At 38.7% G+C, this 60,948-nt stretch overlaps 1 protein-coding gene across 3 annotated transcripts; it reads right to left on the bottom strand.

Moving 5' to 3' along the window:
• Window positions 1–381: 381 nt before the first annotated feature.
• LOC104351288 (cadherin-6) lies at window positions 382–47,735 on the bottom strand. 3 transcript variants are annotated; one of them, XM_009957352.2, is made up of 11 exons: window positions 47,508–47,735; window positions 23,084–23,378; window positions 21,475–21,594; window positions 19,303–19,470; window positions 17,602–17,789; window positions 15,905–16,158; window positions 9,968–10,104; window positions 5,247–5,368; window positions 4,314–4,431; window positions 3,975–4,226; window positions 382–872 (listed from the first exon to the last, which is right to left on the bottom strand). In XM_009957352.2, the coding sequence occupies exons 1-11, from the start codon at window positions 47,733–47,735 to the stop codon at window positions 382–384; spliced, it is 2,373 nt and encodes a 790-aa protein (XP_009955654.2). The 3 variants fall into 3 exon arrangements, with proteins under 3 accessions (XP_009955654.2, XP_086325219.1, XP_086325220.1); XM_086469093.1 differs by having other exon boundaries at window positions 382–866; XM_086469094.1 differs by lacking the exon at window positions 21,475–21,594.
• Window positions 47,736–60,948: the final 13,213 nt, after the last annotated feature.

Genomic DNA, 60,948 nt, shown 5'->3' with positions numbered 1-60,948 from the left:
AATAGTCTGAATACAAGTAAAAAGAGCAAGTGAGCTTAAATAGTAATATACTCCAATTTACAATATAAGCAGAACAAGTAAAAATATTGCTCCCCATTCGATTCTTTTTTTCCCCTCCACTACTGCTGTGCCTATAAGATTGGCTTGGTAAACTGGATGCACTAAAAAATAAGAACTTTGCCTCTTGGAAGCTCATAAAATGAGAAAAAGTTTTCTGACAGTTGATCCACTAGACTGCAGTCATTAGACAATTCAAATGGGCAAAACAGAGAACCCTTTCACACAGCTGCAGAGAAATAGAAAGAAATAGCTGCTTCACATATCTCAATGCTGTTTCTGAAAATGAGGAAGGGAAAAAAAAAAAAAGAAAAAGGCAATGTATTAAGAGTCTTTGTCACTGTCCATTGCGCCATACATATCTGCCAGCTTTTTAAACCGAGGCCCCCAGTCACTGAGGTAATCATAGTCCTGATCTCCATCCGTAGTCACTGACTCCAAGGAGCTGAGGGACTCGGCCACAGAACCGTTACCTTCATACGCATAGGTTGCTAACGAGTCATAGGGGGGTGCCGTTGGATCTGTATCATTTTCCTTTAACCTTTGGTTAATGAAATCTCTGACATCCGTGTTATCTCGTGCTGTTGCAGTCCGCCGTGGCATAAAAAGTGTTTCCGGCACAATGTCTCTGCGTAATTTATTATCGTCTATGGCTTCGGGATTCCTCAGTGTGCCGATATCAAACGCCTGGGTGTCTTCCTCTCCACCACCTTCATCATTATAACTGACAATGTTGTCTCTGATGTCTTCTTTGGAAATAATCAAAGGCTCTTTTTTCCGCTGCCGTCTCAGTGCTGCGAACAGCACCACTGTAACTGGAAACAAAAATAACAGAAGAGAAAGGGGAAGGTTAATTCATAGCTCCATTAAAACCCAGAAGAAATGCTGCGCCTCTGCTCAAATTCAAATTTTTAAAAGAAGTTTTGAAAAACTGCAAACGCACACGTCAGGTTTTCAGACTGTACTTGCTCTGCCTATGAATACCTTGGGAGATGAAATGGCATGGATATGCACTAGAAGAAAGGAGCCGTCAAGCTTGTAAGAAGCCAAGTGAAGTGGTTTTTTGTCAGTAGGTATGTTTTCACCCAGAGTCATATAGCAATTTTGTTGCCCTGAGAACAGAACTAGTTTCATGAGAGATGAGAAGGAAGAAACACTTTCTCCAAAATAAGTAACATCAGATGTTATTTACCTTGAACCCCTGGGATGAGATGCAACTTGTGCTATGGACAAGGCTAGTATCTACTGGGCTATGATAAAAGGTTAGCAAAGCTGCTTTTCGAGATCACTAAATCTATCCTCCTCTGGAAAGAAGCTTGGAATATGGAGTTGTTTTTCAGCCAGCACAAAGTCCCAGTTTTATGAGCTTCCCTGGCATGATTTTACAATGCACGTTACCTTAAAAAGTCCATGGCTGAAATCAGAAAATGCCTAAACTCATTGATATAAGATGATAAGGGGGATCAAAATTATCTTTCATGTCAGCTGTGTTTCTAAAATGGTGTCCCTCCCTCATTTGTAACCACCTTAAGGGCAATGCCAAGGACTAAGGACATCCCCAAATCAAAATTTTAGCCCATTGAAACTTGTCTGTCTTAGCTTCCCTCAACAGAGAAAAAGCTGATTTTTATTTTTTTTTTTTTTTAAATGATGGTCTTCTCTGCAGGATTGCTTAGAGTAAGATGCTATCTGTAGGTGTGCTCAAGCATGTTGTGGAACAGTCTCATACTCTTTCTCTCCATTGAGTATAGAGGGATCCCAAGAAGACAGGATACAGTAGGAAAATGCTCTAATTCCTGCTGTGACTTTACCATAAGGATATATATAAGAATAGTGTGTATAAGGGAGAACATCTATTAATGTGAGTTGAAAGGAAATAAATGAGGTGGAACTAGGAAGGCTGGTTCAGATGGTGAAAGCTTCAGGCTCTCACTCTAACAATGGGGATTTACTTATGGTGTCACGTAAGGGTCCAAATCTGAGTGCTGCTGTGCAAAAATGCAGTATGAGAGAATTCTCTTCTTTAAGAACATAAAGCTGTGTCACTATGTGGGAGGATCGGGGAAAGGACTATGTGATACCGCAGAGATAACTGAGGAGAACTTTGGAGAACTTGAAAAACACAGCTTCAATTTTGAATGGGCTTCCAGAATAGCGAATGGTAGAATGATCTGAGAAAGCATAGGACTCATAGTTTATACATCGAAGTGTTGCTGAAGTATCTCATTAACAAAAAAGGTGTAACACAGACTATGCAAGGATGAGACTTTGATAATTATGCCACATCTCTGATACATGGATTTTCTTATTTTGTGCTGAACTTGCAGGCAAAAGAGCCCATTAGAAGTTATATGTTAAAGTACATCGCCTTTATTTGCATGTCAGTGTTTGGCAGTGTCTGAGGCCTCCTGATAAGCTGTTAAACTTACTCAAACTGCAAATAAACCTAGTAATTCACAGCCCTTTTTGTTGCTGCTAAACTTTAGACTGTGGTTTGGGTCTGCCCAGAGTATTGTTTTTCACTCAGTAATGGTTGCACATGCAAACCCTGAAACCAGCCTGAAAATAGAAAATTATATAGCCGAGTTAACTGAAAATCTGCTTATGGTGCATGGTGGCGTGAGCAGTAATTGACATAAAGTGCTGCTTAGCACACAGAATCAATTATTTTCGATTGACATAAAACAGGAAATCATTTAATGTCAGATTGATATTAATGAGCACAGTTGTACTAAGAAGTGCAAGACTATTGGCAACGTTAGATTTCTTTTTCTGGTAAGGAACTTGATACAACTTGAGCTCAGCCCTTAGAGGTTATGATACCATGTTTTGAAAAATGAATTTAATGGCAAATTAAGGTTAAGGCTGTTATTGTGGGTATCTTCTGAAAATGGGATAGTGCTTATTTGGGCAAGCCGTGACTATACTGGTAAAGTCTGAGAATCACAACAAGGTCTTTCACTCATCACTGGAGAGGGAAATTTTGTTAATAGTAAAGATCAGGATGGTTCTGCAGTGGTGATGAGTGTGTCCAAGGAAGAAATGGGTATGGTAGAAAGAAGTGGAAGCTCTGAGGAAACATTTTCTCCCCTGCTTGACCCTACTGCTATAAAATTGGTCTGACTCCCTTCTTTCCTGACTAGATACTAAAGGTAACTAATGACGTCTCCCTGAGAACTGCCTGTGTTGTATTGTACAGTTCTCCCCAGATGAATAGACTATGGCTAATGGCTGAGGGTCCAATCATCTCTGTTTGCTGTACCAGAGGGGTGGAACCTGAGTGAGAGGAATGTGCGAGATGTTGCAAACTGTCCTTATTTCTATAAAAAAATAAATGTTGCCCCCTTGTAAGTGCTGTAGCCGGATATCTGTACACCCTCCACACTCAGGATCCAACCTCTTAATATTCACAGGTTCCTAAAAGGGAGGATCCTGCATCTTTTGAAAGAGTGCTTTAGCAGCCATCCTGGTTCAGCACCCTTTTCCAGCAGAACAGAAGCACTAAGACTTGTTTCTCCTCAGTTTAGACACAGATAGTTAATTATTTAAAACTAAGTTACCTGGCCTCCTTCTATGGTCAACAGAAGGAGATGGACACCTGCAGAAGGTAATTAATCTGGTCCACCTCAGATACCAATAAGGAGATGGGATGAATCTCTCTCTACAGGTGCCTGTCTCTTTCCATTGACCAGAGGGTAGAGTCCAGCTGCCTCCTCTTGTTTGGACATCGCTAACGTTTAGATAACTAAGATTAGATAGGATGTATTCTATACACCATATCTGTAGAGGCCCTCAGAAGGATAAGGCAAGGATAAGGCAAGGATGTCTTTGCTTTGTTCTTGTCCCAGCCTTGGTGTAATCACTTGTAGCAATGCAAAATAACCATGAAACGAACAAAATGCCTCTAAGCTACTTACCAAGTAATATAATGATACAGAGAAGAATGGCAATAAGAGCCCCAGTGCTAAGACCAGTAGGATGAATCAAGGCTTCTGCATTACAGGACAGCATCTTTCCTCGATGGTCACAAGCACATACTCGAATAGTCACTGTTTCAGTGCTGCTCTGGATAGGGTAGTCATTGTCTGATATTACTACTGGCAAAAAGTAGGTACTCATTTCATGACGGTTATATCTGGCTTTTCGGGTGAAAATCCCTGCTGTGTTATCTGGAAACACAAAGCACACATTAAATCTTGATCTGAAGACTGAAAGCAAGGATGAGATAATAAAGAAAAGTCTTCCTAGAAATTCACCTCTGTTGTCCTGCAGTGTGAAGTTTGAGCTGCTGGCTGCCTCGGGAGCTAGGGAGAATGAAAACTGATGTCCACTGTAAGAGTTGTCTTTATCAACAGCACTTAATGTTTGTATCAGCTGAAACAATAAGAAAAAAATTATCTTCAAAGTCAGTAGACCTTGCGCTTATTTATGTACTCTAGGATTGTAAAGCAATCTTATTGTATTCATTTTTTTTCTTCTGCTTTAAGGCAGATGAATGTAGCAACCGTGCTGCTATGGCAAGCATAAGAAAAGAAATCCATGTGCTGCAGATGCTCTTTAGGATCACCATGCATTGTATCCCATACCATTAGCCAGTTACACAATGCAATTGAAAGTTGGCAGGAAAATCACGTTGAATTCAAGAGCAGGCTTGAGTTGATGCTGCTCCAGACAGCCAGGAAAACTGCCTGCAACAAGCAATAGAGATGAAGGGTGAGACAGTCCAAGCTGACTGTATATTTATCTACCCAAATCTCATGTCGCAGGAATCATTTGGCTGAATCTTCCAAATTATCTGCTATTTTGAACCATTTAGTAATAGGACTGGTAAAGTGGGAGTTATCTGGCCAGAAATTGTTATATCACAGACAGGACCTGTAACAGTTACTGACCTGAAACTGATTTTGAAGGAGACAATGGAGGTGCCTAAATAATGCAGAGAATCGCAGAATGAAAATGAATCAGGGATAACAAGGTGCAGTACAGAAAACAATAGTCTAAAACATACTGTCACATTAGCTCCAAGAATACTAACTGTAATCAGATAGTGTTCAGGCACTGTTTAGTTTAATTTTGCAAAACTGACAGTTTGCTGCAATGCAAAGTATATCTTTTGATGAGCTGATGTCAGGGTAGTAGCAAAACTCAATTAATTTGGAATATTTTCTTAGCACAAGCAGGCAACACACCTGTTCTGCCTTTGCATTTTCACAGACGAAGGTCTCGTAAAACATTACAAACTCTGGAGCATTGTCATTTACATCCAAAACCTTAATGAACACTGGGACACGGCTGCTTTGTTTTGGGTTGTCTGAAATGATAAAACCAGAAAGAAAGAGATTTTATTTAGCTCAGATACTGACTTAGTGCAGGAGACGAAAAGGACAGTCTCAGGGTTTCGTTGTCTTAATTCTTCTCACTCACAACACTCCACTTATGTTCTGTCGATTTCTAGGGAATGTGTTATGGCATGAATTCCACAAAATCATGCTGTGTTATCATTACTCTGATTCTGTAAGCTACACAGTTAAGATTGGGTAGGAGTCCAGGATTTACAAATTCCTTTGAATACTCCAAGTATGATTATGAATGCATGTGTGAGATAGATAGATAGATAGATAGATAGATAGATAGATAGATAGATAAAAGATTAATACTGGAATTAAATTACATCTATTTATTAGCCTAACTGATACAGTTTGGTGGCAACAAAGTGCCTAGAACATATTTCCTTCCTTAACTCTGAAACAGGAAGACGGAATAGTCATGAAGATGGGATTGAGTGTTTTTTTTGCTCTCCACCTGTTATATATAACATTCTGTCTCCTACAAATCTCATTACACAGTTCCTTAAGCTACCATGATTACCATTATATTATATAAATAGTAACTGTGGCTGTGATCACAGATATTTCCTAAGCTGTTGGGAATTGATTTGGCTTATATTCTATATTGGCTAAAATTGGCTAAAATGTTTCAGCTGAAGAACACAAGGACTGTATAGAATCTGCAGATCCTAATACGGACACATGTTTTTTTCCCTATAAGGACTGTATAGTTCCAAGAGATGGAATTTGACAAGGATATTCCTGAGCATAAGATACTGACAAAAATATTGCCATCTTTCCAGATAAAAATGAAAACATTTGGAAAGGCACCACATTGTATAGACCATTCCTTTTCCTGTTGGACCATTCCTTTTCCTGTTGGGGGTAGACAGGCTTTAGTCATGAAGATACCCAAAATAAGAAAGAAAGGCAACAGGCAGAAACCTTGCCTAGGAGCCACGAATGGTGAAATAGGCAAGATTCTGTGGCAAAAAGTCACATCATAACAACCAGTGACTCCTAAAAGGTACAAATCTGCCCTCAAGCCAATTCATCACAACCAATTGAAAGGAAACCAAGAGACATTGCCAGGACTTGATCTGTGTGCTCCATATCACACAAAAAATGACCTAGGCCAGGTCTCCCAGATATCCCCACCTCAGTGCCTGGATGTATGTGGGTATGGGAATGATAGAGAGTGAAATCTATGAGGGAATGAGTGTGATGATTGAAACTAGTTTCATTTAAAATAAATGCCTTCCTCCTTCCTTTCATGAGGGCTCACACTGGGTTTTGCTATGTTAATTTTCTATCCATGTTAATACAGTTTATTAATGCATTTTAACCTATGACTCAAGTGAAAAAAAACAGTGCAATAAAATATAGCGGATCTAAGACTCTGTGCTTCTACAAGCATTCATTGTAGCATGTTGAGTTAGGCTTTAATAAAACTCCTATTACTGTGTTTATCATACTTTTATAAATTTGAAAATGCCTTCTCCAAAATTGGCACTGCATATTCAGTTCAGTCATTAGGACAAGATATTAAGCTTTAAAGCTCCACAGTCCCATTGAAGTTAAAATGATTCCGTTAGACATAAATAATTTTGTAATATGAACCATTGGGCTAAATTAATTCAATGTATAAAATAACAGTTTATGTATAATATAGACTAGGCTGAATTCTATGCTAAAATACATCAATACAAATGTTGAATTTTTATAATAGGCAGAAATCAAAGGTACTTATTTGAAGTCGCAGGACTACTAGCAAGACTATTTTATAAGGGCATATCTTTCTAACAAACACATTCAAATATATTGGCAAATGTGTTCTCCTCTCAAGAATTACAATTGGTTTTTTCGTGCTTTTGGAACCATGAACTACATGTTTTCATTTTAATTCTAGGTGCTTAAGATTCTCACAATTTAAAATGATAATGCAATAAATAGAAACTTCATGAAAGCTCTATGCTCTACAGACGCGGGCCTTTTTTCTGATTTAATGGAAATGTAAGTTGAAATACATGTATACGTCTTTAAGTCTTTTTTTTGTCATCTTTCAAATTATCTTTGCAAATTAATTGCTGTAGGTTAATTTGTTTGCATTATCCTTTAATTACTGCTGGTCTCCATCTCCAAAAAAAGCTCCACAGACTCAACAAACTGTTTAAATCTGTTCATCTCTATAGTGGCATGATTTCTGTTGAGCCAGCAACCAAACGGCTCAAGTTTTGTTTTTTTTTCTGAATACAGCCTCAAAGTCCTGCCAATGTTTGATTTACTCTTAAGTGTTAAGTAAAGAATATTTAAAAACACTCTGGGAATTCTCTCTGGTAAACCAGCTGTGATTCTGCAGCTGTGAATAAGTAGCCCTGTGTTCTGAGTTCTATCGCCAGTTTGCCTTCTGACTATGGCAGATGTACTGACCCAGTATTTGTTTGCAACATTCACAGCATGATTCTCTGGGCTGCTGAGCAACTGCAGCTCATCCTGGTGAAAAAGAAGAACACTAAAAAATTGGGCTATCTACACTTGCTGAGAATTCTAGACAATTAAAGGCAAAATAACTTCCGTGTTTTCATTTTTTTTTTCTACTGTAAAATGAAATCAAGAACAGTTATTGCTGAAAGATGTTTCTTTATATGACTTAGCATTTTTTTAAAACTTTTTTTACATCAAAGTGAGCACTCATCCATCTGAATGCACATCCCACCTGTAACTTGGCTGGATATTTCTTTTTGATTACTTCCATGAATATCCCTGGAGTTTGATGTGATGGTATGTCACTGAGAGCAATCAGTGATGAGATGGAATTTTGCAGAATGAGACTTTAGCTAGCCTTGCTAGAAATGACTGGCTTTAGCTAGGAACATTAAGCAGTGGTGCTTTCCAGTCCAGTCTCTTGAGACTAAAATCAGTGAGATAGCCTGGATCAGACCAAGGCTTGTTTGAACAGTAGCTGTATTTCAACCAAGAAAATTGCCTTTGAAAGGCATCTACCCCAGTAATGCCAAATTTGGTCTAGGCTCAGTGAAGCACTGTCTGGGAAGTAACTTGTTGCAGCCTGAAAGGATTCAGACTAAAGATGAATGGTACTTAAGACAGAAGCCTGTGTCAGACACAAAAGGTTTAGTTGAGAGGGTTTGGCCCAGTAGAAAGTTTATCCTTAGAGGAGGAGGCAAGGAACTAAATGAGTATTTCATATAGATGTTAAGTTGGTTTTCAGACAGTATACAATTTTCTATACTATATATTATTTCAGCTCGCCTGGGATCAATGCAAGTGTGCTTCCTAAATGTTCTTGCTATTGTTTCCTTTTTAGGTGTTCATTTTTCCCTTTCTCCTCTACCCAGGAGCTCAGTCTGTAATATACAACTCTTGACCTTAGATCACTCCTTCAAAGACTTAATAGAAAGACAAACACCTGACTAACAGTCAGCCATAAGTCCATGTTTGGTATGCTGAAACCACATACCTAACATTAAAAGGTGCAAACTGTCAGGGAGAAAACTACTACGAATCATCATTCCTGTAGGCTCTAGCCCATTACTCTTTTACATAACCCCCATCTGCTTGCCTCAATAGCATTCACATCAGTTTTCAGTTTTAAAAAGACCTACAGAATGAAGAAAGCTTGAGTCAAGTACTCCTTAGTTACACTCTTCTCACTACTCAGCAGCTGATTGAGTCATATACACGTAGACACAATATAAGGAAGTAGAGGTTATACTGTCTCAGAAAATATTAAAAAAAAAATAGCCATTTAACCTCTGAGTTGCATAAAGACTTTCTGACAGTCATAGAACTGATGTTTATATTAAATCTCTCTATCATTCCACCATGGTTCACAATCATAGGCACTGTGACTCTTCAAAACCAAGTAGAATTGCATTCCCTACCATTTGAGCATGTCACATGCTTATAGTTAAGGTATTAAAATAGAGGATTGTTTATTAAAGCCACTTAGCATACACGTCCTTATCTAGATCCCTGGCATTTCAGCTCCTAAAACCAACAAACCAACATGACTAGTATTATCGCAAGATTACTTCTTCTGAGCAATCCCAAACTAAGTGACAGCCTGATTCGTAACTACAGCTCATAATTTCAAAGGACACAAAAGAAGTTAAAAATGGAAATCCTTAAAACTGATTAAGATCTGGGCACCTAGCTCAGCCCAGACACCTCAGTCTTGCTTGAAAACATTTAGCCTGCACCATATTCAGTCTGATCAGACTGAATTCAGCCATGGAATGCAGACTGGCTTTAAAGCATCTCGCTTGCTACATGCCAATTTCAGAATTCAACAGTTATGTTCAAAATTAAAAATGGGTATTACTGGTTAGAAAACACAAATTTGTTACCTTTCCTCCCTGCTCAGCTAAGGTACCTCTTCATTAACTCTGTCCCTAGTAAACACAAAACTGCAGACCACCTCTTGCAGAGTTTCCGCTTCTTCATTAGTATTGAGTTGACTATCCATATACCCTGACATCTACCCAGCAGTGCTTTCCACATGCTCAGCTAGAAGGCTAAATTCATTACATTGGGGACAGCAGTGGTATTTAGGTTTGACTTACTGATCTCTGCTGCTATTACTGTAATGTTGTGCCATAGCAGTGTTTCCCGGTCAAGGGGTTTTGAAGAAAATATCGAACCATTTCCTGAATTGATGTTGAATACTCTGTCCATATCTGTGTGTCGATCTACAGAGTACCTGCAAATGCAAAGACAGGGGTTAGGAGAAAGTTTTCCTTTTAATTTTCTGTGTTCTTAAACCATTTTCTAAGACTAGACATCAAACAGCTAGTAAATGGGGTTGCCTTTTGTTTTCAGCACAGGCTTCAGAGTCTTTATATAATCACACAAAGAACTAGTTCTGAGCTACCAGATAATGACACACTGGAGGTTTGATTTAGAAGGTGGAGCACTGTAACTGAATAAATGAATTACTGCAGAGTTTACATACCTCTGAGAATCATCAAAGCTTTGTTTTTAGTGAGAAATGTGAAGTCTGTGTCCTGAAAGATATGAAGTTTATTTTAAGGCTGAGTTGGCTTTCCCATTATAAAACTCTCTTTTTATGGTTTGATATCTCAACTGTTCCAAATCATTTCTGGTATAAAATTTGACAGCTAGGGTGCATTTCTGTCTTTCACTTTCCAATGTTTAAAAAGACTGCTCCCCCCCCAACAAGTTAGCACAGAACAGAGATTCATTATTCCACGGTACATATCACATAGAAGTTTGCTGTAATTCATTAAAACTAGCATGCTTGGCCCTGCTTGATGGTATCTAGATGTGAAAATCAGTGCTAACAAGCTCTGGAGGAGTTCGGAGTCTAAATACAGATTCAAATTTTCAATCTGATCTTTTGCTTTTTCTGCTGAACTGACCCCAACTTTAAAAGTAGAACTCTCCAGTTCACAGGAGAGGGTGCTACTACCCGGATCCAAATGCTGTGACTTGGTTTCATCTCTCATGAATAGAAAATTCTTGCATAAGTTACGGAGGTTTTGAAGGAAATATATCTGTGGTGTTGCTAAAGCAAGAATGCAATTGCATTATTCTGCTTCTGTTTGAAGCACAAACGTGTGCTGAGGTACAATCCAGGATAGAGCCTTAGGAAGTCCAGTGTGCTCCCTTGGTCTCCTTGCAGGCCGTGTTGATGGAGACAAGGCAGCTACTGCTGTCCTTTGTGTCCAGACAAGGGCAAAGATACGGCTGAGCTGGTAAGCAGTCAGATGAAAACTGGGCCAGGAGAATGACTGGCAGAGTTTACTGCCACTACAGAATTGAGGGGAATGCAGAGGCTGAAGAAAAATTTCTGTTCCTCGCTCTGCCCTAGGAGCAGCTGTGTGACATGTCCCTTATTCTGCATGGATTTCCCAGTGCCTGCGTAGTGTCTCATAACTTCTGAGAAAGATCTTGCATGGAAGAAGGAGGGAATAGAACAGTCCAGTTGAAACATACGATTCTGACAAAGGTTTAAAACAAACTAACTTGCTAATTATCTTTTAGCTGCAATTTTTTTTCTTCTTTACAAGTGAAAAAAATGAGATACAGTATCCACAGCAAATTAGACTGGTCTTATTCTAAAATAAGAATTTTCGTGTAGCCTACCTTCCTAAACAAAACTATAGCAGTTTGCACTAAACTGCTTTTCTCCTTCCACATCAAATTCCTATGGAAACAAGCAAATGAGATTCAGAGGCACTCACACACAAGCTAACGTTTTTTGCGATAGGACTTGTATAGGCACACCTTGCTAGTTTTTCAGAAGTTGATTTAATTTTTATTTGTTGCTGTCACTTGACTAACAGTACTGCAAAAGTCAGCTGTGGTGTCGCTAACCTAGTTCCTTTATGTGGCGTTGTAACGTTACCATCAGCTTGAAAAGAGTATGTGAGATGGTATGTAATAGGCAGCGCTGACTGATGGGACAGCTCCGGCAAGCTGTATTGTTCTGTCCAAATCTAAATAGCACATGTGAATTTGATGACTTAGCTGAAATGCTTGATAGAAACAAGTTTATACAAACTGGTCTGACTCATATTTTGACAAAGTAAGTATTTGATATGGTAAACATTTTCACTTTCATTCATTCAGGGTTTTATATGATATTATGTTGGTATTTTGTGAATTCAATTATTTTTCAGATATTCTGTAACTCATTTCCATATCTTTCAGCTGAAATACTTTGGTATTTTGATTTTGCAGTAAATCTAGACTTTGCATTCCTATTTGAAATGAAATATCAAGATTTTCCATAGATTAGCTGTTCCAGCCAACTGTAACAGTATGTTTCCGGCTCTCATTCAGCAAGATATTTAAGTAAGCAACTAGCTTTAGGCAGGAGTTGTCTGATCGCTGCTTTTTTTTTCTTCAATTATGCTTTCAGTCATGTTTTTTCATCTCATGAATGGACTTAAAATATCCTACTGCCTTAGCACATTTTAATGCCTTGGCATATTTTAATCAATATCTTTATAAGATTTCCCAAATTCATTGTGTGGTCCAGTATATGGAAGAAATGAAAAAAAAAAATGTTCTTGACTTTTTCTAATGTTACCAGAACTGTAACATTGAGGACTTCTTCAAGGTATTAAGAATCTTAAAATAGAAGTCCTTGCAAAACCGTATGTATATTCAGTCATTGGCACAGTGGAAAGTTAAACTCACAAAAACCCACAAACCAACCAGAGAACAGCTTCTTAATAAAATGTTAATTTTATTTCTTCATATCCGAAAGAAAATACATACAAGGTCAATGCAGTTAAAATATATTCTAATTGTACCATTAACTCTGGTCTAGAAGGATGATTTTAATAAGCTAGACTGTCACTTCTATTTCTCAGTTTGTTTAATCCCATCTCTTTTGATCAAAGACTGTTAATTATGTTGAATTGGTGGTGATTCTGACTTATGGATCATAACCTAGTAAGAATTAAGCAGACAATATCAAACTCATTTTTACATTTATTTAATGAAATTACTGGTGTGTATTTGTCAGATTTCAGGACTTCAGCCCTTTCAAACCTTGAGGAATTGACAAGCTAGGAAGTTAAAAGGTATCTATGTAGATTCCAGTCTCTCCTTGTACATAACAGGAAGAAGAGGAGGGTGAAAGAGAGAATTGAACACATGCAAATATGTTGTCAGTAAAATACACAAACAAAATTAAGCCTTACATTTGTTTGCAGACAATTTTCATCTGGGATACTTTAGTAAATCAAATCACAGCAGGGAGACAGTTCCAGTGACTGATGAACTTCATTATGCCTCTGAGGAGTTACTATAGCAAAAAAACTCAACTAGCAATTTAAAAAGATCTGATGTACAATTCAGCAGTGCCAGTTGCAGCATTATTTTTTTTTCAGCATTTCATAATGTTTCTGTTTAGATCAAACACAAGCAGAATGCAAAACTTTTTTTTGTAACACAGCTGGACAGTGGAGTGTTACTCAGGAGTGTATTAATGTCGCTACACATGGATGCATATTCAAACATAGCCAAATATCTATTGGTGTATTTTTGTATTCTCTTAATGTCATGTCAGATCAAAGCTTATTTATAAGGGCTGGTCTGATGAAATGTAGCTCTACCAATACAGAGGTCATGAGCGATTATGCTGTCTTACAACCAGGGCAGATATCTGCTTTGTATTTTGCTATTGCTTCATTGTCTTCTGATGTTCAGCAGCTTGCTGTCTAACGTAACCACAAGTCAGGAAGATTTGTGGGTCAGGAAGGGATGTGTGTGTGAATTTTTCATAACACATTTTCATAATGATATTGTGAAGGTTTCCTTTAATGGAAGATCAAAGAGGCTTTCATCTAACAGAGTTAGGGTTCAGTTTGTCTAAAAAGAGAAATCTTCACTCGAGTAGAGGAGAAAATGGAAGGTTTTCATTGTAATATCAAGCGTCTAAAGATTTTAGTTTTAATCATCAAGAACAATTGACAAGCAAGTGACAAGTCATATCTATACAGCCTAATTGCGCCTTCCCTGAAGCTCAGAGTGAAAATTGGATTTAGCATCTCTATTGCATGATGGAAAAAAAAAAAATCACTCTCAAAAAGATGCAGGATGCAGACTCAACCCATGCCCCTACATTCTAGTAGATAGCCAAGATACTAGCACCATAAAATTACATTTATTGCAAGCTAGCTTCTCTCAGGCTACTGCTCTCTGTTGTTTTCCTTGCCCTTTTACTGATTTTCATGTTTCTTCTTGCTGTGTTTATTTCTGTTACTCTAACCTCTTCCTCATTTTTCTCTTTCTTCTCCTTTCACTTTGATTGTCGCATGCTATTAGACTATAAGGGAGACAAGTTTTCTGCTGCACTGCATTAGTTTTGTCACCTCCGCTAAATTTTGCTCAATAATTATCTGATAATTTAATATGCAAAGTACCTATGCTGTATTAAAGAACTGCCCTTTGAAGGACAGGTAAGTTCTAGCACACACATTCAATTAATAGAAAAGAGCCAGTAGGCAGTACTCAACAGTGAACAGCATAACCCCTATCCACTGTAAATCACTTATAATTAGGAGCCAGTGCTGGTGTGAAATGCAAATGGTTGTAGTTATCACCACAGGGAAGCAGACAAAAGCAAGGAAGCGCTACCCTCATGCTCCAGTGCCATTAGATATAAAAATGCAAGTTCAGATCAAGACTGCAAGAGGCCTGGGTGTGACCGCAACCAATTTTTCATCTTCATGCTAGCATGCCCATGAAGACATATTATAGAAGGTGTTCATTCTGTCCCTGGGCCTCATCAAAGTCAACAAAACATTATGTTGCTCTTCAAGTTACTATGCTCTGCTCCAGAACTCCATATAATTGTTGTATGTCGTGATATAAATGAAAGCAAACCTTAATTAAAATTAGAAGACTTAGTCTTGAACAAGAATTCATATGCAAGGCCTTGCATGCAAACTGAAGACAGGGAGGGTTTCTGCCAGAAACATTTTAGATTTAGTTTCTTCATCTAGGAAATTAAGATGATAATATTCACCCCTCTCACAAGATGAGCTAAAAGCTTAAAACTGACTGATGCCTCATGAACATTGTAAGATATCTTGATGAAAGACAGTTGTTTAGAGAAGAGCAAAGTATTGATGGATTGTTTTTTATTAAACCTGCATTGTTCTATTTTGATCTTAAGACTACTATTGCATTTCCAAGGTGCCCAACCCAGAGACATGCTGAAAATTTACCTGGATTTAATATTGCTGTATTTTTAATTTCCTCTTCTTACAGCCTTGTCAGTACAATGAACTTTAATTAAAGCACACAACTATTTAAAAGTTCCTTTATACTCTATCCACTATGACTTAAGTACTCCAGTATGTTTTCAAATGTACTGAAACAATATACCTGTTAATTTACAAAAATATGAAGGCTTAGGATTAGCTACTCCAACCTTAACATTTCCTCCACTTCCTCCAAGACCAGTTTATTGATTCATGGCAAATGTAATTTATGAAGTCCATGAGACTGATTCTTATCTTACTAACCTTACACTGATACAAGTGAGATCAGAGTCTGCATGTGCACATGGGCTGCTTTTAAGGCATTTCTACTTGCAGTTTAGAGAAGGTAAATGTGACATCTGTTAAGCAAGTCTGGACAGATGGGAGAAGAAAGGGCTGCTGAATCACCCCCCCTGTCATATAGCTGAGAGGATGCACTGCACTGGAAAATGTTAAAGGTGGAAGGAGAACGCTAACATCTTCTTAGTGCTCTTTTTGCAGTAAATTCTTCCATTGTAGAAATAAGCTAGTTACTGAAGAGGATAGGATGTAATTCAAGATGCAAGGGCCATGCAAACACAGTCACACATACCTAGATATGCTCAAGTGTGGGAGATCATTAACCATCTACAGTATTCCATATTTAAGCATACCTGAACAATTTCACTGTTACAAATGATTTTTTTGTGTGCTGACATGAAAAAAGCAAAATTAAAGCTGTAAAAAATTTATGCGCAAGCTGAAATAGTCTATGCTTACTTGACAGGGTTCTTGGCAGCATCTGGATCCTGAGCAGTTACTGTTCCTATTACACTGTTTATTGGAACATCTTCTTTCACTTCCATTATGTACGCTGGTCTGCTGAACACCGGGGGTTCATCTACATCCTCCACCTGAATTCTGACTGTAGCTGAGTCCTTGAATGGCCCCAGGTAGAGGAATCGAGGGTCCACGTGAGTATTGGTAGCTTCCACTTTCAGAATATACAGGTTTTTATTTTCAAAATCCAATGCCTGGGAAGAGAAAAAAAACCAACCCAACAATTTGAGCGGTCTGTGCAGATTGCCATGGCTTGCAGCCAGATGAGCCAAATGAATGGATGGATGTCATGGAGAGACCTGTGCTAGATAACAGGAGCCTGAACTGGAATTAAAATGCCAGCAGAAAGTAGAAAGACAGGGATCTATGCCATTGATGTTACGTATATAGAAAAAAACCCACTTTTTTCAGGGAATTCTGTGCCTGAACTCCTAAACTCTGATTAATCTTTCCTTCTCAAATAGCCTTAACTCTTGGTGCCTTTTAGTCTTTGGCATTTTAATGTTTTCTCGTCTATTCCTTGCCCCTAAGCACCTCACACAAAAGGGGGGAAGATTTTCTAGGAGCTTCTTGTTTAAATATTGGCATTCCATCACTGAAATTAAACACTGTGGCATCTAGTGTCTGGATGTTCAGGACCACCCATCAAAGAAAACATGATTTTATGACAGGCTATGACTATATCACACTCTGTTAAAGAAACGTATGAAGCAGCAACATTTAGCAACTCTCTGTTACAGTACTTAGAGAAATGTGGGGACAGAGTAGTCACCCCATTTTTCCATTATGTTATAGAAGATTCACAGCTTCTGTCAGCAACAGACAGAAATGCAAACAGAGTTAGACTGATATCATAATCAGCCCCTGGAAGGCATCCCTTAAAAAACAAGTAATGACAGGTGTTGTACTAATATCAACAAGCAAGTGCACGTTCAGAAAATCTACACAATGTCTATCTAGTGATGACTGAACTTGAACTGATGGAGGATGATATCTCCAACCTTATCAAGCTTGCCTGATAACCAACTGTAAACAATATTTCTCAAACCTTTTCTGACAGCCAATGTGCAACCTAATAGATGATGACCACTGTGATCCAGCAAGGCACGATGATTTTTTTTCTAAAGCAAAAGCATGCAGATGGATTTATTAATGACATTTTTACAAAATTTGAGTAGAAACAAACTTGTCTATGTACTATAATACATTATAGCTATTCAAAACCTTCTGATATGGCAAAGTAGGCAATGTGATACTGATAATTTCTGTGGTCTTAAGACATTCTAATAAGTGAGCAAATCCTGTAAACAACATTGGGAGAAAATGACCGTTGGATGGTGGTGCCTCCTTGAGTTATTCTGTAAACACGTTCAGACTGTAGAATTTTTTCTCAGTCCTGTCCCACTCCCTAGGTTATTTACTCTCTCTGGTCCTTCAAAGTATGTGCATTTGTTTGGTAAAGGTGGGTATAAGAGAAAGGACCCCAGTTGCCTGTATAAAAGAAACTTTACATAGATAATATAGAGATTCCTAATAGATAGCATTCACATTAAGAAACAACACATGTTGCACTAAAAATAAAACAAATATGTGCCAGATAAAGTTTTGACTGGTATTTCAGAGGCTGGGATAAGTACCTTTTTGACAGTTATAATTCCTTCTTGTGTGTCCTTGTCTGTGGTAATTCCAAACATGTCATATCCATCCCCCTCAGTGATGCTGTATTCAATCTCTGCATTTTCATCCACATCAGCATCATTAGCTTTTATCCTGCCAACTGGTGAGTTAGGTGCCATAGACTCAGGAGCTCTGAATTGGTACGTGCCTACAGCAGAGAAGGAAATTTTGTCAGTCAATCTCATGGTACTTTGGACACCATGTCTTAGCCCACTGCCCATGCTTGGCATGCACAGACGAGTTAGTGAGTGAGCCCCCTCCTGGGGCAACAGCCTTCAGCTTCTGCCTTACTTTCATGTGGATAATGGTAACTTATTATTCTATCTATTTTCTAGTGTGAAGGATAGGCTTTTTGTTTTCCTACAAACATGTTATCTTTAGCAACATATGTCCCTTTCTAGACATTATCAGGGTCTCTGCTGCCCACATCAAAATTGTATATGAAAAATGTCTTGAGGTCAAAAGACAAATATTAAGAACTGCCAGAGGCCAATGCAGCTTAGTAACACTAAAACACATCCAGCCCAAATGCCTATTAATAATGTGCTACATTGAATTCTCCTTTGAAAAAAAATCTACTTGGGGAATGTGGGCATTATGAAACTGTATCTTTGGCTTTTATATTGAAGACACTTATGTCCAGAGATGTATAATTAACTCATTGGAGGAAGAGCGCTATATTTTCTCTTAAGTTGCTCTAATTTAAATGGAAACGCTTTGCCCATAGCTAAGAACAGACTTTGAACTTAAATGACGAGTTGCTTCCAATAACTTTCCCAGTGAGTTAACCACTAAAGCTTGCTGATTTGTCTGATAGTATCTGCAATTATTTTCTCTAACAGCTGCTCTTGACTTTGACACACACTGACACTGTGATACACACACATCACACACAAAGCAATGGTTAGACAAAGCAAAAAGGTAGAAAAAGAGAGAGAGGAAGGAAAGAGAGAAGGAAGGAAAGAGAGGGAAAGAGAAGTGGATGAAAGCTGAATCACTTTGAATCACTTATGGCCATGAATGCTCAAATTTCTGTTACTTTCCAAAAGATCTTGCTCAACTGATTCCCTTAAATATCACACAGATATCTACCAAATGATCTGAGAGAATGGAAGGAAAACAGGCAGAAACATCTGGTATATTTATGTATGTGCCTTTGTTTCTGTATGCAAAGTGTATAGGAAAATCCATTGAGGCAAATGATTCCTGGATGTAAATACTCATTTTGATAGAATTGCTCTTGGGATCATTTTACATACTTAAATAAATACATCTCAGAACTTAAATATGTTAGATTAGAACAGATATCTTAAAACCACAAGGTCTAGTAGAAATAATATTGAACAAGAAATATAGATTATATTGGTCAAAGCTATTTAACAGATAGGGAAAATAGATGTTGTTTCTGTACATTAATTCACCTCTCAGACTGTCTACTGCAACTGGAGTAAAAATATTAAAGATTTGTTTTCCCAGTTATTGTAATTAACCTTAGCATGATGCTATTGCTTGCTTATATGTTCTCTTTTTGTTTCTTAAAGGAAGTTTGATACTCAGTAAGTTCACAATAGCAGAAATAATACCTGAGGTGAAAAAAAAAAAAAAAACAACCAATTTTTGTCCATTTTAATGTAAAGACATAGAATGTAAATGTTCCGTACTCTGGGGGAAGCGAGGTGGATTGTCGTTTACGTCAGTCAGTGTGATGTTCACGGTGGTGGTTCCTGATAATCCGCCCATCTGGCCTCCCATGTCCTTAGCCTGGATGACCACTTGGTATTGCTCCCTGTTTTCACGGTCCATGTTTAGCAAAGCAGTTTTAATAATGCCTGAAAACATGAAAAAAGGAGGAGCACAAGTAAGGTACTGACTTTGGTGGAAATTCTTATTAAAAAAAAACCCCACAGCCTAAAGAACAAACCACTCTCTGTGTAATAAGTAAACTTTGCCCAGTACAAATATTTACTGTTATGAGATGGCTCATTAAATTACAGACTTCTCATATCATATCTCAGGCTGCTGCCTATGTGACAGACACAATATTAGTGGCATCCCCAGAAAGATGTTCTACTTATCCGTGAGCAGTGTTATTTTACATAACTATTTACCCTCTTTCAGTTCCATACTAAAGTCTCTCACTGAACTGGAAAAAGGCTCTTTGTTCGTTATAATGTGCTCCATCTTTTCTCTCTTATTCTGTCAATATTTTATTTTGATAGACATGGCAAAAAAACCCACCAAACACCTAACCAGCAAGCCATCATTAAAGAGGCAGCAACATTACATTTAACAACATTAAATGGCAGAAAAGAAATTAAGAAAATTATGAGCATCCAAGCATGCCCAAGTATATATATTACTATTTATACATTGATTGAAATGATTTTGCCAGTCACTTCCTTCTTCAAAGGCACAAATACCAGGCCAAGTCCTAGCGAAATTCAATCATTCAGATTTACCATGAAGTAAAACGTTTGCAATTTCACTGGGTCTCTTAAGGCTAAGAGCTGACTCCTTTGTAGGCAAAAGGGGTGAAATTCAAGTACTGAAATCCATGGCAAAATTCACAGCAGCTTTGACAGAGACTTATTTCACTCCAGGAGATTTGCAATTGATTTCCATGGCAGGAAGATCAAGCCTGTGGTTTACCTTGCTTCCCCTCTGTGCCCATACAACCATCTCGCTAAAAGATTATTACTGGTGAACTCCCAGCTACATTATCCTTATTATAACTCTAGATAGAAGAGCACATAGTGTACTGTCCAAGCCAGAATGAGTGCATCAGTGCAAAAATCCTTGCTTGTATTATCTAATACCTTATGCTTGAAGGGAAGCTCTCTTTGATCTTGGCTCTCCCTCTTTCCAGAATTATGTACATTTTTTGACCTCAGGTTTTTCTTTGAGACATCTAATCTCTCTCTCCTTTTCCCTACCTGAGTGTCTAAGATTTATTTAAGAAAGAATGATTAATTGTCTGGAATAATCCATTCTGTTCCTGTAAGGATGCTGAGAAGAACCAATTTCTCTAGCTTCCAGCAACCTATCACAGTGGATGTTCCCACTTAAGGTGTTTCTTGAGATCCTTTGTTTCTTGTTGGAGAATTTTGTTATAAATCTTGGGAAGAGACTATCTGTGTAGTCAGTCAATGGTACAGCAGATTCAGTCAGACAGAATTCTGTGTTTTACATGCACAGGTTCCAAAGCTGTCAGCTATTCAGACCATAAAAAATTCCAGTCACTGTGTATAATTTAAACATCTTCCAAAACCAGAACTCCAACGTTTGGGATTCTATTTGTGATCTTCTAGCATACCTCTTCTATCATTATTCTTAATTAAGGTTTCTTTCATAAAATTAGCATTAAAGTGATATGTTGCAGATGTACAGAAATGATAATTACTTTAAACAAGTTTTGAAGAAGCAGAAGAAAAAAACCCACCTGAACAAACCCTCAGTCTTAATTTAGCCATTATGAAGACCTACGAGGATTAAGCACTTTTTTCCACACCCACCTGTTTCTCATTTTCATCTGAAAGCCAACCTATTTGGTTTAATTTAAGCATCCACAGCAGTCTCTGTACCCACTGCTTGTTAAAAATGATTGAAAACTTGTTCACATCCAGTACTAATTGTATTTATTAGACTTTGCTGGTAAGATTAAAATAATGTAGGTGTCATGTTTACAGATGTATTAGTCTATTAAGTTTGTCAGATTTTGCACTGAGTAAGATGTAATCTCTTCAAAGTTTTTGGTCTAATATGTCCTAGCTTGGCTTAGCATGTCATTTTGAATTACAGACATTGTCACAGAATGACAGATAAGGTCCCCTGACCTGTCTCAGATTCGACAGAGAAATATGGTTGTCCCTGGAGAATGCTGTAGACGACTTTAGCACTGTTCCCATATGTAGGATCATCGGCATCAGTTGCAGTGACTTGCACAACAAAGGTACCTGCAATAATAAATTAAAGAAAATAAAAATACACAGGTTTTTTCATGGCCAAGACAGTTTATGATGTAGAAAAGGCATAGTTAATGTTTAGGTCAAACTTGTGGCAAAAAAAAAGTTAGAGATATCCTTGTTTTGTAGAAGTTTTTTTTTTTTTTGTAGAAGAACATAGATACAAAACCGAAATGATAGTTGGCTTATTCTCAGTTTATTAATATACATGATTATTGGTCGGATATGTAGATCATTATATTTCTTATGAAGAAACAAGAAACACACCTTTCCCCAGATATTGAAGGCATTCAGAATTTGAATCTACATCAAGAATATACTTTTGCACATTTACTCATGTTTGTAAGGTGTTTGACATAGGACTGTAAATCTGGTTTTTCATGTGTCCTCTGGAGAAAGAAATGGTGTTGAATCCTACGCAAAGTGCTAACAAACATAAAAAATGAGCTTAGGTTTTGGCATTTAAAACAGATTTGTGAATAAAGTATTCACTTCACATATTAAAATGTGAATATTACGTTCTCTCTTCACCAGATGAGGTCTCATCCATGTGACAAGTCCCATGAATGAGAGGAGAGAGTATGCCCCAAAGTCTTTATTTCATATTACTTGAGCTTTATTTTAATCTCATTCTTGATTATGATTAATTAATGCTTCTCTCCCTGGATACTGTTTCAGATTAGAAATGTGCTTCTTGCAGTCCAACCATCCATCGCTCTCTGACAAAGAAATCAAAATGACCTCCCTAAGAATCAGAGACAAAGAATCAAAACCTGTCAACTTCTTTGGAAAAGACCCAATCTTAAAATAATTTTTCAAGTAAGTTCTTTTCTTTTCTTTTCTTGATTGATTCTTACAGCTTGATACAATAGAAAGATTTCAGTGGACTTCAATGGACTTTGGAGCTCTTTTTTTTTTTTGCATGAAAAGAGCAGCAAAGGTCATAGGAAGTCAATGGCATATCTCAGAATCAAGGATTCATTGACTCAGGTGACAGTTTTTGCTCCTGAAGTATGTACAACCATCTCTGTACCTGCCCTTTTCCTTTTTCTTTTTTTAACCTTCCTGAACTAAAGAAGGGTTGCTGAACAGATCTACCGGTGGTATGGACACGCTTAAGTGACTATGGATTACCATATTATTACATTGCTATTACGCCATGATAACGAATCATATTAAACTCCTCACAGGTGTTGTGTAACACAGCTTAGCTCAGCTCACTTTCACTGTGAGCTAAACTAGATTGTATTAATTCATGGTTTTTTTCATACAACAGAGGCAGCCGGTTTCACTCAGCTGACACCTCTGATTCCAGTGAACCGTTGTCACCGTTTTCCTGGAGTTAGGTTATTTTTTTTTTAAATGGCTGAAGTGCTTTTACTCCAAACTCAAACAGTGGATGTCTGTATTCAGTGCCTGTAAACTTCACCTTTCATTAACTCCACAGAAAGAACCCAGAATAGACACTGGTAGCACCTACCAACATCTGACATTTCAGGAATGCTGGCATTGTAAACGTCTTTTGTAAACATTGGCTCATTGTCATTGATATCATGGATCTTAATGATGAACTCAGATTCTGGTTCCACTGGTCTTCCAGTCCTTCTGTTTATAGCCTGGGCACGGAGTATGTATACGGGCTTTTCTTCTCTGTCTAGCCTCTTTGTGGCCTGGATGTCACCAGTGTTTTCATTGATAATGAAGAGGTCTCCTGCTCCATCTCCAGAAAGGATGTACTTAAGTGATCCATCTCCTTTATCCTGGTCTGAATGCAGCTGGTGGTGAAATGGGAATAAAAAAACAGAAGGGAAAATAAATAATTGGAACACAATTCATGATACATGCTTTGCTACTATTAATACTCAGCCAAAAGGCTGTACACTGCTTTTGGGAAATGAGCTGACGCCACAGTAGAAGCAGGGAAATGATAGAGTTGTGTCTTGATGTCAGAATTGAAATGGTCTGCAATATTATAAGAAATTGCCTGAGGAAACCCATGAACTGAAGTTGCAGATCACTTTCCCAAGCTAAATACACATCAATCAGATCTAAATGCTAGTGGCTTAGGCAGAATCGTAGGAATATGTAGGACAGTGAGATCTTACAGTGGAAAAACATTGGGTTCAGGAATTGCAGTGAGCAAAGACTTAAAAAGTGGCCAGGCCAACCACTTCTTGAGTTTAAAATCCATGTGCTCTGCTCTTACACCTGTGGACATTATGTAATGTATCGCACAGTGCACAATATAGTAACATACTAAATACATACATAAATAGCAGGTAAATACATGCATTCACAGACGTGGCAAACTAAGAGCAGAGGAAGGCAGGCATACTAGACCATTACAGCACTGACAATGAAGAGATCAGTTGCCTTATCCAAAGGGACATGGACCAACTTGAAACTTGGTGGGGGCATGGGAAATAAGAGAATGATGGTAATTAGCATACAAAGCATGAGATGCCCAAACCATCATCTTTTCTTTCCCAGGAGATTTCCACGCCTTTTGAAATGCTGCTTAACACACACAAGTTACAACCAATTAAATCATACTCTCATGGCTGATCTTTTGATAAAGGCTTATTTATCCCCCAGGCCTTAAAATCAAGGCTAATCAACTACAATATATTCTGTTGTTGCAGTACAGAAAATAAATATTTATAAAATGAAACACTAAAATGGCTTCTAAAGTCAGAACATAGGTGATGAAACTCACGGGAAAAAAATGAATCTATTAGGTAGCAGATTCCTGGAAATTGTTGATTTTATAGAAAAGACATGCGTATGAGTCAGGAGAGCTGGACCTTCTTAAGCAGCTCTTTGCCTTTGTTGCCCTGCATACAAGTTAGAAAAAAAATACCTAGTTGACTATGTGACAAAGTACTTAGCATTGCTGGATGGCATGGTTTGTGGAAGAGAAAGATTTGTAGGTTGAAAGAATATAGAAAATTTTCACAGAGAGTTTACCAATGCCTGGCTATGCCCCTACCATGCTGGAAGGGCAGCCTCCAGCATGACCATCTGATCAATGTTTTGGGTTTCCTCCAACTTTCTGCCCAGATCAGTGCTTTGCTGGCAGCCTAGTGACAATCCACTTGGTGGCACAGTGCTCCACTATGTGCGTTTATGCTTATGGTCTCTACAGAAAGCATGCTCCATGCAACATGTCTGCCTTTAAGGGCAAAACTCTTTGTCACCACACATACAAAAAATGTCCAATAATACAAAATATCAAAACTGTAGCACGGTTAATTGTTAGCAGACATGCTGAGGCACTCTTCTTAATTTTCTCCTCCAGGGAGAAAATGGGCATTCCATGTAATTTTGCACAGAGCCCTTTTTCTTGATAACAAGAATACCAGTAAGTAGCTTGTATGCAGCATTCTTCATAAGCAGATTTCAAAACCTTTCACAAAGCAGTAAATATCATTTACTCCAGGTTTTTTTGATTAACAAAGCATAAAAACTTGAAGTTTCTCAAAAAGCTAGTCTTGGAAACTGGAATAGAGTTCGAGTCTCCTGAGTCCCATTCAGTTGGCTGATACACTCGGCCATAAGGCCTAGAGGAATTACATGATTTACTAGATAGAACTTCAGCCTCTGATGAATATCTGTTAGACCTGCCTGTTAAGAAATCAGACTAGAAGTCTACTGCAGGAAGTAATTTCAATAGGGTATTTGAGTATAATTTTTCTCAAAGACAACCTGCAACAGAAAAGGCATGAAAATAATTTTGCCTTTAAAACTGTATTTCTTTTATGATTGTTTTACATCAAAAATTCAAGTTTTGTTTGCCTCTTTAACTTCGTCTGTTTCATATCGGGACAAAAACAGTCCTCAGTAACAGACTGTCAATTCATATGAATCATGGAATAGTGCTGTTGTGAGACTTGTTACAGGCTGAACTCCCAAACTCATTTTTATCATCATTTTAATTAAACCTGGTTTCAATGAACAATGTGGCAAAAAAGGTCAAGCTAGAAAAGGTGTTGGAACCACTGAGAGTTGTCTTCCATGATACTCTTTACCTAGGCCAGACCACCTAAAGAGCTAAAAATGAAAACTTGTATGATTTTTTTCAAGTCCATAGTTTATGAAATTTCCACTCCTCCTCCACAGTTAATCCACCTGCGTAAAATCCGCTGTGACTTTGGATATCAAGACAAAGTATATCTCAGTGCAATGACTCATCAATATTGAAAATGAGGTGATCTTCATTAAAGGCTCAATCTCTAGCACTAACCTTTCATAGAACCGTAGAATAGTTTGGGCTGGAAGAGATCTTTAAAGGTCACCTACTCCTACCTCCCTGCAATAAGCAGAGACATCTTTAGCTCAATCGGGTTGCTCAGAGCTCCGTCCAACCTAATCTTCAATGTTTCCAGGGATGGGGCTTCTATCACCTTCCAGTGTTTCACTACTCCCATCGTAAAACATTTCTTCCTTAGAACTTTTGAAAATAAATATTCCCTAGGCCTATATCACATCACCAGCATCAACTGCTTAATAGCTGGGCCAAAATAGTTTGGATTTTATTCCCTTCTTTTCAGAAAAAAAAAAATTGTTTTTGTATAATAGAAAAAACAAGCAGATCTCTAGAAAAGTTTCTCATAGATGACAGATTTGTAACATTCACTTGTATGGAAAGTATCTGAAAAAATGATTTGTTATTTTAGATTACTTTATCTGTCCTTGACCGTTTTCTTGGTAGGAAAGTTTTATCCAGGCAAAGACAATCATCTGTTTTATTTTTTCTTAAGTGTCAGTTTATCTTAGAAGCAACACTTTATCTGTGTGACCTATATGAAGGGGTAAACTGCTATTGTAACCAGGTTAAAAAAAAATAAATTGAGAATAAAATTAAAGGAGAAATAAATGGTGCAAGTTGAGACCAAAGAAGGGCCTGGAGGCAAGATGCACTTAGAAATATAGTTGATGGGTTTGTGTATAAAACTTAACACCATTGTTAGGTTATGAGGACGAAATGAGCAGTAATAACACCTCCCCTCCCTTTTAAGTTGAAGTTATTTTTCACTTACTCAGACTTCATTGCAAAGGAAGTTTGCTGTGATGAGATATGTGTATAAATTATACTGCAGATGCCAATCCTATCCAGTACAAGATATTATAGCTTCACTCTGTGTGCTAACCTGTGTTGTAAAAGCGTGTCCATTGTCCTCTGCATAAAGTTGGTCATGGAACAGATAAATGGACCGTGGCAGACAGTCATGGGATAGAATAAAATGCCTTGGGACATATTGCTCATGTCAGTTGGGCTGTACCCATTTGTTATCCACCCATATTACCATTCCCCAATACAAAGTTACTTCAGTCACAGGTTTTTAGGGCTCCACTTAAAGGTAGATTTTTTTATTTCCTTAGGAACTCAGTGTTACTCAACAGCATTCATTTCAATTGGTGACTGAACTGAGCAATACCTCAAAGGTAAGTAAAATTGTGAAGAAGTAAGTCTATGCAATAAAAAGTAAATGCATCAGCAATTGCACTGTATTAATATTATAGTAAATTGATTCATTCAGAATCTAATCTGGACATTTTGGTGAAATTGTCCATCAATCACTGGCTAAGGATGAGGATGAGTGACAAATTAAACATTTTACTATGCCCTAGGCATACTTACACTCATTTTACTTTAATACCACTGTTAAGTGAACCATCTGGTTTGCTTTTAATGACTTACAGTCAGATAAAAACTGTCCACCCCTTGTCTTGCTTCTCCGTGTGCCCCACCCCAAATGTCCTGGCCCAAAACATTCAAATATGGCTGCCTGAAAACAGGGAAGGCTTCGTGCCTCCAGGAATAGGCATTTAAAGTGCATGCAGGACTGCAGCGTTAGCTGCCTGTATTTGACATTCTGCTTGTCACAAACATAAATGCTTTAAAAGGAGAGGTTTTTTTTTTTTTCAAAGTAGCCATGATCTGGAGTAATCTCCTTCTCTGCAGCACTGCTGGCAGAGCCCTATGAAAGCACCAAGGGTGGTGGCAATGGGGTGCCTTCAGCATGACAAAAAGGAAAAGGCAAGTGAAAGCTGTGCTTATTTGTAGTGTGAGCTTTCTCTTTTTTTTTCCCCTGAGTGAATACATTTACAGCATTTGTGTTCATCTGCAATAGGCAGCATTGCTTCACTTTAAAACAATGTTTCAGGAAATTTTTACCAGGATTTTAAAAATTGAGTTGGACCCGTGCTACACAAATAGGAGTTAACTTCAGCAAAGTAGGTAGGAAAAATTTAAGGGCTTATTTCATGTGCTTTTGCAATAAGACTCTAAACTGAAATGGCATGAAAACAGCATATCCAGGTGGTATTAAGTTGTACAATTCATTATTGCCCATCTCGGGAATTGTTAATTCATGAGCTATACTCCAAATGCCGGCAGCACTTATAAAAGCAGCAGTGTTAGTGTGTCTGAATAGAGGTGAGGGACGGCGGCTTGCCAGATGGGTCAGGCCCGGGCCTGGCAGCCGGGGCCCGTCCCACCACCCCAGCCAGGAGCAGGGCAGTCGGGGGGCACGGGGTCTGCCCCAGCCCTGGGCATTGGGCATCTCCCTGGGGATGGGGACAGGCCAAGGCCGGGCCGGGTTGTGGGCCAGTGGGTGGGCCCAGCTCAGTGGGGCCTGTGGCCGGGCAGGGCAAGGCTGTGGGGAGCTGGAGAGCGGCCGGGGCTGATGGTCCATGGGGCTGACGAGGGGCCCTGGGCACATGGGGGTAGCCCTGGGCCTGGGCAGGGACACTCAGGGCTGGTGGTGCCTCAGGGCCCTTTTCTAACCCTGCCAAATTCACCTTGATATGAAACTGTATGAAACAGCAGTATCAAAACTGTATAACGAAAGTGAGATCCCATATATTTTAATAGGTTAAGGCTACGTGCTAACTTTTTTTTGTGTTTAAATGGAATACATTACAGAGAAGTGGCTTTCTAGCACACATTTGTTACAAGGTTGTACTGAAAATGTACTTTTATAGCTGTGGTAATTAAAAAAAAATTGAAATTGCAGGCCGTGAATATTCTCCAGAATGAAATAACATCCCTCCTCTACCTCACTCTATAACACTGATTTAAACAGCATAGTTAATCCCATTTAAGAAGTGGCTTTAGGTTATGTAAGATGGGTGTAAATTGTAGTATAGCTCCCATTAATGTCATATTGCTGGTTACGATACCTGGCAATTCGGTGGGTAAGATGGTTTTCCATCCACCCTGCGGACCAAGTTCTGTTTCCTGTTGTGAATATAACACCCTACTTGCTGAATTTCAGAGCGGTTACCAAACCTCTGCAAAGATCAAAATCAATATATCTTGAGATATACACACTGAACTGTCAACCTACAATTATCCAGAAATAAGCTGCCTGTTGTGTCTTATTATTTGTTTGTATTTATAGGAAGATCTTGCTATTCTGGGGTTGCTGTGGTCACATTTTTGTCTCCTAACACAATAATGAAATAGAGACCAATTATTAAAATAGTAAGCAGGCAGTAAGTAGGTAGCTAACAAAGAGAATTATGGGTTTTCTCTTGGCGGTATTCATAGCACATGATTTTGCTCCAAATTGAATAGATCCAAACAGCAGAGTCCTGTCTAGTAATGAACAAATTCAACCACCCGTATGCTTGAGGTTACACAGTGCGATGCTACAGCGTCCAGAAAAACTAAAGCACTTAAAATGAAACTGCTAATACTATGATATTGCAGACACTATAACAACCTTGCACTCTTCTCTGTCTCTTCTGGTGCTCTGTATCCCTATAGCATTAACCAACCTCTTCAGTTAATATCATAAAATCAACGCTATTAATATAATCGAACAATCAGCACCAAAGTTTTTTCTCCACTTGGTGAGTCGGTGTTAAAAGGAAAATGGCATTGTTTTTGCACATTAGGTAATAAGTATTTGCGGGAGCTGCGTGAGGACACTGGCACGATCAATGTGATCTAACAAGTGAACCTTTATTTCCGTGTTTCCAGTGCAATTTATAACCCTCGACCACACCCAATAAATACTGATTGGCTTCATCGCAAATAATCGGCCCATAGTCCAACCCGATTGGCCATATTGCGAGTCATGTTCAAGTCACGTTCACAGATGTTCACACCCATCTTCTTCAGGAATTAAAACCGCGTCATTAATGGCGGCTGTCTCTTCTTCTGCACCTGCAAGATGTTCATGCCCTCTGCACCGGAAGTTGTTTATGCTTTCCGCAGTTCCGGTGCGTCCCAGCCCAGGCTCTCTGAAAAGGCTGGATTGTTCACATGTCCCTTATTTTGTAAATATCCTTCCACAAGTATTCATGTATATTTTGTTGATGTTTAAGTATGGATTACTTCTTAATGCACAAAAAATACCCCCCAAACACTATATATGTGTTCTATATACTTACCATATACACACACTATATCATGTATCATCAGGGCAAATATCTACACAAATAATTTATTTTAAGCCATAAAAGATCCTTCCTTCTAAAAAGGAAGATCCAGCATCACCAGAAATGACAGGTTTCCTATGGACGTGTGCGCCATGTTCTTATGGCCTCAATTATGCTAAGCTCCGGTTCCTTTCAGGGTCCACATAACTTCTATCTGACTCATCCCTAAGGCAAAGCATCCTGATATCCCCCATATCACTTAGCCCACTGCATGGTATTTTATTCTTCTTGCTCCAGCCTGTGTCCACAAAACCTCTTGGCTGCAAAATGCTGCTACTTCTTGTGTTCCCTAAATACTGGCTGGAGAAGAGAAAGCATGGGCTGTGGTTGGTGGTGGCTTATATGTGTATTTATTGAACAGCCAGCTGACCAAACAGTCAAGGCACAATGTAGGTTTATTTGCCTTATGCAGCTACTGTTCTTCCAAACTGTATATAAAATAAATGGTTTTGACACCTTTAGTCCTCCATAAAATTTAATGGAAAGCAGTTAATGGATTTAAAAATTATTTACAGGTGGCCAATGGAGAGAGATAGAGGTTAGAGCACTGAAGCTAGTTATCTGCTCAGGTCAGATATCTGGAAGGTTATGTCAAGACTTAGGTATCTACCCTTAGGGACCACAATTTCAAAAATGTAGCTTAAATTTCTTGTTAAAAACTGGAGGATAGATGCTAAAGAAGAATTTGGAAGACAATGGGAGAAAGATGTTACCAAAGTGCTTCCAACTTTTCTTGGTGTTTAGAGAAATTAAAAGAGGTGATTCCTTTCCATTCTTATATGAAGTATTTTGAAGTTTATATGAAGATTTATACTTTACATCCTCAAAAGAACTGGAGAGCCATAATTTGAAGATTCAAGCACTGTCATTTTCAAAGAACATAAAACAAACACAAAAATTTGCAAACAGACGCAGCAGCCTTACCAGATCACAGCACCATGATTCCAGATGTGCAGCTGTCAGAAACAGTACTTCCACAAAGGGGCTGTTAGACTGCTACAAAAGGCACTTAAAGTAGGTTCTCACTTCTGTCTTCTCAGTAACCTGAGATCTGCTGTCCTAAGCAATCAGTAGTCTTTGTTGTTCGTCACTTTCTTGAACTTAAAGATGTCACAGTTTATAGAATACTTAAATTAGTTAAGTGATTAGTTTACTACATAAGTATAGTTACGGTACTGTAGTTAACAGAGTAAACCTGAATATGGCTCAGTGTGACTGATTCCTGAGTGTTTCAGTTTGTTAATGCAGTTTGCTTGCTTCCCACTATGCCTAGTGAAGAAAAAGGTGCAACAGGTACACTGTTCCTATTTGAAAAAAATCACTGCTCTGGTGATTAGGAGGCATCTTGTTTTCCAGATTAGAGATGCTGTTCTTGTGCCAGCATTGTTTTTCTGTCTTAATAACATCCTCCCACATACATACATTCTTCCTCATCCAACATTTATAGATAATAATCCCATATGCTCTCATTACTTTTTCTTTGCTAGGCTACCAGCCTATATACAGTCTTCACTTGCAAAATAAGCACTTCTGAGTCCTCAGCTGGAATCCTGTTTACAACCCATCTCTCATTTTCAAATCAAGTGGATTCCAAAAAGAGCCAGTGAAGAAAAGGCCAGATATGAAGGGCTGATGATCCCAGTCATTTTTCTGTAATTGCTGCATTTCAGTTGGCCTTCCTTCTGTATGAATGGACACAGGTCTTTGAACAGTGATGTTAATATTTTCCTATTTCTATTAGAAATGAGTACAAACATTTGCCATTTTCATTGCTGTATCGAACTAGCTTCTTCCTGTCATCCCATGACTGACTAAAATGTCCAAATTTCTCTCCTTCTCTTGCTGTTTCTAATTTACGACCATTCATTGTGTATTAGATTTTTCTAATAACTCTTATTTCAAGAACATTGTACTTTTATCCTGTTTCTATTCCTTCCACTTTGAAGAGCATCCTTTTCTTCTTGTATGATATTCTGGTCAGCAAGAAAGGATAAGATTCAGCACTGAAATGAGGCATGCAATCATTAAATCTGTAGTAAACTAATGAAATAGAGCACTGAAGAATTCCTGAATTTATACAAAATTTCTGCATTTTGGGGTGTCGATTTCTTTGGGGCTATTGAAAAATATACTATATCCTATTTGCATTGTGCTTACTTTTTTGGGTTTTGTTTATAAGAGGATGTATAGCGGAACCAGAGATACTTTACACCCAGCTTCATTCAACTGAATGATCCTATTCATATAATAATACATAACAGACTATGTTTTATATAAAGCTCATACTGGCAAGCTCCTTTTTTTAAGGAAACTGTATCAGCCCTGATTGCATGGAATTAGGAATATTAGAAGAAAAACTCAGTAAAAAATTTAAAAAAAAAATGTAAAGGGTACAAGGATCCAATACTTGGACTATCAAAATGCAAATGAAAGACTTTATTAAGATAACCATCTCAGAGTATACCAGGGGAAAGGTAAAAATTAATGTCCCCTCCCTTTAACCTAAGTGCTGATTCTTAGGTCCAACCCTGGGGTTTTTACCAAAAAATTCCATCAGATTCAAAAAAATTAAAAAAATTGCTAAAATTGCACCCACTGCAAATGGAGAAAAAAGCTAGATGCCAGATACAAGTGTTCAGTAACAGCAGTGTTAACTGCAGAAAAGATGTCCTGATATCAAGAACTATAGGAGGAATAAAAACACACCTAGGAAAAAACCAAAACAAAACAAGTGGATGCTATCTTTCTGTTTCTTGGGAGTATCAAAATGTCAGTGATCTTTCTTACTCTCAAAAGTAGGAGTGCCAAGATATACCCTATAAACGAATGACACTAAGAGAAGTTAAAACACAGTTTTGTGCAGCTGAACAACTTCTGGAAATGAATGGACCAAAAAGGACTAAGAACATTTCAAGATTCAGAAGCAATTGAGTACTCAAAAGGCAAACTGAGAATAAAAGACAGTGGCATCTGATTTCAAAACAAACAAACAAAACATAGAAAAAGCACTATAATAAAAGTAAAGAGCGCTGGAGTGGAAAGAAGAAAGAAAGAAAAAACCAAACTGGAGTAAGAAATAGAGTATAAAAAGCCCTGAAATAAGAATTTGTCATTTGATCAGGGACAAGAGGCAAAGTGCTCTCACTTTGGACCCTCCAGGCAGGCTGGAAGGCTTCTTTTATTCTCTTTTTGTGAGGGCCATACGTGAGGCTGCATGGCCTGAGATAGCCAGGGACAAGAGTTGATGTTGTGATCCTTGGTTTACGGAATAGGCTGCCCAAACCATAGGCAGGAACCTTTTATTCTATTTTAAACATATGAAGCTAAGAATAAACATCCATACTCTGCTGACTCACACCTTTATTACACACCCTTCAAACTCACAAATGGGTTTTCTAACCTGAAGTGCAAACATCCAGCCACAGCTAATCAGCTCTGCAAAAAATCAATTGGAAAGTGTCAATCCTTTCAACATTGCCTAGAGCCTATCTCTTTTCCCTCTTGGGTTCCCCAACTGCTGCTGCTCTACATTGTGATTAAACAGGGACAATGGCACAGTAGCTTTTATCCTGCAGTGCAGCACCTCAAATGAGAAAGGTCCCTTATTGTGTTGGCCCTTCTCTCTAGGGGTAACTTGTTATCAGATCTTAATGAGTATTTAGCAAAGCTGCAAACTAGGTAACCATGTCTCCACGTTCTCCTGAGCTGAGTGCTGCTCAGCCATTCTGTAGTAATGCTGTTTTATTTGTTCCTCCTCCTCCTATCTCTAAGCACAATTATAGCAGGAATTTACAAAGTTTGCCTTTACAAAGACAAACAAGTTTTTAATTTATAAGGCACAAGAGACTGTGGTGTCAAATCTTATCTCTATACATATGGGCCCTTGAATTTCATGCTCTTGTATCATACTTCTTGCTTTTCTTTGAATTACTGTGGAACAGAAAGAAAGATAGCCAATCTTCCTTTTAGACTCTAAGAAACTCAAAACAATTCTGTCTTTGAGTAATAGCTCATCTCTCACTTAAAAAAAAAATATTAAAAAAATCCTTGGTTGTAAACTGAATTTTCCCAGTTTTACTTACAGCCGCTGGGTTTCATTATGCCTCTGTCTGAAAGATTAAAGAGCCCTCTCCAGGTAAACAGTAGTGATAGTAACAAAAGACCAGACCAGACAGACGTCTGCAATTACCCTCACAAAAGCATGGAGATCTGGTTGTTCTCTTAAGGGAGGCCAAGGCAGTTTTAAAAAAACTGTTTTATGCTTTTTTGGTCCATCTATTTCAGCATCTGGCATTTCTTTGTCATACTGTCCATTGTCCTTTTTTGCCAGTGTTTTTAAACTATGTAGTAGCAACAGCACCTGGTAGACACAAGGACTGGTTTTAGCTGAGGCACCAGCATTCACTTACTAAAAAGCATAAAGGACTTAGCCACCTCCAGACTTGTCATACCCTAGATCAGGTACTAAGAAAACTCTTTTGCCTTAATAGTGGAACAGAAGACTAGGAGAGATTAAGAATTATTTTCTTACCTAGTGTTTACAATTCAGTGATCAGGAATGAAAATTCAAGCCTTTGAATTCTTGAAAGTCATAAAGAGCTGTATAAGTAATTTTGTTTTAGGAGAGAGACTTTCTCATCACTGCAAATTAACCACCATAACTCGAGTCGGTCACTGGATTCAAATGTGAGTCTTAAAGACGAAATGGGAAAATTACTTTGAGGCAGCATTGATGATTTTCTTGGTATAAAAAAATACAAAAAAGAAGTGGAGCACATTTAAGTATGTCTTTTTGACAAAACACAAGATATGCAAGGGAAAGATAGGCTTGTAGCTGTAAACACAGGACTGGCAGGTTTTAATACTGTCTCTGTCTCAGTCTTCCTGTCTGATCTTAGACAGATCACTATTTGATGCCTCTATATTCTCCCTGCAGTAAAATGTGGGCTGTTAACAATGTCCATTTCTGTATGTAATGATTATAACATGATTTGAGAGCCTTGGGTGTAATTTGTTCTGTGTTAGTTTGTGGAAAGACCGAGGACTGTTTAACTGAAGTAAAGATTAACAGTACTGTGGCTTTGCCACAGCCTGCTGCACTTAGAGGGTGGGGGGATGGCCTATTCCGAATCCAGCTGCAATGCTAGAAACTCTAATTGCTCTTGGGTGTTTGTTATTATCCACCATCTGGAGGTTACTGTCACCACAGGTTAGCTAAGGGATGGGGTAGATAGGGGAGTTTCTGCACTCTGGGGCTGGCTATATTAGCTCAAATAACATTTTGAGCTATCTTAAGATTTTGTGGTAAAGTGAAATGTGCTTTCATTTCTGCCAGGTGAGCTGCGGGGTTAAGGAAAATTAAGTGCCTAACTTGTAATGACTTTCAATGGGAATATGATGCACACCTCCCTCGGAAATCTCTCCCCTAACCCCCATTTTTCTTTCCAAGTCAGAGTGAATCAGTTCCAATATCCTGATATCCTTGCATATCTAAAAGACAAGTATGTGCACAGGAAAAGGTATCTCAGCATAGCTAATGTACCTCCACTGTTTAAGCTTACTAGTTAATATATAAACTATGTTCCATTTTCCTTTTTTTGCAAGAAAAGATATTCACTGAGCCAAAAGGCCCAGAAATATATCTCATCTGTTAAAAATTACACACGGGAAAAAAAAAAAAAAAAAAAAAAAAAAGTTTTTTGTATACCCAGACATTTTATGGCAGAATACTTTTGTGGGTTTGATCTAAATATTTTTCAGTTAATTTGAAGGTCTTCAGCTGACTATAATGGAACTTCTGTCCTGTACTGCATTACTCAATCAAAAAGGGAACTCACATAGTAGTAGTTGACAGCAGGTATTCTGCTGAGATGAGGAGAAAATATTGTTTCCAGAAAAGAGAACATTCAACAAACATGCACTTCTATAATTATTTTTTTTTTTGCATATGTCCATTAATCTCTAAATTATGTGAAGGGTATAGTTAGTGAAATCAGTCTGTATTATATGCCCAGCTTTGATTGCCTCTGAATTCTCAGGGAATTTACCCAGGGACAGTTGCTTACTCTTTATCAGTGGTCAGGATTATCCATTTACTCACTGAGAAAATGTCTTCTTTGGACTCATGAATTTTCAAAAATGCCTCAAAATTATATGATAGGCAAATACAGCACTGTAATTAAGGCGTACGAAGGAGTACATTTCTAATTCAGTGAAAAACCTTTATTCTCCTGTGGGTGTAGGGGAGAATATATCTTAAAGATAAACTAGGACAAAATAAAACAAAACAAAAAAACCCCTTGGCCTAATAACCAGAAATGTTTTTACTGGGATATAGTTGAATAAAACATCAGGCTTCTTCAGCAAGTAACAGCTTTTGACTACTCCCAGATGGATGCGCTTGAAAGCAAATGCTCATCCTTTGCTTACTGACAAAGGTGACCCTTTGATATTCTGAGCACTTGATGCTGACAATCAAATCCTGAAATATGTGTATGATTTTTATATGCTATATGAAAGTGTCTGTGGCAGGGAGGAAAGTAGAGGGATGAAGAAGGGAGGATATAGACAAACACTAAAACAAATGAGAACCCACATTCAGATTTAAATGAAGACTTAACAAGAAGGAAATTAATTCATATCCACAGGTTTAGTTGAGTCTTTAATTTGTTTGCATGCCTGGATCATCTAGTTCTACAGTTCAGAAGCTGGGGAAAAGAAAAATACCTCCATGCTGTCATGTTCTACAACTTGGTTTCTAAACAAAAGTTTGTGTCATGTAAACAGATAATTAAGGATTTGTGTGGGACAGCAGGTACAATCTAAAAGGCTGCACATTTAAATCTCGACACGACCCTCTTGAGGAAGGCTGCTCAACTAGGAATATGTTTATGGGAAACCTTAGCCAAGGCTGCTGTTGAGTAGATCCTTCTCTCCGAGCTTTCCTCAAAGTGTGTTAGTCAGCATGTGAAGGGATAGCTCACGTAATTTGGATGATGCAACAGAAGGACGTAGGCCCTTTAGAAAGGTGGAGACAGGAAGGCAAGGAGGTAGAAAAAGATCAGCTCAGGTAGATGGAGATTTGCTTTGGCATAGGTGACAAATCAGTCAAGATCTTGTGGGTAAGACCCATAAAAAGACATTAAAGTAGGCATCTGCTACAGAGTGCCTGCTCAAAGAAATGAAATAGATGAAGCCTTCTTTAGACAGACGGAGGAAACTCTAGGATTGCAGGCCATAGTACTCATGGGGGACTCCAGTCATTCTGATGGAAGGGCAATATGTCTGTGTGCAAGCAACGCAGGTTTCTACAGAAAGTCAAAAGACAATTTCTTGACCCAGGTGATTGACAAGTTGACCAGAGGATGCGTTATGTTGGACTCATTACTCATGAATAAAAAAGAACTGTTCAGGGATGTGAAAGTACAATTTGCCCACAGGCCCTAAAGATCCTTGAGCCTAGCAGGAAATTATGGTGGAGGGAAGCGTTATCCACAGCAGAGAAAAAAAAATCAATTAGGAGCCTTTTAAGTACATTGGACAAACTTACTTTCGTAGGACAACACTGGATGCGCCTAAGGATGGTAATGAAATGTTTTCTTTCTATAATGTTTGAAAAATCACAGTCACTGGGGAAGGTTCGTAAATTCTGAAAATAGGGAAAGTCACACCCATTCTAAAGAAAGGCAAGAAGAAAGATCTCGGAACTAGAGACAGGCCAGCTATACCTCAGTTCCAGGGAAGGTTATAAAGCAAATCTCCTTGGAAGCTAAATCCAGGTACATGAAGAAAAAGAAGGTGATTTGGAACAACCAACATGGATTCAGTAGTGGAAAATCATGCTTAACTAACCTGATTGCCTTCCGTAATGGCATGGATGGCACTGTGGACAAGTAGAGAGCAGTGGATACTGCATGACTTTAGTAAGGCCTTTGACACAGTCTCTCACAGTACCCTGACAGACAGATCAGTGAGATATGGACTGGGAAAATGTCCAATAAGGCGAATGGAAATTGTCTGGATAGCCAAGGTCAAAGGGTTGTGATCTGTGGTATGAAGTCTGACTGGTGGCTGATTGCTAGTGATGTTCCTCAGGGGTTGATACTGGAGATCAGTGCTGCTTAATGTCTTTATTAATGACCCAGATGATGGAATGCACCCTCAGCAGTTTTGTAAATCATGAAAGATGAATATTGCTTGGGTGAAGCGCTCTCAGTATTGAGAAGGTAGAGCTGCTATCTGGAGGGACCTCAACAGCCTGGAGAAATGGACTGATTGAAACATCATGAAGTTCAGCACAGGCAAATGCAAACTCCTCCATCTGTGTTGTAATAATCACTTGCAGCAGTAGAGACTTGATAGAAATCTGTTTTGCAGTGAAGTATCTGGGCATTCTGGTAGATAAGAAATTGAGCATGAATCATCAGTGTGCCCTTGCTGAGAAGAAAGCCAATGAGTTTGTTTCAGCAAAAGTATAGCCTGTTGATTGCGGGCATTGATCATTCTCTATTTAGAGTTTCTGAGAATACAACTGGAGTATTGCATCTAATTTTGCCCCTCCTCTGTACAAGAAACATGTTAACATATTGCAGTGAGTTTACAGAAGGATTACCAGGAGGGTTAGAGGGGGCTGGAGCATATGATGTATGAGGAGAGGAGAGAGAAACGGTTTCTAGAACTGTTGTTTACAATTACCTAATGGGAGAGTGTAGAGAAGGGAGAGCTAGAGAAAACAGTGACAGGATGAGAGTCAATAGGCAAAAGTCGCAATCAGGTAAATTCTGATTAGATATTAGGAGGAAAAAAAAAAAAAAAGGAGAGATGGTTAAGCACTGAGAGAAGTGCCCAGGGAAGTTGTGGAATCTCCATCCTTGGAAATACACAAAACTTGACAAGACACTGCCCTGAGCAACCTGCTCTAATTGGACCTGCTTTGAGGAGAGGGTTACACCAGATAGCCTGTAGGAGTTTCTTCCAGCCTTAATTATTCTGTGATTCTATCTGGCAGGACTGATATTCAGTCCCAGGCTTCAGGTATGGGAATGTGGGTTCATTTTGACTGGAGAGTCTGGAATTCTTTTGGTGAGAATACTTGTGTCTACGCTCTCCCAATTATATCATATCTAGTATTCATGAAAGAAAAGAATTCTCTCTGAAGCACATATAATTGGTGTGATCCTATCAGTCTAAATAATCTAAAAGGAATTTTTCATAAAATATTTTCTGTAGGTAAAACAACAGATATTTGCATGAGGTGGGTTTATCAGGTGAATGGTGTAGATCCCGACAGATTTTGTTACTTGGAAGTATTGTGAAGCTCAAGCTTACACCAGTTTACAATCACCATGAATACATGTGCAAGAGTTTTCATCCACAGGGCACTAATTCTTTGCCCCTTGTCAGTTGTTATTCTCTATGTGTACAGGACATTCTGTGAGGAATTTTAGCAGTTGTAAGCAGCATTAACTCTGCTTTAAGCAACTGACCTGAAATGTGTAAAACCACAGGAAGAGCATGGAGTGGAAAGAAACTATGTATGCTCTGACACCTCTGCTTCATGCCCTTTAAATCCTCTGCCAGTGCCCCGATCAGCTTGATTGCAAGCGCTGCTAGGTAAGAGGAAGTGTGTCATAGAGCAAAGGTACAGTTATACTGTTTGGTTCTGTCTTTTAGGGAGAACTTAACCTTCCATTAATGATAACATGATGCTAAACACAGAAGTTATACAAATGACTTGACTTGATGTTGCCTTCCAACATGAAGATATAGTATGGGCAAAGCTGACAAACATGTGAAAGATGACTGAATGATCATTATGTGAGTCTGTGCAGGACAGTAACACCTTCTTTGTCCCAACAGCCATCTAATGGTGAAATATTGTTTGATGTTTTACAAGAAACAAAGTAAGAAATATTGCCAGATAGATTATATCCCTATACAGAGAGGCCATTCCAGCTGAGCTCTTGTACAACACGGCATACACAAGCGGAGGAGAGGACTGCAGTCTTCATTGAATGATATGACTCCAAAATAAGCAACTCTGCAAAGAAAACAGTGGGAATTACAGTTCTAGCATAAACATGTGCTGGTCTGTTCTTCCCGTTCTCCTTTAATGCATGTTTTGAACTCCTAGCTTGCTCAGTGTTTTATTTCTTTTCAACCTTTGTTGTTCTGGGTTTTTTTTTTGGTGAAATTAGAAGAGAGAAAGGATTGATATTTTTCCTTTCTCTTTTGCTTGCAGAGGGTGATTCTTCCCTTTTCTTCATCTGCCACCTCAGCCTTTCATGATAACTACCAGCTTCACTGAATCCTGAAGTACTTGGAAGTGCATACTGGGGTTTGTTTCAGCCCATTAATGGTGAAAGCAAGCCACAGTCTGCATTAGCACGTACAGATCAGCAGTAGGTTTTCACATCACAACACATTTTCAGTTCGTGTTTTGAAATGTTACACAGACTGGCCACAGCTCTCAATCTGCTACTGCCCCGTGTTCACCAGTGGGAGAAACAGCAGCAAAAGAAAAAGGAGTCACACACAATATGAGTTTCATCTAGTAAAAAGATTTCTCTAAGCTTTGTGGTTTGATATTTTTGGTGAGCCAACTGTAAACAACAAATGGGGGAGTAACAATGGTTCTTCATCTTGAGCCTGAAAGCGGGAATTTTTTTAGGTGTCGCTAGTCTACAAGTTCTATATTCATGACATTGCAGCTTTATAGTGAGGACTTTACGGTGTTATACAAACAAATAATAAAATCATAATCACAGCTCCAAAGACCAGCGATCTAAGTAATCCAAAATAATGCATGAACTTCACCTGCAGTCTCTTCTTGGGATGGAAGATTAATGTGTTCAGCCATTTTTCTATAGCCTGAAGTCTAGGGGTACACAATTCAGGAAGACATGCAGATTGCTAACAAGAGTAGGACAGGGTGATCTGTGAAAAGATGTGGCCTAAAATGTAAGCTGTGGTATGAGAGGGTCACTAGCATACGGAAAAGAAAATTGTTCAGTTCAGAGCACAAAAAATGAAAAATAAGAATTAAGAGAAATATTGGCTTGAGGGTCCCAGGATTTTCTTGCTTCTCTAGGTGGAATGGGAAGGAGGGAAACAGGTTATGCACTTACACTGTAAGTACCACCATGTGCCATAATGTAGGAAATGTGGTATGTTTGAAACAGATGGTTGTAAAGCTCTTGTATTGTGTATCATATCTGGATACAAGGATGATGCCAAGTAGATTCACAATTATGATGATCGTAAACATTAACTATGCTATATTTCCTGCCTTCTTGTTTTCTGAATAACATTCTTGCCCATCCCACCCGTTTCTCATTATCTCCTTTCTTAGCCCCCATATGACAGTTTAAAATCTGCAAGCTGTGTCTGGATTGTCATCCTGGGCCTCTAACCTCTCAACTGTCCCTCATTTCAGTTATCTCTGTTCCACAGAGACCAACAGTACAGAGAACTTCTATCAGTGCCAGTAAATCTTTCAAAGAGGAATATAAGACAAGTGTGTGTATGTGTGTGCAATTCAATATAGGAATGAAGGGCACTTGGGAAAGTCAAGTGGTGGAACATGAAATATGAAAGATTGATGAGGAATAAAGGAAGCGCAGATGCGCCATGGCATTTGTTCTGCTTTTAAGAGAATGACAAGTATTCATCCTATTGAAGTGGGAGGCAGGTCATCTAATCATTTAAATAGAGGAGTGGAAAGGAGGTAAAAACTCTGATTTTTTTTTTTTGTTTGTTTTACATTTCAGTGTAGAAATTTCTGACCTTTAGGTATGCATAAGGTCATTTAACCTCCCTGTACATCACTTTCCTCATGTGTAAAAGGCTGGTCTTAATGCTACTTTCACTACAGAGTTAAACATATCATTGCAATTAACTAACATTGGCACACGTAAAGGACCCTGCGACTTTCTTGTCACGAACAAGAGCAGAAGTCCCATAAATGGCTCACAAAAGCCCTATGTCCTGCTAAGAGAGAGGTTCCTCTGCAGAGAGTGGTGCAGACAGCTGTTAGTGCTCCCTAAGAACCACAGCACCCTCACACAAATGCTGTGCTGGAGGGAGCCTAAATCTGGAAGGAGGCAAAACTTTAGTCCTCCTGCTCCTGCATGGTAAAGGTTGTGGAGGTTCTCTGACAGGCACAGCCTAAAGTCAAATTTCATTTCCACATTTAGCTGTGGAAAAACACCATTGAGGACTTGCCAGGCACAGGGGTCCAGCCCAGAGCCTTGGGTACACTGTGGGTAATGCTGCAACCACACAGCACCTCAGATTGACTGATGCAACCTAGGGCTGACCGATAGCTGTCTTCAGTTTTTATGTGAGCCACTTCAAGCTCAGGAATTGTTCGTGTCTGAGAGGTCATTCAGAGACTTGAAGTCTGTCTCCTGGGCTGCAAGTTCTCCTGGAAGCAGAGTGCACAATCTAGACCTACAGAAAGTATATTCTGAGTGTGAAAAAAAAAAAAAAAGAAAACGGTTTTGAGTAGTGTCCCTGAATAAACAGAAGTAACACATGGCACTTTTAATTTTAGGCCTTGCAAATCTAACAACTAGTCACTGTGTTTGGAATAGGAAACTGAAAGCATCAGGTGTATATTATTGTGCATTAAATGGTAAAGAAAACAAATACTGAGCAAGTATTTGCCAACAGAATTGCATAAAGGATGCTAAAAGTGAAGATGGGAAGAGTGATTTTAGTTTGATTTTCCACATCTTGCTTTTTTGAGGGAACAAAAGTTTTTATGATAAATACAGAATACTAGTGTACTAAAGATCTGAGAGAAAGTGCAGGTTTCTATTGCTAGTTATCATGTCACCGAATTAAGATATGATACCTTTTAACCATTGGAGTAATGTGACCCATTACTGCCTCAAATGCTGAAAATGCATGGACTGCATTACATGACAATAATTTTCCTTGTTTAAATAGCCCCTCGTGTGTGCTCACAGCCAGATATTTTTGTCTCAGTATGTCACTTAGAATGGTTTGGAGAGATTCTATCTTTTGTTTGATTTCCTCCTAGTGAAATACACTGCAAGGAATGGTTCTGCTTGCCTTCAGAACAGTTGCAGCCAGAAGTAAAATCAGGCAAAAGAAAGAAAAACAGTACTGAAACTATATTGTGAAATCACTTAGTTTATCCCCTCCTCCTCCAAAGCAGGATCAGCAGTACCTTAAACCATTTCTGACAGAGGGGAATTTATCTTTCCCAGTGGTTCTTTTAACAACAAACAAAAGGATTCTGGTTTTGCCTACAGTAATTCAGTACCCTTTCTGCTTTGCCAAGCCACATAGCAGCAGGAATTTGACTTTATCTTCCTTGAAAAATGGAGTTGTCAGCAGAGGATGATTGTTTATGATAGGTTGTACAGGTAGTAACATCAGATAGCTTCCAGGCAAGCATACTGCTTGAACTATATGAACATCAATAAGACACAGCAAAAATGAAAATTGTGTCTGGAAGTTTCCTTTTAGTGCTGGACAGAGAGAGTGTGACAAAACCATTCCACAGTTGTGCATGTTGTTATCGGGAAAACATGTTGCTCTTTTCCACTGCAGGCTGCCAGAAACTGTTTCTGGGTTAATGAGTAAGGTTTAAGACTTATTGAGATCTTTCTTTAGTCTAAAAGAAAGCGGCATCCTATCCCTTTACATAACAATGATTTGTAGGTGCTCTAACAAGACCACTCAGTGATGGATGCCAGTACATGGATTTTATGTAGCCAATGGGACAGCTGTTCAGACATCAACTGCGTACAAATGGTAACTATACCTTTGAGTATAATCTTGGAACAGGGCAGATTTTTTTCATTCTTTTGCCCTGAAGACCTCTAAGGGACGTAGCATGTATTTCTATATACAGCTGCACTACCACTTCATAATTTACCTGTGATTTAGAGATGCATTCACCTCAGCCCTTTAAAATTGTACTAAGCAGCCACAGGTACAACTAGATCTCTTTTAAAACCCAACCCAAATGTTGCAGATTTTGGCTAGGTAGTAGTGCTGGGCAGTTCTCTACTTTGATGCTCATGTAAACCTTTTATTTTATTTTGGGATTGAGTCCCTGCCAAGTGCCATAATTTCTGAACCAGAGAAAAGATATCTTCAGGTTAAATGTCACTGTGCCCATCAATCACACTTCAATGAATAGCTGCAGTTCAGAAGTGCAATGAATAATTCCAGTCTCTAGAACTCTTCTGCAAGTTCCTTGTATTATTATGTCTGAGACTAACCAAGACTGGAGGTGTGAATTTCTATACTGTATAAAAGGCTTTATTTCGTGAATATACAGGAATGAAATTCAGGAGTACAAGGACTGGATAATAAAGTGATGGCTCTGGTGTCAGAGACACAGCATACAATCAACTGTTAATTGGTAACACTGAGAGCTTCCTGTTGGCAGCCACATACCCTTGTCCAGTGGGATACAACAGTGTATTTGGGCTGAGAGTAAAGTGTGTAGCACACAAAACTGCAGAGCACTTTTTAATAGCTGACAGCATCCATAGGTACCAGAAAAGGGCTGCTTTGTTTTGTCTGTGCTTAGGCAATTATCTCCTAAAAGATGAAAAGCATTTGGGTTCACTGGACATAGAGTATGCAGGATATGGAACACAGTAGGGCTCTGGTCCATGACTCGGATGATGCTTCAGCGTTGATCCAGTACCGCCTTGTGCTCTGTCTTCAGAGAGTTTACCTTTCTTTTTTATTATCTCAAACCTGAATGCATTCCCCTTCACTATTCTTCCCTTTCTCTCTAAAACTATTGTGATATAGATGTGTTTTTTGTGGTATAAACAGTTACAGGATATTACAACTGTAATTTGGGCAGTTTATATAAATAATGCTGTCAGAATCTTTCACAACAGACTACTTATATCTCAAATTTTTATGTAGATGTTTGAACTAAACAGATGTTAACAAATGAAAAGACAAAAATAAAATCAGCCTGAGCAAAAGATTTTTTTTGCTTGTAGCTTATATGGAATAATTTTTTAATAATTATGTCATTCCCCACCAGCTTTAACCACTAAATACAAAAAAACCCCAGAAGATCCAGGTCTGACTGCTTATGCAGTAAGACATAAGCACAATTCCCTTTTACATACCTACATTGTTACTGTTTTAAAAGATATTCCTGTTCTCATTTCTTTGTGATATAAGAGAATAAAAAGACTATAACTGAATGCTCTTCCCATTTTTGGTTCATATTTAAGGATAACATTTAGTCCTCTGAGAAAAAATATGCTTCATTATCCTCATTTGCCCACACCAATCAAGTTTAATTGCTCAATTAAATTGCCTGGTTACCTCAATTTGGAGACATTCGGCTGTTTCTATCATTTATCCTCACACCAATACTCAACTTTCTCTAATAATAAATGGCTGCTCTTCCATGCCTCTTGGCTAATTGTTCAATTACAAGGGTGTGAGCAGTTCTGGCATTTGAAAGACGTGTGAAAGGCCACTTGCGAACAGCCCAGGAACACAGAACCAATGACATTTATACATTATGTGTTGTTTCTATGCTTTGTAATAATAAGTGTATTAAAGTACCAATAGGTAGAAGAACAACTTTTAAAAATAAAATCTACAATTTTCTCTCTCTCAGTGACTCCGGTTCAAACTTCCTTGGTGTCCTGGTCCAACTAGGCCATTTTTAAACTGTCTCTCAGCAAACTCATCCTGCAGGAATATTCACTTCCCCATCAGTCCCTCTGAAGCCAATAGCTTCTATTCTAATTCTGCAGTGGAGAGAACGGCTGAGCAAGTTTAATGTCAAAATTCACATTGAAAATGACAGGCTGTAGGACTCACCTCAGGACCACATGTTTTGTCTTCGGAGAAATAGAGCCCCATTCACAGTAGACTATGAAACAGGAGAGTGTGTGGAGGACTGCTGTCTTTCAATATTTTTTTTTCCTTGATTCCATATTTTTTAGCTGTTGTGTTTTTTTTTTTTTTCTTCATTGTCTCATCTTCTGTTTTTATTTGTGTTCTCTTTAGGTAACATTTTTCTCCCGATTCCTATCCTCCACCCCCATTTGATCTCCTTTTCCTCTCCTCTATCTTGATTTCTCTTTGTAAAGTTTCCCCTCCTTCCACCTTTGTCTTTCAAGTTCTTCCCTCTTATTCTCTTCTGGATTTTTTTCTTACCCTCTTATCTTCCTTCTCTGCCCCTCCTCTCTGAGGACTTTCTGCCTTCAGCTTTTTCCTGTAGATTGGGCTCAATGGTACCCTTCATGAATGCTGTTTATTCTGGTCAGAACTCTATGAGTATTACACCAGCTGAGTAGCTCTTCATTTGAATCATGCCTTGCAGCCATTTAGCAGGAAAGGAGTGTCACATCCAACTTTGACTGACAGCTGATTGGCAGGCAAGAAAAGCAGCCACCATCTCTCATGGGAATGTTCAGAAGCTTGCACAGGGGGATAAAATGTCAAACCACTGTGATCTGCAGCCTTTGCTAAGAGGCTTGAGAGATCAAACTAGATCAGACACAAACCCCTTTTAGTTTGGAAAACTAAACTGTATTGTTTCTGCTTTGAATGTCATCATCAATACCTTAATTTCTGCATTCTGCAGAAGACTATGGCACCTTGGGCAGTATAGACTTTCTCTAGACTTAACATGAGTGCATTAGCTCTACAGTTCATATAAAGGTTGTTACCTACATGGGGGTCTGCTGCTCAGGGAGACTCATTCTCAGAGTTAAGCTGTGAGGGGTTTTTTAAATTACTATTATTTTTTAGAGACTCTTTTCTAACTGTCAGCCTGCTTTGAGCTTAGAAATTTTCAGCTGCCTGTTGCTTCTTAGTGTGTAAGCACAGTGTGCTTCACCTCTTTGTAATAGCATGGCTTGTGGTACTAAGGTCATGTCACAGAGGCTTCAGTGGCACCACAAAACCTCATCAGAAAATGGCTGCAGCACTGTTGTGTGCTGTGGGGAATAAAAAGGGAAACGGTTGCCTTTTGCAGGGTAGAGAGAATCCTCACCAAAATACGGATACTGTGAATCCTAAATATCTTGGACCAAAACCTCTTCTGGTTCACATAGTTTGACTCTAGCAAAATTAAGGAGCTTGAGAGAAAATGTGTATTACATTTTAAAGCTAAAAATCTGGCCTAGACAACCCTATAATTAAGCCGCGTTATTTCCAAGCAAAAATAAAAAGGAAAATCTTTAACATAATTGTGCATGATTGGCCATGGGAAAATGACGGTTAAGCAAGGAACTTCCTGTTGTTGATTACAATTTGAAGCTGAAGTGTACTAAGCTTTCTGATGAATTACTCCTCAGCAGAAGCTGGGAGGACAGGAAGGCAAACTAAAAGTTGTAGCAGGCATTGTTCTTACCTGCTTGCTATTGCTATGGCTTTCCAGTGCTTCTAAAATCAAAACATAGATGCATATGAAAGAATCTTACCTTGCCAACATATTGGTAGTCAGTTCCTGTGTATTCCTCCAATAAAAAGAACTGATTCCACATCCAGCTCCTTTTGGAACGATGGAGGTCTCGCCTGCTGTTTCCAGACAGTACTAAAACCATTTCCTTTTCTGGAAAGCCACTAGTCCTTTTGGATAATGGAGTTAAGAAACTTTGGTGGGGCTGACCAGCCCAAAGCAGCAGCCAGAAGCAATGGTAAGTTCTCATCACGGCAACACAAGATGGTCTAAATAATGACTTTTTGTCTTGTCCTCAAACTAACCTACTTTACTGCACTGAATCCAATCTCATGCCGTCTTCCTTTTTTAAATAGTCTTTGCAGTCTCAAAGGATCTCTGAAAAGAAAAATAACAACTTTTTGAGCATTTTCAAAGGTACTTAACACTCATCACTACAGCAAATAAGTCCAAAAAGTAGAAGAGTCATAGTGACTGTTGAAAAGCTGGGCTGTTTCTGGTTCAAAATGTCACAAGTGGTCCTTCAAATACCCTGAGTGAATCTATATTGAGTAGGAGGAAGGAGTCCTGATGGTTGGGTTTGTGGAGATTTTTTTTTGCCTTTAACTCCACTTCTATTCATCAACTAAGGCAAACCAGACATTTCTTTTTACTGCCTGAACTTTGGGATGTAACTGATTAGTTTCTAATGGGGGATCTTGATGAGGTTACCTTATTACATCAAAGAAGGGCTAGCAATAGTGCACACTGTCTTCCCAGGAGGCATTCCACTGCCCTAGTTATGGGCTGAAGAGCCTGGATTTAGATAACTCCAGGATTTTTCCCTCAAGTTGAAGGAGTTTTGCCTTTGACTTCATTGAGGAAGGGTCACATAAACAGGTTAGTGAAATAAATGTGCATATTTGTAAATATATCCCACACATTAGGCCTGTTTTATACTGCATAGGAAGTTAAGTGGACATTTTGGTGTTCTCAGTTACCTATTGCTAGAGTTTTGTACCGAGTTTTGGATCTTTAAATACATAGTTATATATGTAAATGCTTTCACTAATAACTTCTAAAATAAAAAAATTCAGCTAGTTCACCACTACCTGTGGGTTCTTACTAGCTACTGCTTCCTACTATTATTAATACTAAATATCTGTACACTTACAAAATAATTATGAACATGAACTCTATCTCTGAAGACTGCATGATTTTTGTCATGAAAAAACCTGTACATATAGTACCACAGTGTAGTGCGGACAGTTCTTCTGTTTTTAAAAAAGTGGAAAGCTTCTATTCAGGAAGAAGAAATGATATTATGTGTCTCGGGTAACCAGTCATGCAAAATGCCCAGCGAACAGCTTTGAAACATTTTATAACATGAAGAAATCAGAATTAATTGACAGAAACATTCCACCACATATATTTTTAATAAACACTTTGTTAAATTTTTAGTTCAAAGAGATCCATACTCTTAGAGAAGGTTCATTTGATTAATTTTCATTTGGTTTCAAACAGATGCTCTTTGGATTAGTTATTTTTTTCAATATTCTGATCAAAAACCCAATAAATCATTCTGAACCAGCTCAAAGTTCAACACAGCAGCTCTCAATATTTGTAAATAAAGATTGTGGAATGACAGTCTGACTATACCAAATTGAAAAGAGATTTTTTTTTAAATTTTATTTTGTAAGCATTTCACACAACACTATTTGGATCATATTCTATATCAAAGGCAAATTTTTTCCCTATATTACGTGTTTTGGTTTTTTAAAGGTGTAAATCAGGCAGAATTTTGCCTTTGACTTACAGTGATGGAGTTAAAGCATTTACAATGCCTCGGGTTAGCCACTCTTCTGATTGTCATTGTTAATAATAAATCGTACCAAATAACCCCAAGTCTCTTACAGTTCCTCTTAGTAAATCATTTTCTATAAAGAAATACCACTTAGCCTTTAGATGGATAGTAGGTAATGGAACAGGGCTGTTCAAACAATATTGTTTTACTGCTTCACAAGGTAACATACTGTAAAAAGGTAACTTTGGTTGAGAAGTCTGTTTTTAGCATTAAGAGGAAGAATGGGAAAGGTACAATTAAATCTGAAGCAGTGTCATTTCCTCTGGAGAAGAGGGAAGGTTTCTAGTTAGCTCTCATTAACGCCAGTGAACTTTCTGTAGGTAAAACCAACTCTGTCCTGCAGGTCATGGGAGCTGTGCCCACGCAAGGCTTTGAGTGTTGTGAGATAGACACAGACACATACGTGTAAACATGCACATACACACAGAGATATAACGCAAAAACAGGCCTGCTGCCCACCACAAGTAGACTTTTACAGAGGAGGAACAGAAAAAGCCAGTGCAACTAAGCTTTACAATGTGTTCAGCAATTGCCTTCAGTGCAATTCATGGAGCACCAGCAAATAAATGTGCAGGTCGTTAGTGGGGTTGCGGGCAGACTCAGGCACCAGGCTAGGGAAAGCCATGGTGGCTTTAACTCGCTCACATTTATGGTGTCTCTTACCCTCCTCCTGTACCCTTCTGACCTGCCTAGGGTGTTGTCTTTATGGCTCTGCCAACATCCACTCCTCTAACACCTGGCTCTGAGTGGAGTCTGTTCTGGTGAGCATCTTCCCTGATGTGATATGAAAGAGGAGATTAAGTCTCACACAGTATTTTTTACTTCCATTTTCTTGCCAGGCTGCTTTGCGGGGAGGTTGGGGCCTGCGCAGGTGAGTGAATTAGTGACTTGGGCAGTGGCAGCCCTGGCAAGCTGCCATGTAATAGCACGCCCATCATGATCTGTGCTTGGAGTGTGGATGTGAAAACAGGGGTGAGGTGGTAGCTTTGGCAGTGCGCACATGGCTGGCCTTATGGGGAGGCAGGGCCTGAGGTAGGGAGCACAGCGTATGAGCAAGCCTGTTATTTTGCTATTAGTGAAATCTGCATGGATTGCTGAGGTGTAAGGGTGTGAAAATCATCACTTGATAGGCTCCCCAGTGCTCGTCTCATTACCCCTATGGCCAAATCCCACAGCGGGGCTCCATACCTCTGCTCCTGCACACAACGTTTCCTGACCAGTGCTGCCTGGAGCAGCATTACCTAGACAGGATTTCTGCCAGCCTTTTAAAGGATCAGTCCTTCAAATGCCTATTGCCAGGAAACAATTATTCCTGTGGGGGAATTTTCTGCACTTGAAGTCAGCTATATTTCACAGCTCTGATGTCATGGGAGAGGTTTTATGGTGGCTCATGCTGAAATATAGCTCACAAGAATGATACCATAGCTGTGAATTACAGCCTTTTACTCTTCTCTGCAGAGTTGTGTCCAAAATGCTGAAATAAGGGCACAATCCTGTAATGTCCTTCTTGACTGGGTAGTCTTCACGAAGTAGCAGAGCAGCTAAGCCCCAGCAGCTTCCCTGTGAGTGGCAAGAGAGGAGACACACCTTTACAGACCTTGTCTTAAGTGTGCAATTGGGGTAAGTACCAACTAAAGTTCAGGTTGTCTTTGCCCTATAGGTGCTGATAACTGTTTTATGGGTCATAGTGATAAATTCAGCTGAGTGAATAAAAAGGACAGGAGCACTATACTCTGAGCTGAGCCTTTAGTAAAGAGTGAGCTCCTGTGGCTCTTAAATGCCGTTTTGTACTCCAGTCCCAATGTCTCATGCTCCAGAGAGGTCTCTGCAATGTACTAGTTTCTCTCATGCACTCTCCTTTCTTTATTTTGAAAACAAGTTATTCACAAGGGATATTTTATTTTCTTTAAATGTAGTTATGCAAATACAACTGATGGGACATTGGGACGGGAGCTAAAATTTCTTCGTTTTCTTCACATCACAAAAAGACAGGCAATAAGATAACAGGGGCATTTTAAACATGACTTTTCTCTCAACCATCAGCTGGTCAGCTGGTTGGGGAGCTCACTGTGTTAATCAACTGTCAAGAGTGAAAAACGATTTTACTGTACAACAGCCTCAGACAACTGGCTTAGCTCTGTCAGCTCAAATATATAGAAAATCTGAGCTTTTTATGGGAGAAGAAGGAATCTGCATATCCAAGCTTAAAAAAACTCCCAGTCTAACTTTAGGTATGATGATTGTTAACATAAAAGCAATGTCACTTGCAGTCACAGAACTGTCTTCAGTATGACAAGTCGCAGATTTAAAGTTTATATTCATGCCTCTTTGAAGGATCAAAACCTCAGACAATTGCTTAATGACTATAAATATCAACTTACTTCAAAATTATTTCCCCTAGGTGATGATATTAATAGTTAATCTTCCTATTCACCCTCTCCCCCAGTATCTCATTAATGTAGGTAATGTCTTAATGCCACCAATGTGAGAATTCAGCGCAAATTTACACCCTTCCAGAGAAATACTTAATTATTTAAAATACAAATCAAAGAGGAAATGATTCCTATGAATCAGGGAGCTCTGCCCAGGAGAAGCCTTTCTGGCACAGTGACAAGCATCAGGTGCAGTTTCTTGACACGAGGAACCCCAAAGAGGTTCCACCTCTGCTCCCGCTCAGCAATGTGGGTTGTGCTGCTCTTCCCAGTTGGTGGTTAAATAAACCAGACTAGCAAAGAGCCTTCCCATGAGAGGCATCAGCAAGGAGAGGGAAAACATTTTTTCTTCATTCCTTTCTGTTCAGCCCCATAGTACCCCCCCCTCAACAGATTCTCAAAGTAATATGCTTTATAAAGTGTCTTAAGCATAATTTCTCTTCAGATCCCATGCATTCAATTACATTTCTGTATGTATTTATACATCTTGGACATGATGGGTTGTCGATTATTAGATTTTAAATAGCCTCTAAATATGCCAACATCCATCAGTGTGTCTAAAGTTTCTGACATAACCTTTATTCAAACACAAGTGCCAGTATAATAGATCTTTTATTCCCTAGTCATCTACGCACAGTTTCATTGTTTGAGGGTTGGGTGCAATACTTCATACATTAGGATTACGGTCCATTAGTACACTGGAATGAACATTAATTGTATTTCCAAGAACTGATAACGCACTGTTATTCTCACATCGAGCCTGAATGAGGTGAAAGTTAATAGATGATGTGGCACGGTAATTTAGGAAACTGAGCATGGGAAATGATACTGATATACTGTGTCTCACCCTGTGTGAGTGTAATATGGATCTGAAAATTCAGCTAACAGGAATAGTTAATTTTTTGTTTGTTTGTTTGTTTTTTAAATGTGAAATAATAAACTGCATCCATCCTCATGGAGATTGCTTAGGTTCTTGGGGAAAAATGCAAAAAGACAGACAACAGACCCTGCCCTTTCATTCTAGCAGATTACACTATGAATGCACCTGTCTTTGTGCCTTTACTGCCCCAAAATCAGGTCTGATTTATGATTGTTGGTGGAAAGATGCAGACTAGTCCCTGACTTCAACAGTGGTATTATATGAAGTGTCTACTACTGCCTTTGGAAGAAAAGGAGGGTTCTGCCCTGGAAGCTTTAATTTATATTTAATTTTGTAGAAGATGTGAGGATGCACTAAGAATATTCTGATATATCTTCTTGATGCTTACCCAGCCAGCACCAATTGAATTGCCAGGCAAACTGACCCTGCTTAAATCCCAAACAATTCTACAGAGCAAACCACCAGCCACAGCAACTAGACCACAGGCTTCAGCTTCATAGTCAGCCAGCGCAGGAGAGTCAGTTGCTAGTCCCCTGGCGAGACTGTGCAGTGAGAGATACTCTCCATACTCACATGGTCCTGCTGCAAGGACCTTCCCCAGCCCAAACGTCAGGTGCAAGTGTTTAACCCATCAAGCCTGAGAGAGAAGAAGACATCAACACTTCATTGTCAAATCCTGAGGAATGAAAGGTGGGAAAGCATTTAACAGGGGAGGAGGATAATAGCTAAATAGTGAGTCCTGTGTTAGCTGTGTAAGGTGTGACAGTCTGTGCTATAGAATGAGTTATGCTAGATAAGGATCGGGTGATTATTTGCTTGGGTTTTACTTGTTGCAAAGCTATGACAAAGAAGCAATGTCCAAGTCACTAAAAGAACTTGAATGACCCAGAGGAACCAGGTCCCTAGGCTGTCATTGGGGCTGTCCTCACAAAACCATTAAGTATGTGGTTCTGCTACCCTGCAGGCAAGATGGCAAGGAATGGATTAAGGCTGTAAGAAAAATCTGCAGAAAAATTACTTTCTCATCACGGGGTGGAAAGGTTAAAATAGCAATAGCTGCACAAAGAAAAGAAAGTATTCCAGCTAACTTCAAAAAATAGAGGCTTCCAAATGTATCAAATTTACTTCTTGTCAATGTCATATTCATATATTTTTAATATATCATATTTATACATTTTCATATATAGCAAAGAATTCTTTGCTAGATATTTTCAGTAATAGCTGTTCTGTGTGCTCAGAAGCTGTAGCATTGCAGACTCGTTCATAATTGACTTGGACTTAAAAAGCAATTGTTAAGTTTGAGCTTACTTTACATTATGTCTCTCTGACGACCAGTCAGATCTGAAAGTCTCCATCTAATAATTTTCTCAAGTGTGAATGAGCTTTTACAGCTCTGAAATCCAAAAGCCCTTTTTCCCTCATTGTCCATGAGGCATTCATTTGTAAATATCAGCCATAAACAGGAAAAAAAAAAAAAAAAAAATCAAATTTTCAGTGTAAAGATAGCTGATGAAATTTTAATCTTCTGTTGTTCACTTTTTTGATATCTTTGTTAAATAAGCCCACATGCTTTAGCAACCATTCCTGTAAATACACCTCTGAAATAACAAAACTGAACAGAGCCAAGAGAGAATTCAAACTGAAAGATTTGTGGTTTTAAACTAGAGGCACTTTCTGAAGACATCAAGTACACAATGTAATTGCAGCCAGCAGTGGTTGATTATAGTGTCTTTCAAAGCCATTTTTCTACTCAGTTCTCTCAGCAGGAAAAAAGGTCCAGAACGATAAAAATAGCTAAATGCAGCAGAAATGTTAAGATAACTGCTACCTCCATCCTGCACTGGGATCTATTAACATGGCATTTTTGAACAACACAACTGCTCTAATCCCAGTGGACCTGAATGCCCACAAACACCAGCCTTCACAAAAGCACACACTGACAACAGAAGGAAAGTGAGAAGTATATCTCCTTCTTTAGTTCATGAATGGTGGTGGCAAACGATGACTGTATGACTATTCAGTAGCTGGTGGGTGAATTGATGTTTGTCTGCTCTCAGATTTTTTTTTTTCACCTGGCATTTGAAAAGAGCCTTAGTCTTACCTTGTTTCAGAGATACCTATTCTAAGTCTCTGTCTTTAGCCACACCAGAACATATCTTTTATCCATTGTGCATAAACAGTCTCAACACACAAGACAGAGGAATGGCACAGAAAAGGAAATCTTGTTTCCACTTTATAGTCACATAAGTGACTTCTCTGTGGTAATTCAAGAATATCTGTGGTGTGGCTGGAACTTGGACTTAGATTTCCTGAGTCATACAGCAGCATTTTCATCACAAGGTTATTCTTCTTCCTTTCTGATCGTATGTCAGTCCAAGGCATAATATCTGTGCTTTAACCACCATGTGCACCTTTGCTACACATACCGGCTGGATGTTGTGTGTATGCTGAAGGGTGTGTGGACGCAGTAGCTGGAGCACCTGGAAAAGGATTTGATGTTCCCTGGGCATGCAGGCAAGCGCAGTAAGGGCTGCAAGAGCAACAACCTTATATAGGTGTCACTGACTAGTCACCTCTGCAAGCAGCTATATGGAGGAGGAAGGACAGACCTAGCTATAGCTGATCCAGTCCTCTTTGTGGGCTACCTCTGTGCAGCATTAACAGGATGCAGAAGCGGGTCTTGCCAAAGGCTTCTAGCCTCTTCTACCTATTGCAGGTGATGTGGGGACAGGCCTCCATGCCATGTCATTGTCACCCTGCAGAGGGAGGCATTCTGTTAACGCTACCTTATAATCTGATAATAACGGGACTGTTTCTACTGTTTCATGTGACTACCAGCTAGTAGAGAATAATACTGTAAATTATATTAAGTTGTTCCTTGATGGAGAGAGGCCTAAACCAGTTAAGCAATCAACTCTACCTAGTAGGAGAACAAATTGGTAGCACTCTTACTGCTGTGCATATCCGGTACATGGGTCTTTTATTCCTGATCAATACCTTAACGGCAGAGAGTAGCAGATGTGCATGGAATCATAGCCAAAGGGGTTTCAGCAGTACCAGAAATATCCTTGAAGCCATGAAAATGCTGTAGGAAAACCTTATTCCTTCTTGCAGTATGATGGAAGTCTGCAGTGTTGTTATGCTGTTGTGAAGGTTACTGTTGTTCTCAGACATACAACAAGCTACTATCAAACTTGCAGTTGCTTTTATAAAGTTAGGGTTTTCCCTAACAGTTTCTAAAAAAAATATTTATTTTAGGATAGGGAACTAGCAGGTTCTTCAAAGCAGGAGTGTCATCAAAAAGAAATTCAGTCTACCTTATGCATTGAAATTTGATGTCTGAAAAGGAGGATAGCCTCCCTACTCAGCTAAGAGAAAGAGGAAGGCTTTTGACTGACTCAAAGTGCATAAGTTAAAAAATTTTGTCTTTCCACTGAAAAAGCTACGTGGTTTGAATACCTCTTCTTCTGTTTCTAGACAGACTCTTAAAGTGATCAGTGACTTTTCAAGCTTTTCAATGTAAATCAGAAATAGAGCTATTCTAAACAAGACTCCATTCTAAGAAAGGTGTGAGAGGCCACCACCCGAAAATCTCTAGTAAGGGAATTATTCCAAATCTTTAGACACGTAAAAAAAACACCTGGTCAGCTTCTCCCTGAAAATTGTTTTTCTTAATGTAGGTGAGATATAACCTGGTTTGCTTTTTCAATGCACATTCAACCTACCACTTATTAGACACCTACCTCCATGCCATCAGAGGACAATTATCCACAAGTCGCCATAAATGAGACAGAACCATAGACAACAGATAATTTCTGTACTGATCAGCAATTACTCAAAGCCAACGTGTCAGCAATACTCTCCAAACACAAGAGGAAAATCTGGGCTTGCAGCTGCTTTATTGACATTGCAGTTCTCCCTCAAGTATGGCAGTGTGATAATGAAAGCAGAGGCTATACTGCCACATGCATAGCCAGGAATAAAAGAAAGAAGGAGGTAAGGTTTCTTTTTCAACAAGCACCAGCATATCTTCCTATCAAGGACTGACTGTTTTGACAGTAGTAATTAGGCAGTTCAATAACACACACAAGTAAAAGAAAATTCTTTGACAGGAATGTTTTGGTTGTGCTTTGGGCAGTGAATATTGTTGTCAAACATGCTATTAATTGCTAAAATCCTGATTTATTTCCTACAGAAGAAACCCACAGACTGAGATAACAGAATTGTTATAGCAAGTGGTACAACTGAGGGCAAACAGGTAAGCAGAGTTCACCTGATTCTGATTTAGGCATATTAGAGCTTATGCACTTTTCACCTGTACAGAAGAGATTGTTCTTTTCTATTTTTTATTTATGACTATCTTTAACTTCACATTTCTAGAATAGCCACAGTCCTATATGTGATTGTTACTGTCTTTTGGGTTGGTTGGTTGGTTGTTTTTTTTAGCAACCCTAATCTCTTCTGCCTGCCTTTTCCAGTTCCACCTTACAGGGACTCTTCTTGCTACCCCCATCCCCAGCGTGCCCTATTTCATCGTGGCAGAGCAAAGCAGTTGTCTGTCTTAAACAGTTTTCCATTCACCAGCTGCTGTTTTTCTCTTTCTCTCTGCTAGAGGCTCACTGCTTACTATGTTTTTCTTTATTTCTTGACAGAAACTTACTCTAATTTCCCACTCTGAAGTTAGCCGAAAACAATTGCTAGGTGGGATATAAGGTACTGCACCTGGAGAGGACAGAAACACCTAAATTTTGGCTTTCTATTTGATTGTCAAGGGCTTTCCTATTTCTCATAGACTTTCATAGTCATTTACCACTGTGAAATGGATGCAGAGTGCTACCAAATCAGAAATGCCTGTAACGCTCAGCTTATTGTGGGCAAGTGAACTCCATTTGTGCAAATATGCTCCAACAGGAGCAATCAACTGGAAAATAGAGGGATGCCCATTAAGGTTCTTTTCATTACGAATGTGCTATTAAAAGAACTGTAGATTAGTAGGTCATGTCTCTCTTTTGATGAAAGAGTCTATTATTTCTTTGATCGTGATAGTAACTGGCTATACTAAAATGCTATAGCTTCTTTAAAAGCCTCTTAATGTTACCCCTATTAACTGAACAGCTTATGAAGCTGTAGCAAAAGACAGGAGAGCTAATGCAGATCTGCTGGCCTCCCTTCTCAGATCTCTTGATCCTACCTGGGATCCTATTAGGGACCTAGGAGATTTTCTTAAGCAGTGCTAGACTGGATGGCAAAGGGTGGAAATACCCATGGCAAGTCCTCCTTGGCTACCCTCATGGCTACCATTAAAAAACACTGCAGCAGTGAGAGGGCCTGACCATTTCTGAGTGACTTCAGAGTTACTAGGACTGTATTATGACTACTAAAATGGGAATAAGGCATGCTTGAGATTCATCCAGGGTGAATAAACACCATGCCACAATGGCAGGGATGTTCTAGCAGCCTGACTAGTAGGACATTCTTGTCCAGGCAGGATGGTATTCATTCATCATACAACTGCATGCCAGAAGAATCTACACTCTGTCTATAACTTCGGGTGAGGCAATAAACTTTGCCACTTCAGTGTGTATTTCCAGCCATGATGACTCATTACTTAACTGAGGTTTTGTGAACAGTGAGTGATGTTTCTGAAACTCTTGAAGTTACTTGAATAGGAAACATGCATACTTGCTTTTCAAATCACTAATCTGAGAGGTGGCTTTCTTCTTTGAAAAGGGCCTTTTAATATGTTTTTGCTAGTAATTTTATGTTTCTCAGAATATGAAAATGTATTAACGAATAATGTTACTTGTGACTGAATAGCTTCTGAAGTATTTAATAATGCCACTTATGTGACTAGTTCTTTGAAAAACCTTAATGAGTTGTTTAATTAGGAATATTGTGGAAATTTGAATCACATGATATTTTTCTTTTTTTTCCCCCTCTCTTGGTTCATGCAGCTCTGCATACATACACTGTGAACATCAAATACTATACAGGTGACTAATCCCTTTTTATTATTAAAGCATACTCCTCTGGCCATTGAAACCAGTAAGAAAGTTCCTTTTAGTGCTATGTGATTGGATCCCTGTAAACGTGTTGCTTCTTAGGAGTGAAAAAACATCTGGTAAAGATTCCCATCTGACTTAAAACAATCGGTGTTCATAGTATTGTTTAATTCTTTGCAATTATATGTGGAATCCCTTTGGGACATAAACAGAGTTTATATTTTTTGGAAGTGGGGTCTCTAATGGAATTACTGAAATCTTTCCCTTGTATAATGGAGACTTCAGTATGGTGCTTTATTTTTAAAACCTGTTCCAGACAGATTCTTTGCTATTGTTTTCCACAGAAGGGAGCAGGAGTCATGCTGCAACTCTTAACTATATTGTTAAAACTAAATAACTATGTGATCATCATATTCAGCAAACTGGTGATTAGAAGCTTCTAGGACAGCTCTGCTATTATGTTTTAGACAACTGAAGGAGTTAATCCTAAAAATACAAAACGTGTGATGCAAGCGGTTGTTCTTGGTCCAGGATTCAGCAGAACATTGCTCTGTGCAAGCCACTGAAGACTACAAAATTGGCCTTCTTTGCTTAGTGGAGTTTTGGGTTTGATTCTGAATTAATTCTGTGGAGTTGCCAGGATTTATAGCCAACATCAAAAACACTGGCTAAGTAGTTTGGGAGGGGCAGAATTAAAAGAAACTGTTTCTGCATAATTTGTGCTTTCATGCCTGTAAGCAGATGTCTCTGTTTAAAAAAACAAAGAGATACTAATCTGGACAAGAGAGACTTTGTTCTTATTTCAGTAAATCCTTTTCATCTAAAAGGTATTTCCCTGAGCAGTTAGCGCTCAAGAGAAGTATTTCCAGTAAGAAATGAGACTTGACCAACTGAGGAGTCAGTACAATCTCTTCACATCAGACACGGGTAAATCTGCTGTTTTTCCATTAGTGGAAAGGCTGCTCCATATGTCTTCAGTATTTTATTGAGCCAAAACTAAACTTCCATGATGCTGTTAAAGAAAGTGGTAAACAGAAACAACCAGCCTCTGTCTTGTTGAAACAGATGAGAATTACATGTCATTAGAGCCACCACATCACTCCTAAATTTTTAATATATTTTTTTTAGCATTGCTTAGTTCTACTATTCTTGCTACTCTTTTCATTGGCAAAATTTCTGTTAGCTTGATTTTAATGACTACAGCTGAAAACACTGGGGCTTAAATACCCCATGAAGTGACCAAATGTTTACTGACTGTATCTAGAGAAGTCTACGCTTTTGCACAATTAATTAAATCTCAAACATTCCTAAAAATCGCACTGATTTGCACTAGTAATATCCACCTCAGTATCTTAAATATTACATGCACTTCTAGTGCATTGTGACTGTCATCAGTTTAGGCTGCTTCCTTATGGAGAGATAAAAGCTTCCTTCCTGTCAAGGTCACTTAGCTTTGATCCTGAAGTCTTCCCACTTTCTGCTTTTCTGTTTCCTTCACACCTCTCATTATGGGCAAACTGATGTAAGCTGAAATTTGTCGAATTGCCCTGAAGGCAAACATGAGTGTTTATTCACCTGTCTAAGGTATCCACACAGTCTTGATTACCAAGGGGTTTGATCACTTAATAATCGTTATTGTATTTCTCCTCAGAGTAATTTTGTGAGAATTGCAAAGCTACCATTCCTGAAAATGAAAACAGAGTGAATGTAAAGACCAGACCTTCAAAGGCATTTAGAAACCTAACTCTTACTGCAATCAGGTCAATGGCATTTTAGCCTCTTATCCCACAAAATTTTAGCACCAATTCAAAACCAGAAGACAATATGGACACCAAAAAATCTGAAGAATCATTATACACTTAAAATGGATAAACTTATGAATACATACAAGTATCCTTCTCATTACTCCGTAAGATTTCATGTATTTCCACTCAAGTCTTGATAACTTAGTTTTTAATGTACTTTTCTTAAATAAGCTGTAAGACATTTACAGTTTTATGATTTTTCTCACCTGCTGGATGAAGACAAGTTTCAAAACAAAATCAAAATCATACCAGCAGTTTATTAGCTCCAGCTACACATTATCCCTTGAACCGATTGTCTTGTAATGAAACTTTGTTTCTTCAGTTACATAACCAATCCATAATTTATCTGCTTTTAACCAGAAATTAGATTCTTTTTCCTATTTAAATTCCTTGCAACTTAACAATGCAGGTATTAGGTACATGTAGGTAATATGAGGGTAAGTCTGCCCTGGATTTATCTGCCTCTGCTTCCTTCCCATAATCTCTAACTGATACACCTTT

This window comes from Leptosomus discolor, chromosome 8, assembly GCF_034619465.1.
Source record: "Leptosomus discolor isolate bLepDis1 chromosome 8, bLepDis1.hap2, whole genome shotgun sequence".
In the NCBI taxonomy this organism is placed as follows: Eukaryota; Metazoa; Chordata; class Aves; order Leptosomiformes; family Leptosomidae; genus Leptosomus; species Leptosomus discolor.
Note: the sequence above shows the minus strand (reverse complement) of the source record. Positions and strands in the feature narration are given on the sequence as shown.

What these genes read in the sequence shown, in the direction of transcription:
- LOC104351288 (XM_009957352.2), bottom strand. Translation starts at nt 47,735, where the DNA reads ATGAGAACTTACCATTGCTTCTGGCTGCTGCTTTGGGCTGGTCAGCCC. An exon ending in CTCTGTCGAATCTGAGACAG is followed by an intron (nt 19,471 to 21,474) that starts GTCAGGGGACCT and finishes TCATGTTTTCAG; the next exon opens with GCATTATTAAAACTGCTTTG. An exon ending in CACACTGCAGGACAACAGAG is followed by an intron (nt 4,227 to 4,313) that starts GTGAATTTCTAG and finishes TTGTGTTTCCAG; the next exon opens with ATAACACAGCAGGGATTTTC.